Genomic DNA, 59,134 nt, shown 5'->3' with positions numbered 1-59,134 from the left:
TTAGGTTTCTTCACGAAAATAAAATCATGTCCACTAAAAGGGTTCATTATAGTTAATACACATGGAAACTTCCACTCAGATGTAGTGACTTGTCAGTGGCATAGGTCATGAGGAGCAATTCGTGTCCTTGCCGTCCTTCTACTTCCTTCTGTTATGTTGGGGTTTTTTTATGCCTGATGAATTCACATCAGGATTTTATTGTTTTCAACCGTATATACACACCTACTGTACAGTGAATCAAATGCTGCATTTATAGGCATTTTAAAAGCACAAGCCAAGCCTCTCCTACACTGATGCAGAGCTCATACTACTTAGTTTCAGAAATGCAAAAATCTATATGTCAGGACTTTCAGCTATATTACTCCTTTATTGGAGTAGTTTTTGATAATTCAAGCACCACCTTCTCAATTCTGATAATTGTCACACACGACAGCAAGAAATACTTTTCCAGCTTATTTTTCACAAGAAAATTGCATTTGACTGTCAGATCTATCAACACTAGTTTTCAATATTTTATAAGATCAGCCCATGTCAGACAAGTGTAAAAAGCATACTGTAAAACTGTGGCAGGAACCAGGGTAAGTTCTTTATGTAAACGAGGGGGAGAAAAAAAGCAAGCACCAGTTTTTACTTGCTTCTGGTGTTTTCTGGTAAGGTGGCAAACAGGAAGATAGTCTCTTTTCACAGGGCTTTTATTCTCCTCTCAGCTTTTATGTGAGGATAGCACCTGCTTCCTAAAATCCACAGAGGTCTTGTAGCAAACTGGAGGATATTTTTATACATTTTAATGAAATTTAGCACTTAACAAAAAGTAATCATTCCATCACTGAAACTTTCCCATAGGCTAGTCAATAGTATTATCCCAATGGCACATATGGCAGAAAGATGAGACACTAAATTACCAATAGTGGTTTCTTAGAACTGGGGCTGACAGAGACTAACTTCAGTGCTCAGGTGTTAACTGTCCAAACTATTTCTATTTTCCCTCCTTACAGGAACTTGTTTTGAGTGTTCAGTATTTATGACAATCAGGTGGAGGAACACAGGAAGCAAATTAAGGGCTGAAAAGTAAAGATTATAAGTGGCTGTTCTCAGGGCTCAGTGTAGACACAGAGTCTAACAGCAGTCTATCCTGCCCCCTGGACTATGCTTATTCTTTGCAAAAATCTGCCGTGGCCAGCTCAGCTGCAAGGCTTCTGCTGGGGAGTGTGTAGTAGTCACAGTGCTATCACTGACAGACTGAAAGGCAACATTATCCGTGGCTATGGACAGTTCATGCAGGGCACTGGGAGTCTTGGCCAGGAACTGCAGCTTCAGAGCAGAAGGAAAGGACTGAGAAACAGCCTTTGTCTTCAGGAAAACAAAGTGCCAACCTTCTTCATGGCAGTTATTCTGTGTGATTACTCTCCAGGTTAGGAAAGTAGAGCTGCCAGCTGAGATTAGCTCTACTTTTGTCTCCTTGATCCTCTTTGTTCTTTCATCTCCTTAATTCTCTTAGATGATGGAAGAGAATAGCCAGAGATTTTGGAGTCACAGTACCACTCTGACATCCCAAACTACAGAAAAGAGATTAAAAAAGCTAATACATAAAGAGCACGTTCCAGTTGCTCTCCTGACAGGTTTTGAGAATTCATCACATAATACTCATCATCATAGAGGACAGTTTTGTTTCACATCCTCTAGCTGATCCAAATCAAAATGTTGTTGCCCTCTAATACCACCCATGAAGGGACAGCAGATATGGTACATGCAGTCAGCACAACCTTTTTTGGGCAGTACCATTTGGTAAGCACCTCGGCACATCATTTTCACCCAAACAGGATGCTGGGTGAACAGCACTTAGGAATGCAGAGCTGTATTTACAGGTTAAACATAGCAAAGTAATGAGGACACAACGGGCTTGTCATGTCAAGATTTAAAAGGCCAGTGCTTACAGTGCTTACACAACTGGCTTCTGTGAGCTGAACAAAATCGTCAACTCAAACTACAGAGGACACTGAAAAGCTATAGGATGAGTTCAGTTCTTAATGACATACTCTTTTCTGCCAACAAACTGGTCTGAAAAGTTTCTTGTTTTGCCAACCAAATACACACAGCCATTAAAATAAAATCCACCTTAGCATAACTCCCTTGTTTAACATTCTAAACTCCATAATACAAGTTTAGTTACCCAAATGTTGGGCTAAGTTCAACAACTGGGCCAGTTCAAACTAACAAGTACAAATTGCTTCAAGTGATGACTTAAAATATGCCAATTTAAAACATGAATAAAGCCTGTAGACTGCACTAAATGTCACTTGTTTATGGTTTACATGCTTTAACATGAGTCGAAGCTTTACTCATCTCCTGGCCCATCTTCTCAACGCTGTCAGACATCAAGGTAATTCTCACATTCATATGCATTTCTGCAAGTTTCCAGTCTCTAAGAGTGTGATAAATTCTGCATTCCACATAACAGTTTAGGGTTTGGTTTTTTTCTGTTTGTTGCTATACATAATCACATTGTATTATTTACCTATGTAAAAATATTACATTGACAGTCAAGTTGATTTATTTTTTTCCAAACATTTTTTAAGAAAAAATTTAATCCCCTCAGCTGCCTGAAGTCGAGAGATGTCAGATCTGTGTCAAAATGTTCTCTAAATAAAGAGCCCTACAAAAAATGTCGCCACAGGTGTGAACTACTTCCTTTCAAGCACATCTACCAACAATTTCAGTCTTAGTCTGAGAAACTGCCTTTCAAGCTATTTTTAAATATATTTTCATAACAGAAATCATGTCTCAGCTCAAAAGAGAATTTTTACAGAGAAAAACATCCTAGTGAAGGGCCAAAACTCAACAGGAACTTAATATGCCTACTGCTGTAAAAGATAAGAAAAAGTGTTTCTATAAATACATCAGCAACAAAAGGAGAATCTCTATCCTTTACTGGATGCAGAGGGAAATATTGTGACAAGGGATGAGGAAGCAGATGAGGAACTTAATGCCTTATTTCCCTCAGTCTTTAATACTAATACCAGTTGTTCTCTGGATACCCAGCCCACTGATGTGGAAGTCAGAGATGGGCAGAATGAAGACTCTGTAATCCAAGGGGAGATGGTCAATTACCTGCTACACCACTTAGACACACACGGGTCTATTGGGCCAGGTAGGATCCACCCAAAGGTACTGAGGGAGCTGGTGCAACAGCTCACCAAGCCACTCTCATCATTTACCAGCAGTCCTGGCTAACCGGGCTGGCCCCATTCGACTGGAGGATGGCATAAGGTATGTCCCCATATAAGACAGGCCAAAAGGAGGATGCAGGGAACTACAGGCCTGCCAACCTGACCTTGGTGTTGGGAAGGTCATGGAACAGATCAGTGTGAGTGCCATCACTCGGCGCATGCAGGACAACAAGGAGATCAGGCCCGGCCAGCACGGGTTTAGGAAAGGCAGGTCCTGCTTGACCCACCTGATCTCCTCAGGGAGAAGTTGTGAATGCTGTCTACCTGGACTTCAGTAAAGTCTTTGACACCACATCACTCTCCTGAAGAAGCTGGCAGCACATGGCTTTGACAGGTGCACTCTTCACTGGGTAAAAACCGTCAGGATGAATGGAGTTACATGCAGTTGGCAGCCGGTCACTAGTGGTGTCCCAGAGGGCTCAGATTTGAGCCAGTCCTGTTTAATAACTTTATCAATTATCTGAATGAGGGGATCGAGGGCATCCTCACTGAGTTCACAGATGATACTAAGCTGGGTGAGAGTGTTGATCTGCTGGAGGACAGGAAGGCTCTGCAGAGGGATCAGGACAGGCTGGAGAGATGGGCTGAGGCCAGTTTTATGAGGTTCAACAGGACCAAGTGCTGGGTCCTGCTCTTGGATCATAACAACCCCAGGGAGTGCTACAGGCTGTGGGAAGAGTCACTGGAAAGCTGCCCAGTGGAAAAGGACCTGGGAGTGCTAGTCAACAGCATCTGAACATGAGCCAGCAGCATGCCCAGATGGCAAGGGCAGGGGCATCCTGACTTGGATCAGCAACAGTGTGGCCAGAAGGACCACAGCTGTGATCATCCCTCTGTACTCAGTACTTGTGAAGCTGCACCTCAAATCCAGTTCTGGGCCCCTCACTCCAATAAGGACATTGAGGGTCTGAAGCAAGTCTGTAATAGGGCAATGGAGCTGGGGGAGGGTCTGGAGCACGAGTCCTGTGAGGAGCGGTTGAGAGAGCTGAGGGTGTTTAGCCTGGAGAGAAGGAGGCTCAGGAGAGATTTTTTTGCTCTCTACAACTGCCTGAAAGGATGTTGTAGCCAGGTAGGGGTCAGTCTCTTCTCCCAAGTAACAAGATGTCAAGCATTGGCACAGGCTGTCCAGGGTAGTGGTGGAGTCACCATCCCTGAGGTTATTTAAAAGACGTGTAGATGTGGCACTTACAGATGTGGTTTAGTGGTGGACTTGGCAGTTCTGGGCTAACAGTCAGACTAATGATCTTAAGGTTTTTTCCCAACCTAAAAAATTCTGTGATTCTATGACATTTTTGTTTTGGAAATCATTTGGATTTCTTCAAGAGTCTGAATTCTCCAGGTGATTCCTGAAAGTACCCCACACTGATCCTCCAGCTGTTGAATTGTTATCTACGTGGTAGAATGAAGAGTGGTAACTCCTCAATGCCAACAACACAGAGTAATTGTGATGCATTATTTGAAATGATAACACATGAACTTGCTCAAACAGTCATGTCACATCAAATGGCTGTAATTAGTTGCAGTGCATCAGGATATGGTGTACCACCTCACTGTAATGACAAGGATTTGTTAAGGTATTATGTTTTTGGACTAAAACTTTCAGTCTGTCATTTTTGTCATTTTTAAGCTGATTATCCAATCTTCCTGGGCAGATCTCCCAGAGTGTGTAGTCTTGTCTGTACAATGACTAAGAAAACATTGAGTAAGAGTACTTGGTGATGTGAGATGGTTGAGTATTTTTTTGTTTTGTTTTTAGTGGTAGAGGAGTGTCAGCTGAAGGTTGAAGTTCTAGGAAAACAAAAACAACTGTCTCAGATCACCAGTTAATTACTGCTGTTTACTCTGAAAAAAATGCCACTTTCTTTATAAAAATGGTGTGTTACATTCACTTTTCAACGGATTAGTAAGGTACACTATTTTAAAATCAGCAGTTGCTTCCTGGGGCTTACACTTGCCACTCCAACCCTCTGCAAACAGGAAATAGTAGAGCCCAGTTCAACAGAGCAGAGGAGCAGAGCAACAAAATGAAACTCAGTGTGTTGAACTCTAAGTCCCATTTGCCCAAACAGAAGCATGCTGGAAAGCTCTTGCAAGAGCGAAGGAAGGAACCAAGGAACAACCACATCATGCCCCATTTCCAAGGTCAACCTCACAGTGTGATTTGACTTAAACCAATTCACAGTAGTTGTGAAAACAACTATTGCATGGATCCTAAATGACTAGCAAACAAATCTAAATAAGATACATGAAAGGTAAGCAGAATCGTCTCTGACTTGGTCTGATTATTTTTCAAGAGTATCTGCAGGGTTACGCTTCCTACATATAAACAAGGACTAGAATACAGTTCCAGTTTCTGTATTCAAAACAGGGACCTGCTTTCCAGGCAGAGCGAGACAAGCTTATTCCTTCTCTTACCATTGTAATCCTAAAGGTGACTCTCTCACTTCTCTTGGATTCCCGGCCACCTTCTGCTGTAAACATACACTGATTTTCACACCACCTATTCATACTGGCCAGCACCAACACAGCCAGCTAAGGCACCACCTTAGGAATGTGTTCTATATACATCCAAATTGTGTAGCATCATACAGGTGTGCCATATAGTGCAAGGACTATGCTAACAGTTTGACTTTCTGGGAATACTTATCCAGTTTAAATTAAGATCTTACTGGTAAGTACTTTTAATAGTCTCTAGCAGAAGTTTATGAAAGTAAGCAATAAATACGTTTATAAGAGAGTGGAATGTCACTGAGCAGCACGTGATAGTAACCTATATTGTGATTTATAAAAGACTCATTTAGGGTGTGATTTGTGTGGTTGGCTCATACAGGAAAAACAAAAAGGCAAGTGCCATTATGCAAAATATTCTTTCACTTTGCAGTCAGCATAACTGGAAATACAGCCTGTGGCAGAAGCCAGCATTGTCTCAGACTGCATCCATCCTCTCCCAAGCTGCAGGCAAATCTTTTGATATTCATTCTTGTTCCACTAGACTCCAATTGCACTAAAGTGCATCTTAAAATGTGACTATGTATTTAACTGTTTGTAATTTATTTACTCATATCAAAGTGGCACCTAGGCATTCCAGTGAGGATTTAAACCTCATTATGCTTCTTACTGTTCAAAAACATTACAAGAAATAGACTCTATAGTCTCAAAATTTATAGCTGAAGTAAGCAGGCTACAGAGAGAGCAGAAAAATGAAACCATTTTTGTCAAGATGATACAGCAAAGATATCTTGGTTGGTTTCTTGATTCAGCCATACATACTGTTAGTGGCTTTTTAAGATTGAAAACATGATGCCCATTTGCAGTCAATGACTGAAAATTGTGGTATTTTGAAGTCATCCATTAATATCACTCACTCTGGTTATAGACATCTAAAACCCCTGTAACACTGATAAGTCCTTTTTAACAGTTACTGTGTTGCACCCTAGAAAGGGGCTGCATTTTAGCAGTGGATAAAACATAATTATCACATATGTTTAATTCCCTAGACTTTAACTACTGACTGTTTTAAAATTAATGATAACAGCCTGTGCTCCTCCAATCATGTCAGCAATCTATATAAAAAAAGGAATCTCTGTTCTTTAGAGTTACAGAGCTTCATTCTTTCTAAGAATCTTTTACAGAGTGCTCTTTAATCTTCCTGCAGAGCATCTCTCACCCCTCACCTCATTCCTATTACTATTTTTAGAAACCAGAGATTTAAACATATTTTCTAAAATGGAAGATTGCAAGGCCAGTTGAAAAGTACAGCTTTTGGAATTCTTGCATATTCTAGTGTGAAATCGTTGTAGATGAACATTTGGGCAGTCAGAATCAAGCAAGTGATTTAGCTTCAAATGTTCCCGTCAATTCTAAAATATAGAGCACTTGGACTGCAAAACATACCAGTAGATAAGTGCAGTAGGACTTTCAGAAGCCTTTTTGTCTCATGTCACAAGCACCTGTTTTGTTAGTATTATAAAGCATTTTTTAGAATTTTACACATTTACAATCCTGAGGTGAAAAGAAAAAAGAAATACATGCCAGAGCTATTTGCTCCAATGTTTATATGAGTGTTTCAATTACAGCATTACAAGAAGTAAAGAGGAAATGCTGTAATCAGCACCCACAAGCTTTGAATGATTTAATGTAGAAAGTGAAAACAGAAATATAAACATCTTTCTCCCCAAACATTTCTTGCCATCTTTAGGAGAAAGTCCAATTTGTATCTGAACAATATTTCCAATGTAGTTCAAATGTTTATTTTTCTTTTTTAAATCACAGAAGAAAATATTTTATGTCCCCCCATGCCTTTAGAAAAAAAAGTTTCACAGTCATAGAGCTGAGGCTTAAGGCCAGCTAGAAAGTGTGGCAGCTCTTTACCAACTATTTGAGGTGACCTGTAAACAGAAGGACTTTTATACATGGAAATTCACCCCTCCCATTTCAAACCAGAAAAACAGGCAAGATGTCAGGAGCTACAGGCTATCAGCATGTTTGTGAAGGGGGAATTCACCTGCCAAATTATGAGCTCCTTAAACAAAACCTTCCCCACCCTCTTTTCAGAATACACTCTGAAACAGCTTCTGCCTATTGCTTCTCCCTGTTGCAGCCTGGAAAGATTAGAAACCATGATATATTCCCACAATCCTTCCCTGGACTTTCCCCACCAGTGTTATTTGAGTGTATTCTGTGTCCTGCATAATAATTTTCTGTGCATACAGAGAGGCCTATCATTCAGCTACACTACCCACAGCCTTTCTTAACATAAGATTGAAAAGGTTCAGAAACCTTGACAGCTTTCTAAATTACATGACTTCAGTCCCTTCAAAACTGATATAAGATCTGATCTAGATGAATCAGATGATGAAAAAAATAGGAAGGCAGACTTCCTGCTACCAGTAATTATTTAACCACAAAGTTTAAATGAATGTTTCTATTTGATTTCTTATCTGTACTCTTGGAACTGAATTGTTTCAGTGCAAATGTAGTAGTCTGTCTGTTGAGAACACTCTTTAAAATAATCTTACCAAGGTAAAACTTGAGAGTGAGCCACAAAATATGTAAGTGGAAAGTAGCAGTTTTCCTCCTTTCTGACATTGCATTACAAAGGTGAAGCAAAGCACCATCCTCATCACCCTCAAAAGTAAACCACATCAGCATAACTTTAACTTAGCTTCACTGGTTCCCCAGGACTGCTAAGTGCATGAGGAGTTTGTGCTTTCCAGCCTTGCAGTGGTATTGATTAATATACTTAGAATATAAACCCTGTATATTGAGCTGAGGATGTGGAAGCCATGTCACTACCAAAACCATTGTTAGTCTTAGCAACTCAAAGCTTCTACAAGTCTCCATATCATGAAAATTTGGCACTCTTTCAAATTAGAAGAAAAACTACAGATAAATTGGGGATTGGTTTTTTTGTTCATTTTTAGTTGGGTTTGGTTATTTGGTTTTTTTTTTTTTAACCATTCTTATCTTGAGCACTAATTTGCTGTTCCTGTAATCTGGAGCAGTTGTTTGTTTTCTCAGTTGTAATTGTCAGTCATGGTTAGCATGGTTTTCATGAATGCAGAGCTATATGAAACAGTGGAGTACTTCTTTAGACCAGACTCACTCTATAGACTAGGCTTCTGCTTTTATGGCATAGTCAAAGCAACACAAGGCAAAATGACGAACAGTGGCATCTAAGAGGTCTCTAGGATCATCAAAAAGTACAAACATGAAAGAAACCCCTTTTGAAACATGTTATTCCAGTGGTATCTTGCTCCATTATAGATCAAGAAAAGGAAATCAGCGTTCTTTGGAAATGTGCTGAATGCGAGGAAAATGTAACATTCTTCCCCATCTGCTGGAAATACTCTAAAGTAAACAAGGGTGCTAAGTACTGGGCAGAAATACTGGAAGTAATTTTTTAAAATAACAAAAAAGCAGACGCCAATGGAGGCCCCTAGTCATGCGTCCAGGCTTAGCACTGGAAAGAAATTACGGTTTGGGAAACTAAGTCTACAGATAGCTGCCAGATGGCTAATCATGGTTAGTGGAGAACACAAAGGGCTTTGCTAGATGATCAGGCTTAGCAAAATAACAGATGTCCTCAAAAAAAAATGAAAATTTTACAGATTCTGAAAGGTCTGGTGACAGTAAATTTATACAGTTGGGCTCACAAATTCAAACCCTTCACTTAAATGCAAGACCTTGATTAAATGTTGATTGCTGTCCAGGAAATATAGGCTGCTAGGAAAAGCCTTAACAGACTTGTATCTGAGGGGAACAGTACAGGGTTTGACTCTACTTCTAGTATACCACAACCAACATTAGACTAAGATGATACAGTTATCAAATCTCCTCCTTGTGTTATTAGTTACTGGGCTAGGAAGCATTTCCCATACCTATATTAGACAACACAACACTTGCTATACCTAAGAAAGTCACCTAATGTACCTTAGAAAAATCAGCAAATGCATTATATTTCCTAGGAAATATAACACATTCATAATAATTAGAGAAATATGTTTGATTTCACAGAAGAGTGAGTTGTACACCTATTTTGCAAACGTATTCAAAAGCCAACAGAAACCCCACAGGTTTTAGAAATAGAAAATTTAGAAATAGAGAAGACTAAATGTTGAAATTTAGTGGGGTTTTAAAGCAATCTATTGCTTAAAGAAATTTATTTGAAGCATTATTTGTGTAAGTTAAACAATAAAAGATAGTTTTTCTTTTCTTGCAATAGCTAAAATTTACACAGGACCCCAAATATCACTGACAGAGCCACAATGTGTTCTGTATCTCTCCAATAATCTTGTTACTTGTCTTTTCCTCCTTTTTACCTTGACAACTTGTGGCTCCTTTCAAGTAACTTACTTTGCTGTTCCAATCACTGGTTCTTTTTTTAGCACTAGGGTTTGACTCAAATAGGAAGTGAATTCGCTCTGTTTCCTTTCCTTTCAAGCCATGTGTCAGTCAGTCAAGCAGTTTGCATCCTGTCCTTGTTTTCTTGATTTTCCATTTGACTTCACCATTATATTGGAGCTTCATTTCACAAAGAAATTGACACTAGTATTGTTATCAGTGTTCCAAAAATCAAGATATGTTTCAAAAATCAACAGTAATTCAAAAGGTACACATTGTAAGAAAGGTACCATTAAAAGCTGAAAATGTAGATGACCTCTGTTACTGTGGCTTTTCTTTACATTTTTTGTTAGATTGCATTTACTCATCGGGTAGCATATTTTAGAAAACTGAGATGAAAATTAACCTTGTGAAAGACAAGAGAAAAAAATTAACTTCACTGAGAACAGAATTTCCCTCTGCTTCTTCTTTTATACATTAAACTTTTCCATGGAAACATGATTTTTCATTCTGCCTTTGTACATAGCAATGTCACAAAATGTTATTTCAGCATTGCATTTTTGGTGTGCAAAATAGATGAAACTCCCTTGCAGAAAATTAATTCTGTCTGGTGAAGGTATCATTTTTTTGTCTGCATTTTAGATTTATCTATGGAAAAAAAAATAACAAGATCAAACTCATTTAACACAGATACTCTGCATTAACAATATAAAGTCTCATACAGGATAAGAAGGTTGCTGCTGAAGTAAAGGTTTCTCTTACCTGAAAACATACTGGTCATGTTGACTCTGACTATTTCAAGGGAGAAAAAAAAAAACAACAAACAAGCAAAACAAATCCTTAATCATAACCTGAAAAGCTTCTACTTGGATTTTTTTTTTCCAGTAAACTTTGGAATATTATGCTAGGTTACATGCCTTTTCTCAAGAAAAGCATAATTGATTAATGAGCAAGTAAAAAGTTGTTTCTCTACCTGCTGGAAAAACACCTTCTTACACCATTGCACATGCTCACAAATTACATTAAAAAAAAGTATGTCAGTTACCACTTTAGAGCTATCAAGTTTACAGTATATAAGCCAATAAACTTCTTCCTGCCTGCAAAATCCCCCTACAGAATCTGCTGGATATAATTGAAGGCTTCACATTATTAAGAAATTGTTACATTCACTCCGGACATGGTTGAATTCAATCATCTGTAAAAGGGAATTCTTACACTCAGAAATGAGACTGAACTTTCTGCCTTCAACCCAGACTTCTTTTTTTCTTAAGGCTGTGGATGAAGAATTGCTGTTTACAGAGAAAAGAACTGCGTAAACACAGAGAATAATTTCCTCTCATCCCTCAGATACAAGAGTCAGCAACTTGTCAAAGATTATATGTCAGATTGTATTTTTCTTTTCTAATTCAGTGGTTGAACTTGCTGGAAGGAACTCAGCAGGAGCCAGGAACTGCTGCTTTCCAAGGGACAAGATCACATCACCATACAGGCAATAGCTCATCTGTACATGAGGTACTAGTTTCACAGAATCACAGAATCATTTAGGCTGGAAGAGACCTCCAAGATTATCAAGTCAAACCTTTGACCAATCTCCACCTTGTCAACTATACCATGGCACTAACTACCACATCCAGTCATTTCTTAAACATTTCCAGGAATGGTGACTCCACCATCTCCTTGGGTATCCAATTCCTTGAAGAACTTCCTCCTGATGTCCAACCGGAACCTCCCCTGGTGCAGCTTGAGGCCATTTCATCTTGTCCTGACACTAGTTGCCTGGAAGAAGAGACCGACCCCCACCTGGCTACAACCTCCTTTCAGGTAGTTGGAGAGAGTGAGACTCCTCTTCCCCAGACCCCAGCTCCCTCCAAAACTCCTCATATAACTTACTCTCTAGACCCCTCCTCAGCTCTATTGCCCTTTTCTGGACACACTCCAGCACCTCAATGGTTATCTTGTAGTGAGGGGCCCAGAACTGGAACAAGATTCAAGGTGTGGCCTCACCAGTGCCAAGTAAGGCCACCATCAAGTCCTAACTCGGGTACTGAGAACAGCAGCTTTTCAACCACAGTTTCCTTTTCTTCCCTATCTGTATCTCCTCTAGTACTTTTGTCAGAAGCAAGGGTTCCCATAAATCACAGGCTGTGATACCAACCTACCTAACCAAATTTGCCTCCTGATGGTGAGACACACCCTGGACAACACCAAATAAATCCAGATGCAAAAGTTAGAGGAAAGAAATGCAGTGGAGCAAGAAGATCTGAAGGAAGACAAGGCAGGAAAAGGACAGCCTGACACTTGAAACTGCAGGAGAGCAGAGAGACAGCAATTATCAGGTCACTCCTGAGAACACCTGAGTATTCTAAGAAACCTTGAGCTACAAAAAATCTGCAAAGCAACTTTAGACCATAGCTTACACAGCATTTGAAAAGCTTTCCCAGCACTAGGAGTGGCAACACAAAGGCACTACGGGGCAGCTTTTTTCAAAATGAGATACGGAATACATCTTGACACTAAACGTGGAATCGCTCCAAAGAAGATGGTTGCTTATTGTGAGTGTCTTGCTGTATTTCCGGGCATTAATGGTCCTCTAAGTCTCTACAAATCATTCATATTATCAGTGACACACAATTAAACTTGTAATAGGGTAGGCAGGCATAAATGTAACATTAAAAAAAATTTAAGAAGACATGTTGAATATATTCCAGTAATCCTGTAAATAGTAGACGCATTGGACAGTACATGGACTAATAGCCCAATCATTAGTGATAAGTTATTGATTACCATGGAATTGAAAAATAGTTTAGTAAATTACTTAGAAAACAAGCTCTGGAGGCACTGTGGTTCCACCCTCCTCTCAAAGCTCATCTTATCCACCATCAGCTCATGGGAGAACAGTACACTCAACACATCCAAAGATGAGATTACCCAACTTCACATTAATGTTTTTCAAACATTTCATTTACTGAACCTACTTATATTATTGCTGTTACATGGTGACATGCATGTGATACACAGTACAGAACTGTCAAGAGGAAACTACCAGGAGAATGTCAACATAACCTGAGAAATTTTCATCAAATCCAATGCATTAAAAGTAATTTGTTCATGACTCCTTCTGAATCAAGCCAGGCCATAATTATTATCCGGCCATAATGAGTGACAAAAGAATTTATAAGCATTTCTGAAATACATTTATTCACATTGCTAAGGACTGCTTATTAAACATCAGGATAGTTAAAATTTTAATGCCTCTTGTTCAACACAGTATCATTGGTGAATGAATTATTCTTTTAGTTGCTATTGATTGTCACAGACAGTCATATAACAAAATTCAAGCAACACAAGAAACTATAACTTTGGAGCAGATACTAGCAAATTGTTCCATAAAGGATCTATTCAGAAAAGGCATTGAAATATGAACAGCAGCAGTTCATATGTTTCAGGATATATTGACACTGACATGACTTGAACCTGGTCTTGAGTATGCAGATCTCTCCAAGAGGATTTTCCCACTGCTTAATTAACTATAGACAAAATATATTCAAGTCAACCTTTACAGACTGAATAACAAGTGGCTTTGATGACAGAAGAAAGTAAGGGCAAAAGAAAAGAGCCAGGAAAGTGAAAAAGAAATGAGTAGAAAATGATAATGTAAAGAATGAGAGAGCATTAGTCTATGATTATGATAATGGTTTGGTGTGTAAGATACATCCCTTACCATTTTCTGCCATTTTCTTTTATCCATTAGGATCCCTGATTATGGAGAAGCTCTACATTTTTCCATACATTTATACATCAGCAAGACAACATGTTCCTATTCAAGTCTGGTAAATCTGAGTGCTGCAACAAGACCAAATAGAAAACACAAAACCTCCAAAATTCTGTTCTTGGAAGTTAAAGCTTGATTACAAATATTCATACCAGAATTCCAAGTAACAATGACAAACTCTATACTGGGACCTAGGCTCTAAAGAGAATTTTTACAGCTCACTATAGGAGATGCTCTCAAACGGTGATTCATATGTATCTGGCTTATCTCCTCAAGCAAGCTCTTGCTGTTATTGGCACTGTAGAGGAGCTTCAGTATTGAGAAATTGGGCTTGATTTGGCTATACCTTATGCATGACCACCATCATTTTTGTTTGCCAAATTTTGACTGCAAAGCACTTGTTACGGCATGTGGTGAAACAGCCTCCAGCATTTTGTGTTTTCTAACAGCTCAAGCAAAAAACTTCAAGCAAAAAGCTGTCAAGACCATTTTTTAAAAATGTGTCACTTAAAGGAAATTATATATCATCACTGATAGCTATCTTCCAGGCAATCAAGTGGTATCTCACTAGACTGATTTCAGTGGTGTAGTGTAGAAAAATATGTATAGCAGGGAAAATTACAAAAAGGACTTGTCAGTAGTTTGCCTGTAAATTATTTCTTCTCTGTAAGCTCCACATACAGTTTCTTCAATATATCTCTACCATCTTATACTGAGAAGGCACAAGCTGTAGTATCAGAAAGCCAAGCCATTTCCAACCATAACAAAGCTTAACTCATACACACTCTTTGTGTTTAGAGTCATTCCACTACCTAAGACCAGCCCTCATACAGACAAGTTTTAGCCTTAGTCTGGAGACTCCACTGCTCAGTGGAGCAACCACAGTGTGGAATATGGGGCCAGGCACCCCCTGTGCTGTACTTGCTGTGCTCTGCAGTTGAGGACCAAGAACACAAGCTCCTTTTGTAGCTCTGCACCTTGTATGCCAGTTCTCATACAACCTGAAGAGGCAAGTCACATGATGTTGTTCTGCATAGACTCGAACCTTGTTATAGCCTGCCCAAAACGCAAGTGGAAAGCATGGATAACCATGGCCAGTGATAATTTGGCTGACTAGAACTGTTCCCTCACCCACTGGAAAGGACAGGAAGCGCCACTTATGTGTTTTTAAGAGGTCAACACCAGAAAGGAATCCACAGTTACATCTATATAACACAGACTGGCTTCCTGTAACAGAGGAGACTGAACCATAGCCTCAGTTTCAGAATGCCCTTTTCTACTGCTAGTATCCCTTCTGTCAGCCCAGTATTCCGGCCCAGCTCAGTTTTTTTCACACATGACACTTTAGTTCATTCAAACACTAGATTACTTCGGCAAAAAAGGACTGACATTTTCTGGCATATTTGTTATTGGCTACACTGCTCATGAAAATCTTTGTGGCCAAGTAGGAAAGACAATTCCCCTCACTCTGAAGACATCTTCCTCTCCTTTTTCATCATCTTCTGCTGCTCCTAATTGGGTCTTCTTGCCCACGTCCAAGAGTTCTGCCTTAAGCATTTGTGCAGGGATACATCTACATTCAGTCTGTGGGTGCAGAATCACTCCAAAGGCATTTTAGCTCCAGTAGCTGCCAAAAGCATACTAAACTCACACATGTGGCATAAGTGACTGCAGCATGTCATAACACCTTCACCTCATCCTAGCTCTGAATCAGCACTTTACAGTGAACAGTATTGCTCATTCTGACCTAACCATCTTTTATATTTGATTAATTTATTCCTTTACAGTATTTTAATTTTATCTTCATTGAAATTTCCTATTTGTTTTCCTTTTTCTGGTCTCACTTTTGGTCTTGTTTACCAAGACCAGACCCCTTATTTTAGTATTGTCCTGCCCAACACCCTTTTGGAAAAAAAAAACCCCAGCAACATGTTCCATCAGTCAAAGCTTACCGCCTAGGTCTAAAATTACATTAGCTGTATGATTTCCACTTCAGGTTGCTAGGTTCCACACTGCTCTGTTAGATGTGCCATTAATTTAAAGTGGGCTATAACCAATGCCCTTTCTTTTCCATATGTCCTGCTGCAGCTTCATGATGTTACTATTTCTATTCCTGAATAAAAACAACAAAGAACTGGGTCAAGTCCTCTTCAACAGCCCAAAGCTTTCCTGTTAAGCATATCACATGTGAAGGAGTCAACTACCCCCATTCCTAATTTTTTCCAACAATCACAAGATTTTCCTTAAGTTCTGAAGCCTAGCTGCAACTCTACAGACCCTGATTGAATTTTTCAAGATTTCATCCAAAGCCTCAGATTTTAGGAACCTACTGGGCATAGCGATGCTAAGGAATGAGGGCAGTTCTTTTGCCATATGCATCATTCATTCCCTCATGAAACAGATGCCATCAAGTATCAAGTTGTTCATATTTGTTTGTTAGCAATAATGGCTGCTTGTGGCTCAGTGAACTTCACCCCTTTGTCACAGGGTGAGAAACACTTGCTCTTAAGAAAAAGAAATATACTCCCATGTGCCTCTGTGCTGGTTTAAAGGTAAACCAGCAGGGGAAATGAACCCAACTCAAAAGAGAGATTATAAATCAGAATAACAATTTAATAAAATAATACAATAAGTACGATTATACAGACAAACAATTGGGTTTAACCCACAAAACCCAAATGTATAACCCAGCACCCTGGGGCATGAACAGAGTGGTGTTCTTTGGGCCCCTTGAGTCCAAAGTAAAAGGAGAGGGGAAAACCTTTGGTGAGAGTGCTGTTGCAGTCTGGTCAAGGGTGGTGATTGCAGTCCGGTTGAGAGTGATGGTTGCAGTCTGGTTGAAAAGTGGTGGTTGCAGTCCAGTTGAGAGTGGTGGTCTGCAGTCTTCCTCTGGATCCTATGAGTGGTTAAAAAAGTTCCAAGACTCCAAGATTATGTATCCTCCAGTTCAGGCAGGAATGCTCAGTACTTCCCTCAGGGTAGGGTGTTTCACAAAAGAGTGTGAGGACAAGAGCACCCTCCTATCTCACAGGCCTCTTAACACCCAGTTTATAGCCTGAGGAGTCAGGCTCTATGGGCAGATGGTGTAAATGGTTCATTGATACCAGTTTCTGGGAAATGGCATGGAAGGCTATAGAACACACAATTTTGGGATACACCCATACAGTGATGAACTGGTCCCAGCTGTTCTAACTAGGACAGCCTCAGAAGGAAGTAATGAATTAACAAGCCTATTTTTTCCTGCCACGGAACAGCTCATGTTTGCTAAGTTATAAGGCTGTGAAATGCTCTAACTGTCACTAAATCATTTCCAACACTTACATCAGCCATATTTTTCCTTGCTGCTGCCTCCCAGCCTGCCTCCCCCTGCTTTTTCAAAGGACTTTACCATAACTTCATGACCTCAAGATTATGGCTTCAACACAACAGTCTGCTACTGTTCTGACAACTCAGGACAAAGGACTAGTCCTCTCCACTCTTGAGGGTGGGAAAAAAGTGACTCTTCTTTATGTTAACGAATGTCAGACCTGGAGATCCTAAGTTCAAGTTCAGGAGAGTGATACAAGCTGAGATAACATTATCACTACAGCAAGAGGTTTGGATGTTTCACTGAACCTTATAGGCAAGTAGTTCTATATGGTAATTCAGCCATCTCACAGAAAATTACTTTGACTTGCCATGGGTCAGAACATTGCCACTGAAGGGTCTTGTTATTCAGCTTCTCTCTTACTTTGGAAATCTTTCCCAACAGCAACCCCTCTCAAAAAAAACTCACATGTATACAGACTGAGGAATCTTTTCACACCCCTGATGCATCTATAGGATGTTTCATGTCCTTATACCAAAATAATAATAATTTCCAGAAATATATTTTCCTTTCTGTGGCATATCTATTGTAGGATTCAGTAGATTTTGCACTGACTGCAAACCTTCTCACAACTTGTTACAAAACTGCTTCAAATATCCAAAAAGAGTAGTACAAGTTTGTTCCTTGGCAATCTCTAAGAGCATCTCTAAAAATATCTCTGCTCCCACAATCAAGCAGCTACCTAGAAACCTTTGCCAATCACTAAATGTTTTCCAAGCATCACTACCCACCTCTACACTCTCAGGCTATCTTCTTCTTCCTGGACCTGAAAAAGTAGAGGGTGTGAAGGCATGCTCCATCTACTTATATCCTAGCTGTAGATTGTGGGAGCTTGGAAATATCCTATATAGCCCTGATCTGAACACTGTGCTGGAACACAAATTGCAGTCTAAATAAGCAGATAAGTAATTAATCTCAAAGACCTTCCAATTCCTGATAATTAACCTCCTTTTATTCTTGCCTCACATATTTAGGAATTATATGACTAAACATTTCATTAAATATATAAACATTTAATATAATGCTTCATGCAACGCGCAGATTAAAACATTAGCTTAAAGGAACATTTTAAAATGTGGCCAGAATTTTGCACTTCTCTGGGTATTAAAAACTTTAAATTACTGGTGTTTATATTACCTATATACCAGTACTATGCTGCATATACAGTACACTATAAAGCTGTATAATGTGTTTCAGTAGGGAAGACTATAAAGCAGTAAATCAAACTGAAGAGACTTTCAGGAAATGGTCCATGTGCAGAAAAGGCACTTCACAACATGCTTGAAGGGCCTAACTCTTTTCTTTACTAGGGATCCGAAATGTTCCAGTTTTATCAAGTGGCAGCTGCAATAACAGTAACTTTTTACCTGCTTGCAACAGAAAATTCCCAATGTCTAAGAACACAAGTCAGATTTTTGGCAACTAAATTGTTACCAAATAAATAATATTTTGTGCCAATACAGAAAACAATTAAGCACAGTTGCAAACAAATAATATTGGTTTTCTGTGAAACTTCAGCTATGTGTAAATAGTTTTACACTGAGTTCATAAATAGCCTGTGAAATACAAGAGCTCTTGCTTATTTGAAGAGTTACGATACATGTAGTATGTAAGTGAAGCCTGACATGGAATCGGTTTTAAAGGGAATGGGGGGGTTGTTCTACGAGCTTTGGCAATATACGAGGAATGGCTTCAGGCTATAGGATTTCAGAATAAGAATGTCACAAGAGGCTTTCTGTCAGCTGGGGGAGGGGGGAGAGTGGAGTGTCTACTCTGAAATGTCTATTTAGCAGCAGAACTCCAGTGATCTTAAAAGACACAGAAGACATGCTGAAACAAGAGGAAAAAAGCCCACAACATTATTTTTTCAGTCCTTCTAGTTAGAGCCTGGTTCCACTTAAACCTTTGTTGCCAAACACCAATTTTTGAGGGTGCTGAAGCAGGCATATCCATACAGATTGAAATCTGCCAATTATACAATTGAACCATACTTGTACAATCTCAAACTGTAATCCTCATAATCAAAGACACACCAACCACAATTTGAAGACAAAGCAAAAGTGACAAACTGCTTTTTTCATAATGAAAAAACGGTGAAACTTAAGATGCCAGTTGTCCTGATACATTAAGAAGGGCTTGAACACCAAAAGCCCTGTAGGAGAAAATGGAAAGGACCGAGACTACTGAGTGTAGAGACCACCTCTGGGAGAAACAGCAGCATCTATAGGATCTAAGGAAGAGCATCAGCTGTGAGCAGGGACACAGAGTAATAAATCTAACCTGCAGGTTAGATAAATACCTATCAGACACTATTTAAGTATAGACAATTTTGTCTTGAGGAAAGCAGAGGAACTAAATGATTTTTGAAGTGTCCATCCAGCTCTACTTTGTTGTGTAGAAAATATACAATATTCTTAGGGTAAGCAACACATTTTTGCTGGGGATATTAAGCCATCACAGAAAGTAAACCAAAATAATCAGAGATTGGTATTAAACACATGAGAAATAGGTTATCTTCCACTTTTTTTTTTTTCCCAAAGTTCTTAACCTTTTCTCATTAGCAGCTCATGCCAGTCCTTGAAACAGGGTATTAAACTAGATGCCCTATTTGTCTAGCAAATCCATCTACTCCTTTAAAGATGTAACTAAGAATATAATATAGCTCATATCCTACTCAAGACCCAAAATAATTTAAGAAGTAATGGGCAAAAGCCTAAAGTGTATGGCAGGAAGCAACTCAGGCATGCATCAGTGATATCTGGTGCTTTCCTGACTAGAAAGAGCCTCGTCTGACACTCTCAGCACCACCAAAGTCTGTGGCGTGGCACTGGAACATGTTTCTTCTCACTTCTGAACTGGAATTCATCTGGAATGAAGAGAGTATGTTAGTGTCTGATTTACAAAAGTCATTTTTTCAAGGTTATTGAATGAAGAAATGTGCAGAGATAACTATGGAGAGAACATAGAGGCTTTGCTGGATCACGATCACATCAATGAACTACATTAAGGACCATTCCTTAGCAACTCGGCCTTCCATAAACACCTTTTCAGGGACTGAGGCACCGAGCCTGCCCTCGCTCACAGCGCTCTGCTCACACCGCAGCTGTTAACAAGCGCGTTCTCCAGCCGCCCGTGCTCCCAGGGGAGCCTTGCGAAACGCCGGGAAGGCCGCTGGCTGCTCGGGCCTGCCCAGGACAACACCTCCCGCCAGCGCAGGCCCGGCAGGACACGGGCCGGGAGAAGCTTCCAGTGTCCTGGCCGGCGGCGGCCCGGCCAGGCGCCGGCTGTCCTCAAGAGAGCGCAGAGCTGGCACACACCTCGAAGGAAAGCCGCGAGGGACCGGGGGGCTCAGGCACACCGGGCACACGCGGCCAAAGGGATGCTGGGATAGGACACCGCCCCCCACACGACCCCCCGCGCCCCCGCGATCCCGGCACGGGCCGCCGCGTTCCGGGAAGCCCCGACCCTTCTCTGGACACGCCCGCTCTGCCGACGTCACGGCTCCCGTTGACCAATGGCAGCGCAGAGAGGAGGAGGGGGCGGGCGGGACGCGCGGGGGCCGGGGCGGGGCCGGAGCGTGGCCGGTCGCGGGGCCGCGCGTGCGGGACGGCGGCGGGATGGCGCGAGGCGGCCCGGCCACCGTGTAGGGGCAGCGGTCGGGGGGCGCGAGCGGCGCCGGGTAAGGGCCGGGGGTCCGGTCAGCGCGGTTATCCCGTCCCTTCCCATTCCCTCCCCTCCGGGCCCTCAGCGCCCTCGCCCTGAGGGGCGTCCGCTGCCGGGGGCCGCACGCCGCGCGCGGGAGCACCGGGGCGTTCGTCCAGGGCTGGCAGGGATTCAGGCCGGGATCTGTGGCGGAGGCGGTCGGCCCTTGCGCCGCTCGTTCCCCGGGCCGATCGCCAGCCGTGCCCCGCGGCCGTGTCCCGCCTCGTCCCGCCTCCTCTCGGAGCGCCGGCGGAGCTGCCCGGCGGTGACGCTCCGAACGCGACACGACCTCGCCCGGGCGTGCGTCGAGTCCCCCGCGGAGCCGCTGCCGGGGGTCCCGTCCGCGGGAGGAGGTCAGGCCGAAGGGTGTCTGGGCTCTCCCCCGGTGCGGAGTGGCGAGTGCCGGCGCTCTGCGCTGACAGGGGGGCCGCGACCGTCGCTGTGCTCGCGTCTGTCGGGCACTCTCGGCTCCCTGATAAGCTCGGCCGCGCTATCGGCGGGCATTTCCTTGATGGAAAGATTTGCGTTTTGTTGCCTTCACCACAAGAGGTTTGCTCTTGTTGCCTGTGGATGAGAAGGTAGGAAACTGCTGGCCTTGAAAGAGTCGCACGCTTGATTTTACTGCTGGTCCAGTAGTGATTCCCTGAGGAATTAGGGAGGAGCGGGTGGGTGCAGTGGTCAGTCTCGGTCCTCTAGTAATTTCCAGCGTGCTCCGGAGCTCCAGTCATCCCTGTAGTAGGGTTCGGATGCTTTCCCTAGAGAAAACAGGCGTCATTATTTTCTTCTCTCAGATGATGAAACTGAGGCACAAAGGAAAGCGGTCTGCCAAGTGTGTTGGCAGTGCAGAGGAGAATAAATACCAGTCTCAGTTTTCATCCTTGTGTTAGGCTGACTAGGAGTTTGCCAGCTAGTGGCTTCTTGTTACTTCTGAGGCATTTCTGAAGGAGAAACCTGGGAGTAGAATTATGTGGGATTATAGTTTTGTCATTGGTGATCTGTCCTGTTACTAGGAGGGGGGAAAAAAGAGGGGGATCCACAACTTGAAGAAACTGGATAGTTTTGGGAGGTAATGGTCTTTTTTCTTTCACTCTCTTTTTTATAAAAACATAAAATTTCTCTTCTTATATACTGTTACTTTTAGAGGAATATTTATGTAAAAGATATCTCTAGAACATCTAACTTCTGAACTCAAGAGATTTTTAATCTGTTATGTTGATGTATCACAATAAGAATGTAAGAGTGGGTGACGAAATTTTGAGATTACTTCCTAGAAGTTGAGCCCTAGAAGTAATTATTTGAATCTTGTTTACATGTCTAGAAATGTGATAGCTTCAAGTAAAGCCAATACATAAATATTTTTGGCTGTGGGGGGAAGATACATGCATATCCATGAGTACATAAAATGCAGATACACCATTTCCTGTGTTGCTTGTCTGGAGGATTAGCACTAGCACAATTACATGAAAATAAATAAACTTGGCCATTTTTTTAGTAATGATTTTTTTATTAGCAAGAACTGTCTAAATTAGAGAACCAGCATTGGTGATGATTATGTTTGACTTCAAGATGAGTGCATGGAATGCTAAAACATTATTTTGTATAAATTAGTTTGATTTTTGGACTAAAGCTACTCATTAGCTTTGAAAAAATCCTGAAGTATTTCAGAGAGAATTATTTACAGTTTTAAGAAAATACCAGGAAGAACTTAATTATTGCAAGCAAATATTTGGTTCCTCTAACTAGATATTTCAGTAATTTTAATCTGTGTCCCTTTTTTGTTTTTCTTATTTTCTCTTCATTTTTTATTCTGAGTGTTATACTAAAACCCCAGAGGTAGGGAGAAGCCTCCTTCTAGAGACAAAGGAATGAGTAATGTAGAGAAAATACATACCTATAGACTGAAAGGGACAGAGATAATTACTTTCTCATAGAGAGATTTTAAATATGAGAATGAATTTCAGAATATTCTGTACCTATAAGGAATGTTATGTAATATTTTCAAGTGCTTCTCTTAGAGGTGTTTGGTGTTTTTTGAGCCTCATAAAGATTTCCAAGAAGGAAGTAAGCTTGGAGGAAGGAAGGAAGGAAGGAAGCTTGCAGATGAAATACTCTTAATTAGAAAGGAGTTACTGTTGAAGTAATCAAAATTCCTTCAGAATAGCTACAGCTTTTAGATGGACTTTAAGTATCTGTCTGGCTTATTGTAAAACCTCAAGCTGTAGCTACTTTGTGCAGTATCACTGGCCCTATCTGCCTGAGCTGTGTGGATTCTTAGTGAGAGATTACCACTTGAAGCTCTAAACTTTGCTCTTAATTTTTTTGTGGAATTTCTGTAAATCCATTTGCCAGCAACCTTTGGTCTTCCATGATTTACGTGGTGATGAGCCTTAACAGACTGAACACCTTCCTGTGGGGGTTGTGGTGTTATCTGAACTTCCTGACTTGCAAGCCGGCTTTGCTGGCAAGTACATATTTTGGCTACAGTCTCTCAAGCTGACATTGTCATTTGCAGGTCATTTGGAAAGTAATTGTCACCTCTCTGAAACGGAGAGGTGATAGACAACTGTATTCATTTTGGGGTAGTTCTCATGATTTATGAAATAAGATTAATTTTTAAGACTTCTCTCTTGCTCAGAGAAAGTAATAATACCTGTTTTGGATGAATGCCTGACACTTCTTCAAAAACAGGTCACAGGTTAATTATAAAACGCAACACTGTTGCTACTTTGTGCATATGAAGCTTGGCTTTAGGGTCGTTCTTAGTTTTTCATAGGACACTGCCTGAAGTATCAGCTTAAGGTTCAGGCATAAAGGCTTAGTGCTTTCCTTTCAAAGTGGTTTCAGGATGTGAAGAAGAATAATAGAAGTTCCATATGATTTAGAGTTTAAATGGGGTGATCTCATAGCATATAAGTTTTGTAAGTCTGTCTTTACCGAAGTAATCAGAGCGTTTTAACAGGTTTTCTTCCTCTATGAGATTACTTATGTTGTGAGTTAAGGACTGTTACCGACAGCATTTCTAAATTGACTGTGTTGGTTTTACTCTGTAGTATTTTGATGCACTTTGATCCCTTGCCACTTAGGCAGACTAAACTGAGAATAACTTGACAGACTTCAAGCATCAGTTTCTTTCGCTGTCTCCCTTTTGTCTTCACCTAGTGATGCACAACAACTGCATAGTGTACATAAGTGTTGATTTGGCTTTTTGGTTTTTTGGGGTATTTTTTATGAAACGCATCTGAACTGACTAGGTGCTTCAGTGTTAGTTCAGCATCAGGTTCAATTTGCACCTTAGATTCCTAATAGCTATACCAGCTTTGGGCTCTGCATAATGAGTGAAAGAAACTATTGAGTTTTCTGTTGTCTAAACTAACGGCTTTGACTTAAAGTAGTTGATGGTGAACAATTAGTGATTAACATTTCTGTTGAATGATGGCACTGTCTTTTAAAGTTTGGGTTGGCTTATATGCAGGGTTTCTTTGCTTTAGCATTTTTACATGCTCAGATAAGAAAATGCTACTTTGCAGAGAAGCATCTTCCTCATTCTAATGTGAAGTATGGGTCCTTGTTTTGTTAGTTACGAGCCCCACCATTTTTTTTTCGTTTTTTTTACAGCCTTCATGTAGGCTAGATGGTTGGAGGTGTCTAGTGTAATTCTGGTTCTTTCCCCTAGAACTAAATTATTAAAGTAGCATACATTAGAAGGGATTGTAATAGACCCTTTGTGGGCTGGGAGGTGTGTAGCTTCAGTCTTCTTCAAACCGTATTGATCAGCGGAGGAGGGGAGAAGTAAAATACGTCAGAATAGCCTAAAGCAGATATATACTGAATTGTAGCATGATTTTGACACTATAGTTGCAACTGCTTGGTTCCCATACTGTAGGTGGGTGGGCTTTCCACTTAACTCTCCTTTACAGATGATGAAGCATGAGTCTCGGTTCTCTTGAGTTTTAGGAGCTGAATGCAGTACCACAATTAAGTACCGTAACCTATGGAGAGTTCATTGCTCCCTCAAAACAGGTGCTAAATTTCCAAAGTGCAAGGTAGTGTAGAGATTTGGACTTAAACCTCTCAGATGTGAATTAATCTGCTCAGGACAACTGAAATGTAGTATTCCAAGCCTGGAAAACAGTTGAATACAGAAATGGCATTTACTTTAGAGGATAGTAATTTTATTTAAATTTCCTATGAAAAACATCATACTGTAGGACAAAATCTGTGATGATTCCCTGTTATTGTTTACTTCTGATGACTGTTGCTTTTTATTTATTTTCAGTTGCTTTGCAGGTTTGTTTTTTTTTTGCTAACCTGAGCCATACTTAATAACTGCTGGTGTGAAAATCATTGAATAGTTTTGTGGAAATATTGTTTAATCCGAGTAAATAATGACTGAAAAGAAAACCAGTAACTTTGCAGTGATTTAATACTTAGTTTGGCTGACACTGCCATTATTCTAATGTGGTGTGCCAGATGACACCAAATGGGAGACAACTGTTGTATTGAACATCATTTAAAAAATTTTCCTTTTTACCTTTTTACATGTTTCGTTCTTTCCCCTTCAGTGTGGAAGGTGCTTCTGCTGTTGTTTTGTGACTGTTGGCAATTAGCAGCGAAGTGGAGCTGCTGCTTCTTTCCACCTACCTTGTAGTTGCCCTCAGGATTCTGATGAATTTCAGATCTTCCCCAACTCAAATTGTCCTACTTAAATAGTTTTAAATGAGTTTTGCTTAAAGTGACAGAGCCTGAGGTCTATCCATAATAGAGCTCAACAAACTTTAGGTAGGAAGCAGTATTCTGATAAGTGTTAGTGTAAGTCAAGATCCTAAAGTAGATTCCTATGTGCTGGTTTAGTGACTTAAACTAAAACTCTTTGGAGTTGGGTTGAATTTACCATGCAAATTTATACAAATTTATGAAATTAATTGGGATTTTAAAATGCAGAAATGCATGTGTGGGTAGAAACCTTATTTTTCAGATATTGGAGATATTACGTCCAAAATAAGCAAAAATCAATTGGTGTAGTTATTTTACTGTACACTTGTAATAAATATCCTAAGATGTATTGCATTTAAAGCTGTATAATGGTTCTGTATCCAGCCCAGTGAGAGTACTTGAGTGGAACATAGGAAAAATTAATAGCTTTTTGATTCTCAGTTCTGTAAAACTACAGTCTGATTATAAATGTCTTGTTATTTAGTCAAAAAAACAAACCAGCAAACTTCTAGTGACAAATATAAATGCTTGTTAATATGATTAATAATAATGTCAATTCTTTCAATCAGCAATGCTTCTAGTATAAAGTTTCTCTGTAGGAAATATTGGTGGGCTTTGAGTAATGGACTTGCAAGAATAGATGCAAGTAAAGATACTGCTGGGTGATTCCAATGAGTTTTTAGTTCTTACTGAAAGACGTCTAGGTTGGTAAACCCTACAAAGATGCTGCTATAAGTGTTTGAGATTGGCTTCCATTTCGTTGTTGTTCCTGTGAATAGGGATTTGCCTTACATTACATTGTTCATCCTGATTTGAAAAAAAAAAAAGAAAGCTTGTGTTGATGTATGAGGTTTCGGCTTGGTGTGGGTATATCCATGCTTAAACGTGTTGTCTAGTTTTACTGATCTGTGTGAAATGCCTTGTGTCTTTCTGTCACTGTTAAAGAGTAAATTACATGCAATCAAAGCAAAGGAGTGTTTACTATCATAAATGGCAGTTTCTTTTTTCTTCTGATAATAGTAAATGTAGCTTATAAATTTTCCTGTCTAGAGAATACTATGAAATACCTTTAAACATTTTAGTGAGTTGCCTTTTACAGAGGGATAAAGCTCAGAATACTAGTTTCCAAAGAAGCTGTCAGGTTAGTGAAAAATAAAACTGCAGAAACCAGGTTGCTATAGGCAATCTCATCTCAAATCTTAGTAAACCTAGAAAGTCTATGTTTAGTTTCTAGCTGTATGAACAGTATGAAGACTGCTTCTAGAAATCAGCTAGTGTACTAAGTATCCTATTTAACTAAGCCAATCTACCTGTTCTTGTAAAGGTATGTAAGTACGGCTAAAAATAAAATAGCTCATCTGCTTAGTGAGAATGATCACTTGCTGTTAGTAGCTTAGGGCTGCTTTACAACTGCAAGTTGAGAAAACCAGAACAGACTTTGTGGCTTCAAAACAACTGGGGTGGAAGCTGCTGTGTGAATGCTTTGGTTCCCCTAAACTGTTTTATAGATTTGTCGAAACTGAGAATGAGTGAGCTCTGCTGAAATATAAAAATAAATAAGATGTTATAAAAAGCTTCCCAACTTCTGAGGAATTATGAACTCCCTTGTAAGGTTTTAAAGAAATAATTATTGCTTTTTCTATAGTAGACAGCAGTTTTTGATATGGAACCTATTTTAAGTCACTCTTGTGAGTGAGATACATGGTTTTGTGATGAGTTGTTCTGAACCTTGTCCAAAGCCCTTGAAAGCTAGGTGAGTATGGTAACCATAACCAATTTCATAGGGATATATTTTAAAACCTGAACCCACAGTGTTATGCTCTGTATTCTAACTGAACCTCCCATGGAAGTACCAGTAAAGTTTGTTTTCATATACAACATGAAAACCTTAAGCTTATACATTTCTTAAATTTGTACCTGATGAGGCTTTAAACTGCGTCAGTTGTCTTAAGTAGATATTTAATTTTGTTTTAGCAGTGAGGGAAATGAAAACAATATGCCCATTCTTTCTCTAGAGTGAGAAGATACAAACTCTTTCAGGAAAGTAAATATGCATAGGTGAGAAATTATCTTAAAGCAAATGCAAATCTGAATTTGACATTGATCTAATCTAAAGAGTAATAGTTTAAATTTAAATATATATATATGTATATCTCTCTGTTACAGGAATTCCATGCAGCATGTTTTCTGGGTGGAACTGCGTGGCCTATGGACTCTATCTGCTGCTGAATATTTGTTCTCTTGAAGGTAAGAGTTCTGTTTTTCAAACACAAGAGACTTGTAGAACTTCTTAAATCAGATATTTGAAGAACATACTTGTTTTTGTCTAGATACTTGTGGGATGGGGACAGAAAGCAAGGTGTATTAGGACACCTGCTGTTCTTCTAATGCTAGTCCACCACAGCAAAGGTCCACACTTACCCTGATTTTTCTGTTTTAACTTTCTTAACAGGAAATACCTTTTTATTGCAAGAGTAACTTCAAGAGTAATAACTTCTTCCTTCAAAACATATAAACATTCAACCCTAGACTCTCCTCTCTCTAAATGCCCTTGTTTATGAATAGAGCTTTTCTTGTTTGGTAAAATGCTTTTGCAAAGCCTAAGGAACACTGCACTGGTTTTGCCCCTTAGATCTGCTTGGTGGTTTACTAATGCATTTCAGTTTTATAACTATCAAGTACTACTCAACTTCCTGCTTAGACATGTGTAGTATTTTTAACATTACACTAGCAGTGTATCAGCAGTATTGATTATGGAATGCTCTGTAGTTTTTAAAAAAGGTTAAATTCTTTTTTTCTTTTTAGCTTCAGGTGGACTTGTGCAGTCATGTGGTCACATCATCCCGGAATCTCCTGTATTGGCCCTTGGTTCCAATTTCACAGCATTATGCATTCTGAATGAGAGTTGTCTTGACTTTGGCAATATCTATGCTAGTCAAATTATCTGGAAAATTAAAAATAGAGTGGTACCTAAAGAACAATATCGTGAAATAAACAGAACAGTTTCCAGTGTCACATTTAATGACACTTCTTCACTAGCTACTCCTCTGACATGCAACATTTTAGCAGATGGACAGATTGAACAGAACATTTATGGAATTACAGTTACAGTCGGTTGTGAGTACCATTTTTTTTCATGTTACTCTGGTCTTTTGAGAAACAGGGGAAAATGAGAACAATGAAAAGTGTGCATTTCTTGATACACTTATTTTCATTCCCTCAGTTCCTGGATAATTGTAGAAAAATAGTGTCAAATTACATGACAGCAAAGCTGGTAAATATGCACCAAATAAAGTTTTCTAAAAAGTGGAAAATACTCAGCATTTTCAGTGTTTGAATCGGATGAAAATAGAACAACAGAAAAACCTTCAAGCAGGAAGATTTGAATTACAGAACTAAGATGTGGATTTAACAGAAATAGATCCTAGGAAATTTGCTTTTCCTTACTTCTTCTTCTGTGTCAGTGTTGATTTTGAATTTTGAAATTAATGTTTTCTTCACTAATGGATTGAGAAATACTTAGTCCAAGTAATATTACTTGTATTACTTTACCTGTAAACATAAGGAAATACTTGTAACTCATTATAAACTTCCCTTGTTCTAGAATGATAGTACTTGTGTAGTTCTGAGCAAATGTTCCTTGAGACAAGACTGAGGTCTTCAGAAAGTGGCATGAAAAACTTAATATGCTACTTCTTAATTACTTGGTATTTTGCTTATGGAATAAGTGTTCAAATGTCCTACATATCGTATGATATGGCTGATGAATTATGTTGTCTCCTGGTGTTGGCAAAAGGTACTGCAGTTATTGAATGGTCCACTGGCTTGAGTTCACAATTTAGACTAATGTGGTTTTAGCATGACTTAAAAAGTACTTTCACAGAAAAGTAATGTTTCCTATTTTAACTTCTGAGGAGTAAATATTTCACTGGAAAAGATGTGACAGATAAAACATATGGAAAGGTGAGGACAGATAAATTATGATAAACTGAAGGACAGTACAGATGACATTCTACACTTGTAACTCACATTATGCATCTTGACATGCATTTGTATTTAAAGCTATTGTATTTTGATTTCAGTTAAAGAAGAACTAAATAATGAGGCTAACAACAGGTTTGAGAAGAATACAATATAAGTTTAAGAAGGAAAGCAAGTAGTTTTGCTGCACTCTGAAGAAGTTTCTTACACAGTACAGTGCACTGATGAAGATCCCTAATCTTCTCGCATGCATTTGCAGCTAAAGCATCCTGTATGAAGTAAAATATATTTAGATGAGAATTGGTTGATATCAGATTTTCTGCTTCAGAATGAGAAATCTTTGTCCTTCCTTGCTGGCAGGTGCTTGTTCCTTATACAGCCTACTGTTTTTCAAAGCAGCTGGTTAAGCTTCTTGACTTTGATTGCTGGATCATATCTTAGCACTCTTTTGCCACCTCCTTTAGAAATCAAATTGAGTAAATACTTCTGATGTTCACTGAAATTGCCCTAATGGAACACTTTGAATGATTCTTACTGGGTTGAAGTGTGTGTATAGATTAATTATTGCTAACTTTCTGTACAGTGCCCCCAGAGAAGCCCAAGAACTTAAGTTGCATTGTGCATCAGGTGTCAAAACTCACAAATCCTATGACTTGTACCTGGAACCCTGGAAGGCATACATTCCTGGATACTCAGTTCAGATTAAGATACAGGTGGTAAGTAGCCCTCTATAGAATATCTGAATAGTTGTGAAGAATATTTGTAGGCTAAGCCAAACTTCCTTGAAATTCCTTGATGCTTTGGAAAAGTTCTTAGCATTTAAGTCCAGTTTTCTGAAGCATTGTTATCTGTCTGGTTTGAGGGGAAAGGGAAGAGTTAAAGAAGTTGTCATTGAAAATAATTCTAAGTCAGACATGAAATTTGTTGCTGCACTTATTTTAGAGTAACAACAATCTCATGGTTTTCCATTCTTCAAATACATGATAAGTGTGGCTTGACTACAGTATGCCTAATAAAAGGTGGCTGTACCCAAATTATATATTTTTCATTTTTCTGAGTTGACTGTTCTGTCCCATTCTAAACAAGTAGAAGAGGTCCCTGCCCATTGTAGGAGGATCAGACTAGGTAACCTTTACAGGTCCCTTCCACTCCAGACCATTCTATGATTCTAAGTAGAGAAACCAACATATAGTGACTGAATTTTGCAGATGTATTATCTACTCTGCACTTCGTAAGAATCGTGGACAAACACTATTCTGAATTGATCCTAACATGAAAGCTTCAGCAAAGTATTTCTACTGTGAAAGCAAATTAAGTATTTTTCGAACTCTTCAAATGGTCTCTTGTAGTTTAAAATGGATTGAGCGGAATTGTTGCTCTGCTCTGGAAACAAGAGTGACTGCCTTCAGCTTTCCATCCACCCAGTTCTGCTAAAGTGTTGTGGTAACAGTTGTGGTAGAAAGTATGCACAGATAGAAAACCTTAATGCTTTGCAAATCTCCTGATGCCCTAGAATTATCTACTGTTAATGTGGTGAACAGAAATTGTGTTGCACCTCTAACACTGTACTCTTGATGGGTATACAGGTAGTACTGGCTACATTCCTTAATGCATAAATATGCTTCTATTTAGTAGCCATGTTGCTTTTGATTAGTTGTATCAGTTCTGGATCTTTATCTTTTTAAGCTAAATCAGGTTTTTATACAACTTTAATTAAAATACTGTGGCTTGTGCTTTTGAAGGTATGTGACTGGAAGCCAAGAGATTTTATTCTGGTTTCAATTCTAATGCAATTATGCATTTGTGGCTGAACAAGCCATTCTCATATGTTTACTTTTTCTTCTCACCCCTCTGCTTACAGAGATAAGACATAGGGGTGGTAGAGGGGAAACATACAAAATAAACCGATTGATCGCTCTGATCTACTTTAAAATATCTCTAAAGCAAACCAAACTTACTGCTTTGTACCTTGTTTTTCCTTCTCTTATTTAGGCCACGAGAGAATTTTCCCGACTGTATACCAAAAGATGTAAACAATTCTTGTACAATTCCTGATGTTCAGTTCTTTGTTAACCTGGAGATCTGGGTAGAAGCAGCAAATGCTCTTGGGAAGGCTGAATCTGATCCCCTTGTTCTTGATCCCATTGATATTGGTAACTATATACCTGTTAAAGCTTTAATAGTACATTGCTGCTTCTGTGAATATTGGTGAATTAGTATGTTAATGTTTCTTCACTATAAAAATTAACACTGCAAAAATGTTGTTGACTAGAATTTGAACTGTGCTGGGCAAAGGTAGGGGCAGAGAGATTTCATCACAATTCAGATAGTAAGTTCGTGTTGAGTAGTCTGCTTTAGAAAATAACGTGAAGTAGCAGGCATTTGAGCTTCTGAAAGGCTTTAATGGTAGTGTTGCAATAGAGTGTACCAGCTCCTAAAATCATTGTAAAATACAGCTGTGGAGCTGACTCTGACTTCTTCTCTTCTAGTTCAACCACTGCCTCCCCACAATATAACAGTCAACTCAGGAATACTGCCAACTGTCCTGAAGCTTTCCTGGGAGAATCGTATTTCATCTGCTGTGATGAAGCTGAAATTCAATATTCGCTATAGGATCACTGGTGACACAAACTGGATGGAGGTAATACCATTTATGTCCCTTACCACTCTTCTAGTGTTACCCAGCCATCTGTCAAACTGCAGAAGTTTCCTCACTGTTGCAGTTCAGAGCATTCACTTTTATGTCTTTACATCTTATATGCCTACCCATGGTAGTTTATCTAGCCTGTTCATGAGGGCTGTGAACTAGCAGTTTTTTGGCACACTGTGAGTACAGTGACCTTCTCTGTGGGCTTCTCTGCTGTCCTCCCTATCACAGTGCAGTATGTTTATTTTGAATTTTTTTCTACATATGCAACATACAGAACATTCAGAAGTTTCTGCTTCCCATGCACTGCAAAAACAGTGATCTAAATGTCATTTAGAGCTTGGGTAAACACTACCATTCTGGAATGCTTTTTTGAACTTACTGTACCTGCATTAGAGCTGCAATAACCCCAAGCAGTGGTACAGCCTTGGGGCAGAGTGGTTAGAAAGCTGCTTGGCAGAAAAGGACCTGGGAGTGCTGGTCGACAGCAGCTGAACATGAGCCAACAGTGTGCCCAGGTGGCCAAGAAGGCCAATGGCATCTTAGCTTGGGTCTGAAATAATATGGCCAGCAGGACCAGGACAGTGAGTGTCTCCATGTACTCAGCACTGGTGAGGCTGCACCTTGAATCTTGTGTTTAGTTCTTGGCCCCTCACTACAAGAAACACGTTGAGGTGCTGGGGAGTGTCCAGAGAAGGGCAGTGAAGCTGGTGAAGGGTACTCAGCCTGGAGAAAAGGAGGCTCAGGGGAGACCATATCACATTCTACAACTACCAAAAAAGAGGTTGTAGCGAGGTCAGCGTCAGTCTCTTCTCATGAGTAAGAAATGTTAGGACAAGAAGAAATGGCTTTGAGTTGTGCCAGGGCAGTTTAGATTGGATGTGAGGAAGAATTTCTTCATGGAAAGGGTTGTCAAGCATTGGCACAGGCTGCCCAGGGAAGTTGTAGAGTCACCATCCAAGGAACTGTTTGGAAAGTGTCTAGATGTGGCATTTAGGGACACGGTTCAGTAGTGGACTTAGCAGTGATAGGTATATGGTTAGCCTCAATGATCTCTTCCATCCTAAATGATTATGTAATTCTGTAAATCTGGCTGCCCTGCATACGTTCCTTAAGTGTTTTGCAGTCAAGGAACAGGAAAAGAGTAAGGAATATGCCTTGCCTTATTACCATCATCAAGGTCTGTGGTGGTTTTTTTTCTTCTTTTTAATAGCTTCTCAGTTTTTCCTTACTTTTGGCCTTCTATCAGAGCAGCAGTATTCCAGAAATGCTCTTTTTTTTCCAAGATCTTGTTTCAGTGCAGAGGCCTGAAAATATTCTGAATTCCATGACTGTTTGGAAGGAAATCTGCTTCTGATTTTACCAAAATACTATATTTGAAGCAGGTGGCATAACTCAGCTGCCCTTGTGACTAATGTGGCTTTAGATGCAGAGACTATTTATTAAGATCACCTGTATTGATATTTTAAAGAGCACTGACCTGCACAATGTAGTCTGCAGCTCCAGGATCTGTGGATATTTTGTCTTTATAGGACAATAGGGCAAGTTCTTTTAACTTGTCTTGCCCTTTTAACATGTGCACAAGACCATTGAAATAGTAACTTTTAAATTAGCTGAACTTGCTTAGCTGTGGTAAATTTTGACTATCGTGGTAATTCTTTGCTCTCAAGATTCACCTCTTAAGTGTCCTGCATTTATGTTTTATCTGCAGTTATTCCTCTTGTAGGGTTCCTCACTATAAAAACATTGTTGCAAATGGAGTAACATGTGACAGAGTCAGTGTGTATGTATGTACCTACTTGTGTCTATTTACATCACACCTGTTTTCATACATAGACAGTAAGGTTATTTTTCTGGCATTCAGTTGCTCACCTAAGATAAACAGAAGAGCCTATGAAAATAAACTAATTTATTAGCAAAAGTATAAACTACTTCAGAATTATTTTCACTGTCAGTTAAAAAACACTGTTCTGTGTCAGTGGAAGCAATGATCCTAGCCTCTTTAGCTTTATAGAAGGTTTCTAGCAATCAATAATTTTGCAATCAATTATTAAGCAGATAACCTAGCGAAGTTCTGAAATGTGAGACAGGGTATTACAGATCAGTAAGTAGCAGAATTAGAATTATATGAGAAGGAAGGAGAGAGGGATATATAAGCTAAAATAACAGAATATGAGAGATTGTCCTGAGGTAGGTGCTTAACTGTTCTAGTGTATGTATGTTGTTATACCTGGTAAAGACACACAACTCTGACTGAATCTTTGTCAAACGATGGTGGAGAATTGAAGCTTTTGGAAATAAGAGGGGAGGAAAACTGTTGTTTGTTATAGGCGTGTATGCAGTGGGGAGCCCTACTGGATGACAGTTGTAGTAGCACACAACTCAGCTTTACAGTATTTTGATCGGTGCCTTTAAAATCTTTCTTCCATGTATAGATTCCTTCTGAAGATACAGCTTCCCCAAGAACTTCATTCAGTGTTCAAGGGCTCCAGCCCTTCACAGAGTATGTCTTTTCCATTCGTTGCATGAAGGAAGATGGAGTGGGCTACTGGAGTGACTGGAGTGAAGAAAAGACTGGAATCACTACTGAAGATAGTAAGTAATATATGAAAGTAGGTCACTGACTTTCAAAGTGTGTGAGTGTTCAGCATTTTGGCAATAGCCAGCTGAAGTTGTGTATCCTCGCTTGAGTTTCTTGATTAGACATGCAACAAAGCTCTCCTGAGTTGCTTTCAGCACTGACTGACTTGACCCGTGCATTCCAAGGAGCATAAGAATAGTTTCCCATTAAGCCAGTCTAGCGGTGCTTCCTGAAAACAGCTGAAATGGGAGGTAGGGAAGAAACTTTCTTCACAGAAAACTTCTGTGTCTTCTAGAGGAAGTCTTCTAGAGGAGATGTAGGCTTTATGCTTGTTTTTTTATTCTGAAGGTTATCCTCTGTAACAAAAGTTATTCTGCCTATTAGGAAGTGTTTTATTGGTAGACATACTGCCTTAGTTTGTGAACAACATGATGTTTAGGACACCAGTAGATAAAGTTGTAGTTGAACAAGCATCAACAATTATGAAACAGAAGATTTTACTCACATAGGATGCATAGACTTCTTCACAAACTTAGTAAAACAATGATACAAAATAATGTGCATATAGTAAGTGTAGCCTCTTGTGCACCAAAGCATCTAAATAAAACATTCTTATTTACTTTTAACTTTTCCTAAGATTTTCTGCATCTGTAACACTTTCTTGCTTATTAGTCACCTACAGCTGTCTCTGCGCTGTCTTGTACTCACTGTTTACATTATACACATAGTAATCAAGAGTCCTGCTGCTCATCACTGATATGGTTGTCACTGTGAGAGGCATAAGAAAGGGAATGCCATCTATAAAAGTCATCTCAGTTTAAGCAAGATTGAGTTTATGTGGAAGATAGTTTTATTTTGTTTATAATTAATCACAAAATTCAGTTTCCTTTGTGTTCCTTCTGGATGATGTACCATTGGAGTTGTTGTTTTATAGATCTGACTTGTAATATCCCGTTCCTTTCAGTAGGGGTGAACACTGCTTGCTATGGTCATAATTTAATGAGGAAAAGTTCTTACCAACTTCATACTTAAGCTCTTTGGGGGCAGTATTTGAATCGTGTTTAGTCTTTCACAAAACGACTTTGCAAGCAGGATACATACAATTTCAAAGTGTAAACATTAAAGATACACAAAAGGTAGCAAACCACTAGGTTTAAAGTTCACAGCCCTGTTTAAAAAAAAAAGCTGCTTAAGAGTATCAGTCAAGCCTCAACTTTCAGTGCTTTGTGGAACAAATCCTCAGCATTGTAAAACTGTTGCCATACAGTAAATCTGTTCATGCTACAACCAGCTCACCAACTTGCCTGGCCTTTCACTACTTGCAGTGCTTCAGTCAGCTGTTATGACATTGTCTGTTTACATTGAACTGCATCTTCTGCAGGTGTGCTACCTCAGCCTGGTCATATTCGTATTCCTTCAGGACAGTGGCACAGAGACTGCACTCACTGTCTTCTAAGATGTGTGTCCACTGCATTCCACAGCACATTTTTTAACTTCATTGATTGCTCTGAGTTGCTCATGAACACACTCATTGCTTGAAATGTACCATGGCATTAAAGTAACTACAGCTTGCTGTGTTATGAATTCAATAGACTTCTCAATTCATGGAAATCACTGCAGTATGTCCCCACTAGAGTGGCTCTCCCTCAAGCTTGTGCTTGAGTACAGAGATTGTACCTTCCGTCACTGAGTTGTGCTAAAACCATTAGTTGAGTATATTTTTGTTACTGATGTTGTTTAGCTGTTTTGTTTTGCATCATTTAGTGATTTAGCGATTGTGTCAAGCAACTGGAAACTCGTATGAAGTATAAAGTTGCACAACAATAACTGAGCAGTAAAATCACATTAAAATCACACCCATGCATTTGTTACTGTGTGAAAAATCCTCTTATCAAATAGTAATTTCTTACATTTTTCCATTAACAGAACAAAATTACATGCAGCATATATTGAAACACAACCTAGACCTATGCATTTGGCCTTTTAATTTGCTTTCAGTATAAAACCCCCACACTTTCATCAAGAACTTAGCTTTCTGTGGTCTGTTTTCATTTTGTCATTCATCTTAGTAATCTGCATAGTCTGAACTGGAACTAATTCAACATCTATAATAGATGTTTGAAATGTTTTTGAACCTGTATTGGTGTCAGAACACCCTACATTGTCTGGTTTGTTGCTAAAGGTAAAATGAATTAATTTCAGTGTGCAGTAAGCTGTTGAATACCTGTGTCATTAGTTGTGATACTCCCAAATCTTCGTTCGTGAAGCCCAGCCATGATGAGTTGTGATACATTGTAAATGAAAATACAGTGGTAGAAAAGCATTTTAACTAACTGTCATAACTAGCCTTCCTAATGACAATAGGATAGTCACACTTTTCCTACATTGCTTACTAATCAGATCGCACTTTGTACTATTATAGGAATAAGTTGACAGTAGGATAATTTCCTATTCTGAGTTCACTTATGGACAGCTTAAGAGGTGTGGTCACCTCTTGCAAATGCCTAGATACCCTCGAAAATTTATAGGATAGTGGGATAACTTTAATTAAAAAGGAGGTTATGAAGTCCATAGTTTTGTGATTCTTTTTCTACCCAGTGTCAAGCTTAGACAAGGGACTCCAGGTTGCAATTTTGGCAAAACTAAACCAAAAGTTTGTTAATATATTTTTATTTTTGAATTGCAAAGACTAAACGAGAAACAAGCAGACACTGGACACTTAAATTACTTATATGGTTGTTATTGCCCTTAGTCAAATTAGAAAATTGACTTCTGAATACTGTGCTTTGTCTATGACTGTTAGACCCACATCCCAGAAGGTTCCACATCTGCTTGCCCTCTGCATTCAGAGATTTGGTGTTTGTCTCAGTAGCAAGCTACCAAGATACAGGCATGTTTACCCTACTGTTTTGAGGAAGGTACACCTCTCTGTTTTTCATGTGGTTTTATCCAAGTGTTATGTTTCCAAGCGTTAAATATTGTAACTAGTCAAGTGAAGTTTCAATAGAATCTTTAAATGGAAATGCACAAATGCAGAATTACAGTGTTAGAGTAATGCAAGGATTCTGACAATTTTGAAATCTTTTGGCAGTTATTTTACTACATAATCCTTATGAGGAAACAGCTGCTTTTTATCTCCAAATAGTGACTCTAGCCAAAGGTCTTCATATCCAGCAGAATAGATTTGTTGCATAGCTATGTAAGTTACAATAATATGCATTGTGATTTCTTGGGATTCTAGAATTAGTAAATTGCCCTCAAAGGGATTTTATTTTAAAAGTTTGTTTGGTTTCCTCATGAATCATCAGTGGTAGCAGCATTGGGAATCACTTGCTGATTTCTGACTTTAAAGGGAATTAAATAATGTGGGGATTTTATCTTGTTTTTCTAGGAACTTGGTTATTAGTATCAGTTAGAAACTCATTCTAGAGGTGTGAGGAATGAAACTGCTTTAGCTTGGTCCAGTTTCCATTTCTCTTCTACTTTGATAGCCTGCAAAATTGGCTTTGTTTCTGGCCTATGCTGATCTTACCCCACATGAAGCCAGTGCACAGACTTTCTATTTGTGTACTTCATAGTCAGTAGGGATCTATTCCTGCTTTCCATTGCTGCAAATACTTTGTGATAGCAGTTTAGCTTCTAGTCAACCTGATTGATTTTTTTTTTTAATGGGCTTTAGCCTTTCCTGCTTGCACCTTCCTAGTCTTTTTTTCTGTAATATCCTATGTATTCCATAATGCCTTCCAAGGCGTGCTGTCTTCTAAGCAGTCTGTTTGCTCCAGAGTTTCAGAGCATGTCTTTAAACAAAGCTAAACCACTATAGGTTCCATTGTTAAAACAGATCAGAAATCCTTCCTTATTTATCCTGACTGAATTTACAATAACGAGCTCTAATTGTGAATGAATTTGTCATCTTAGATTGGCACAATAAGAAAAATATTTTGGTAATTTTGTTTAAACAAAGTGCAATTTTTGTGCATAATGGCATTGCTTCAACTGCAAAATTTACTTTCTCTGGGGGAGATATAGTAAAATATTATTTCAGTATTCTAGTAGCTGCCTTTCAACTCCTAAGGATAGTATGGCTTCATTTTCTGTATTTCTGCGTCAGGCTGAGCAATGAGGATTTCAGGACTGCCTGCCTGTTTAGACTGCATTGCTATTCTGCTGTAGTGACTGGCTTTGCAAAAATACTGCTAATATTGATTAACTTAATTTAGCTTTAGAACATGTCTTATTTTAGCTTTAGAACAGCAGTGTTATAGTAGCAAATGAACATGATCCATATTAGGCAAGATGTACGGTTGCTTTGTTTTCATGTGAACCAAATGCAGATACTCAAGTGAGGTTAAGAGCTCCCTTTGCCTCAGTTCCTGATTCTCCTTCCCTCATAACGTAAATCATAAGAAACAAGGTGCACACTGTATACTTAACAGTGAGGGGTTTTTCAGATAAAACAGACAAAACCTCATAATGATTAATATACAAAATATAAAAATCATATTTATTTAAAGCATATGATAATCAAAGTATAAATTTAAACAGATTAAATAAAAATATTTCTACTATTAAGCGTTGTTTCTTTCATCAGAACCATCTAAAGGACCACCCATATGGAGGATCATTGATGCATCTCACTCACCGGCTTCCTGGACTGTGCATCTGATGTGGAAGGTAAAGCAACGTGATAAACTGCAGAAATTGAACATTCTTTTAAAAACATGAGTTTTTAAGTAGAGAAATGTGCCCCAACAACCTTGAGTAGGGTGGTGGGATAGTACAGGTTTTATTGATATGAGAAGTTACTTTAGTGTTCTTATTATAATAATGAGTTATGAGAGCTTAAAAGTAGAGATGTAAAGGCCATCAGTTAACTGACACACAGCTGTGATCCAGAGTATACAGAATACACTTTCAGATTCCTGACTTGTCCTTAAGGAGTCTGTGAATTTGGAACTTCCACTTGAACAAAGCAAACCTTCATGTTATGCCTTCTGCTGTAACCTAAAGCTTTGGTAGCCCTCTCTGGACAGTGAAACCCCAGCTGCAAAATCCAGTAAGCCTAGAAATCCTGCACAGGTCAGGCTTATTAAATACAGCACTCTATGTTTGCATGCAGTAGGCTGCTGCATCCAACTGGATGATTGGTCCAGCTGAGACAGGGGATGTAATATGGTCAGTCCCCATCCCCTGCTTTCTTTTGGTCCGTAAACTGTGTCCCAGCTGTCTTTTTATTATTAATTCTTCCCTATTGCTAGGTGGGTTGTGTGAAGTTACATGTAAATCAATATGGCATCATTTTCTGACACCACTTGTGACAATGCTGATAGGCACATGATCCTGGAGAAGGCCAGGGGTTGGACTTCAATGATCCATGAGGGTCCCTTCCATCTCAGGATATTCTGTGATTCTGCTTCTGATATTATTTAGCTTAGAATGGAAAAATCGCTACTTCTTTACAGTTTCAACAATTTTCTCTTAATTTTTGTGGAAACTGATAGTGTTACACAGAAACATAGTGTTTTTCTGTGTTGTTACATGACACAAACAAGTATTTTTCCCAAGCATAATGAAACTACTTGGGGTTTTTTGCTTCAGGTTCAACACAGCTTAAGATGTGAGACTCCTTTTATGTCATTGTGTTATAAAGTCACATAAAACAGAGGTTTTATCAACATATGTTATGCAATCTTTACAGAATAGCTTTTATTAAGTCACTAGGTGAGATTGTGATCCAAGAAAAATAGTATTTAAATGAAAAATAGTTTTAGAATTTACTGTTTTACAGAAATGAACAAGGGTTATTTATGCTTGTCTTAAATACACAGGTATTAGATCTATGTAACGTTTTTTGTTTTCAGAGTTTTAAATTGGGCCTCAAAGACAGTGAGGGATATGTCACGTTAGTTTAATCAAAGATGTGTTTCTGACAGGCATTGAAGCCTCCTGAAGCCAATGGAGTAATCTTGCAGTATGAACTGACTGTCAGAGATAAATCATCTCTCTCCAGTCCACTGAAGAAATTCAATGTTACCAGCACCAACCTTACGTTACAGCTGCCAAATGGAACTTATGAAGTGACTGTGATTGCCCGTAACAGAGTTGGGGCATCTCCTCCATCAGTTTTACTTATCCCAGCAAGTAATTCAAAAGGTTAGTGTCCTGGTAATGTCTATGTTAAATAAATCTGCATGGCTTTTGTTACAAAAAATCTTCAGTGTTGTAAAATTATACCTCTTACATGGAGACATAATTAAAGCATTACTGAATGTATCTAGAGTCTCACGTGTTTGTAACTGTTCCACCATTTATATACCAGGGAACATGTGGATTTATGTACTCACAGGGTCATTTAAAGCTATGTCTGTGTTTTACTGGGATTCGATCCTTAGAACTGCTGTGCCCTATATTTATTCCCTGTTGTTTTTTTCTTAGCACAGCAGGCATTTTTGTGTTCTTATTAAAAAAAAAAAAATCAAAGTGTTGTGGAAGCAAGCATTCTTTACTTCATGTATATATAGTTTTACCATTGCTCTTCTTTTGACTTCCTGATCTTCTTCCCACCTCTTTCTCTGCTTTTCCCAGTCTCACTCTCCCACATTTTCAGTATCTTGCCTGGTTGCTTTGTCATATGCTTCCACTGTTTCCTTACTGTTCGTGTTCCTTTTCATGTTCTTTTTATTATGCAGTAATAATAACTACAGGCTGGTTTCTCCTTACTTCCAGCCTTCTCTTTGACAGCCCAAACATTACCAAGAGGGGAAGCAAAAAAAAGTTTTACGGGTAGATGCTGCTTTTAGAGTAAACACAAGGGAGAGTCACTGGTTCTAAAACCATTAGATAATTAGTTAAGGGTATGATTCAAATAAAGTAGCATTGCAGACAGAAGTAAGCACTTAGTAAGGTGTAAGCATATAGTGTATATATAAGGTATACAAGTATATAACATCTATACTGTATACTTTATATTTATACTATATGTAAGATATAAATCTTAGTAAGGTACTTAAGTGTGACTGTTTTATACCCTTTAAATTCTCATTTTAAATTTGATTTCTCTCTGAAATAGACCTTTACTTTTGGAAGCAAGAAACATAGCGTCTGTGTACATGCAATGGGGCAACTTACTGTGTTGGAGAACAGAGAAACGGAGTCTAATTTCCCATATTCATATAGCCTAATACTGCTTACTTTGGATCTCTGATACAAAGATTCAGGTGTAAACCTCCAAATTTCAGAAAATGGTTTTTACAAAGGTTCTGTCAGTTTGCCGCCATTGCAATAACCCAAAAGTATCAACATGTGACAGAATATCTCTTATTATGAATATCTAGTGGAAGAACTGTCTGTATTGATCACTTTTCTGTTTTCTTTCATTACAGCTCCTGTGAAGAATCTTAGAACATTGCCTAAATATGACAAGTTGTGGGTAGGGTGGACTCCTCCTAACAATTATGTTCTTAAATATGTGATTGAATGGTGTGTGGTGTCCAGCCGCTCAGACTGCATCATAGAATGGCAGATTGCACAAGGAGATGTTCAAGGAATAGACTTAAAAGGTATTCAGCTCATAAGTGTACAGAAGTTTTACAGTGGGATGCTGTAAAAACGTAGTGAGTATTCTCATGGTGAAGAACATCCTCATGCTGATTAGAGTTTTGTGGTAGAACAGGAAACTGAGTTAGTGCTGAGGGGGTTTCTTTTAGTTTATCGTAGGTATATTTTTGTCGAACATATAACTGTATCTGATCTTGCATTTGGAAATATATATCATGTAACAGCAAGGGGTTTTATCTGCATTTTGGTTTTAGTCTTTTCATTCTTGGAAACCATTAAAATAGTGAACAGGCTTAGTTCCTTCAAAATCAAACTCTCTGATCCTTCTTCAGTTCAAATATTGAAACTTGATCAGCTTTACTGTTCTTTTCAGATTATGATCAGTAACTCAAATCAGTAATTTTGGGAGCTAGTGCTGCAGACAGATGAAGGCTTTTTATTTCAAATAAATTAGAAAAAGACCCCTGACTTCTTTGAAATCTGTTTATTAAATTTAACATTTGAATGTGAATTCAGTTCCTTTAGTTTTTATTTTGGAGCAATATGTCAATAAGCTCTAGAAAATACTCAGCTACTTTAGATAGAAGTGCATCTAATTAAACAGACAAAACTTGGAAGTCTGTTGTATCTGAAGTAAATGAGAAGGATGGTGGGCAATTTGACTGTCTGAATAAACAGCACCTTTTAAATTCCTTTCATTAGGTATAAAGCCGTTCAAGTGTTACTTGATAACTGTGTACCCTCTGTATGCTGATGGTCAGGGAAGTGGACAGTCTGTGAAGGCTTATCTAAAGCAAGATCGTAAGTACAAAATCATCATCTTGGAGCACATAAACTGACCTCGTTGACAAAAAAATGAGGCCTTTGCTTGAATGTGGACTACGTAGTGAAAAACAGTCTAATACTTCTGACATAATTGATCTAGTCTCTTCTGTTCATATCCATTCTGCTTATTTACAGTATTTAGGAGTTAAATAGATGTCTGTGGCTGACGCTTTCTCTTTTTCCAACCTTTATCAGATAATCTGACATGAGTTTATTTTATTGGTATAGTGATATTTATATGCTGATTTATTTTAAATTTCACGTATAAAACCAAGACTAATTAACTTCAGTTGAAGATTTCATGTGATGTGGTGATTATTCTTTTTCATATCTGTTTTCCTGAAGGTTTCTTTTTTAAAACATCTTTGTAGTTTTTATATTGTCGGAAAACAGTGCTTTCCAACAGAGTTAGTCCAACTATTCAATTGAAGTTTTTATGCAGTAGCAGTTCAGTGCTCGTTGATACACTTGCTTCTGTGGATGCAAGGCTGCCAAACAGGAACTAATCTTCATCTCCCGTTACAGGTCCTTCAAAAGGACCTACTGTTCAGACAAAAAAAGTAGGAAAAGCTGAAGCTGTTTTGACATGGAGCCATCTCCCAGTGGATGAACAAAATGGATTTATCAGAAATTACACCATACTTTACAAAACTATTGATGGAAATGAAACAGGTACCAAAAAACAGAAGTGGTTTGTGGCATTGAAGTGTTTCATCTGTCTCTTTCCTAACATTTGTTTCTGGAAAAAAAAGATAAAGAATCAAGTGTGGTTGACAGTTTCTTCTGATAACATAAAGCTGATGTGTGGGTCATAGTTCTCCATCTAGAACAGAAACGTCCCTAGCAGAGAATTCAGAACATTCAGTCTGTGTATAGCAGGGTACTGTGTTTAGTTTCTGAAAGCTGATTTGTGGATATTGTGCTCCCATATTTCTGTCTAAATACAGAATGAGATGGTGGTATATCAAGATGATGACAGACCATTCCAAGATATAAGAGGAGTTGACTGCATTTAACTATGATAAAACCTTAAAAAAGGGGGATGGGGAGGAGTTTAATTGTCCTTCTAGAGCTATAGATCACTATAGTACTGATATAAATCATTTTGTTTTAAGTACATCTTAGTTTTCAGTAATGTATATAACCTGCAGGCATGAGACAGGGAGCTAGCACTATCAAAATTTCCTTCCTAGATTTGTTTAAATTAGAAGGGCCAAGTACTTATGCATACCCTATGTCTTATTATATTTAACCATGGGGTTTTTTTCTAGTTAGTAACCAGCTATTTCTAATTAGCTATGTATTTGGCCTACTAGACACCTTTAAGCCTCAACTTTACTACTAGTTTAGTTTATTGGTGCATTCTGGGGAAAAAATCTCAGGGAAAATGAAACTAAATATAAAATAACATCAAAAAAGACTAATTTAAAACATTTGAACAGAAACAGATGAATCTCAGCATCTCTTGTACAGATTTGTAGTCTTTCTGTGTGTTGTGTTTTCTGTACAACCACACATTCTGCTAAAACTATCTTGTACATCTGAAATCTTGAATGTCTTAATGCTGCTGTTTTTTTGGAGATCTAATAAATGTTACAGAAAACTAGTGTAAATTTCTCCCTCTCTTCAGTTGTGACAGTGGATCCTTCCAAAACAGAGTATACCCTTTCCTCTCTAACCAGTGACACACTGTATACTGTGCGGATGATGGCATCCACAGATAATGGAAGCAGGAGTGGTCCTGATTTCACATTTACTACGCAAAAATTTGGTAAGGAAGAGTGGCAAGTCTCCTGAATAGCTCTTCTTATGTTGTCAGGCATGCTGATTTCGATGTGTTTTGTGTATACTTTAGGTTATAGTATTGTTTTGCCCGGACTTTTCATGAGTCATTAGGATTTACTCACTGTTCTTGTCTCTTCTGGTGTCCAGTGGCACCTACCCTGGTCAGAGTCTTTGTTTTAATCTGAAGATAGGTTGGCCTTTATTACCCTGATTCGGGTGTCCTAAGAAGCTGCAGACAGGTGTGCTTGGATGTTGATCTGCTGATCTAGGTTCTAGTCAGCATATGCCATTCTTACAGCCCTTCCTCAGGTTCTGCATTCTCCTTCATATTACTATTAAAGTTTGCTACAGTTCTTACAGAGACTCATTTTGAATACTTAAATTTGAATAGTTAAATTTATTGTATGTTCAGCTTTAGAGTGCTTCTTATTTGTAATGGTCAGAGCAACATTATTAACTGAATTTAGTTGTGGAAGATACTTCTTTAGATTTAGCAGAGTTATTATTTTCTGTATAGTGTTGCTCTTCCCTAAGCATTCTCTAAGGTTTACTTAAGAATATGTATGACATTGGAAGGAATACATAATAGTAGTGCAGACTTAAGTGTTTGCAGGCAGAGGTTATTTTCATGTACAGAATAAACTGATGGATGAGTAGTTACTTTGCTTACATTACTTATTTGACCACGGCTATGTAATGGAAGCCAACAGGCCACTGAAACCCCTGGACGGCAGACAAATTGACATAGACATTACTGTCATACCTGCCCAAACCGCAAAATTATTTGCTCTGTCAGTATTACAACTTCTAGATCAACCCATGTTTTTTGTTGATGCAAGGCATTATATTTTTAGGCCAGAGCTCTTCATATTTTTACTAATAAATAAGCTCTTTTCCTTCTAATGTGAAGCTTGAGAATTGAGTGTTGAAGGTGTGTTCAATTTCAGGTTTTCCCTGATCCTCTGCTGAGTTCCTTAAATGTCAAAGTGGGCTATAACTGCTTCTCTTCATCTTCTTCAGGGAAAGGAGAAATAGAAGCCATAGTTGTACCTGTGTGTCTAGCATTCCTGCTGATTGTGCTCCTTGCAGTTCTGTTTTGCTTCAACAAACGTGACTTGTAAGTATAAATGAAGTCTTTCTCTTATACTTCCTATATTTCTGAGCATAACAGAAATGTTAATTCAATACCAGACAAGTAAGTATTCTGCAGGTAGTTCAGAAAAAAAAGGTAAACCACACATACACTGATTGGCATTAAAAACTTCTGTGTTTTCCTTGAGAAATCAGGGCCTGTTCTGATACTGATTTCTTACTGTTAACTGCACACATACAGAATGTTCCGTGACTCAATCCTGTAAGTAAATTCCTGCTTTTCTTGCTAGAGTTGGTTAGGATTAGGTTTGTTAGGTTTTGATCGGGGTATACTGTCTGTATTTTCTCAGTCATCATATGAGTGGAATGATGGTCCCTAGTTTGTGAAGCACAGGAGGTCTATTTGTTAGCTCTATTTGGGCTATTTAATTACAGTGTTAACAAATATTAGGCTTTACAGGCAAAAAAAAGTTAGGCAGACATCTCGATCTACCTTGCATAACCTCAGTCAAATTCTGTGTCTGTTTGCTTTCTTCTGGGAAACAACCTGCCTGTTCCCTCACCCCACAGCTCTTGTCTGTGTCTTTAACCAGAATGGCGTTGCTGCAGTGTTTCCCTTGGCAAGGAATAGCACCTCTCTGATGTCACCAGTCAACTTCCTTTCTTTCTAATTGAAGACAGCATTTTATGTCCTTTTCTTTTTGACATCTCTGCTGCTCCTAAAATCAGTCTTATTGGACATTAGTTGAAAAGCACATCTTGCAGTGTTCTTCATAGTTGTCCCAGAGAGGATCTGTTGTTGGAGCCTGTTTATAAAGAGCAGGATAGGTGCATCAGGTTCAAAGTTGGTTTTTCTGGGGGGGATGTATGAACAGAAACTTCTGTTGTTAAGTGACAGTACTTTCTTAAACTTTAAAGTTACAAAGCAAGTTTTTCTTCAGTACTTTCACTTTACTTTTAACTGTGAAGTTATCTTAGAATTTGACCTGTGATATTCATAGTTATCTTAATGAAGCAAGAATGTATTTTTATACTGATGTGCATCATAGACTCTACCTAAGTAATTTTTCTGTAGATTCTGGAGTGCTATAAATTTGAAAATCCCTTGCTGACTGTTACCATTTGTTGTTTTACCTTATGTTGGATGGCTGTGTCTGTGTGGAGGAATTAAATGCAGTGTTATGTTTTGCTGAGTAGTACGACCATACAAGGAAGTAAAGTATCATAGGAAGCATTCCTATTTGGAAATAAATATTCTTGCAAAATTGCTGTGTAAAGGAGTGGTGTCCTGGATTATGCTGTACTTGCTATGAACATGGGAATTTGGGGAGTGCATCTTGTAACTTTTCTGGTTTTAATCCTTTGCAGAATTAAAAAGCATATCTGGCCTATAGTACCTGATCCATCCAAGAGTAACATTGCTCAGTGGTCTCCTCAAGTTCCAGCTAAGGTAGTACTCACCTTTCTGCATTCTGTATATTCCTAGTTCGCAAGGTTTCAGATAAACTAACCAATGGGAGTTTTCTGTCTTCTAGCACACATGGATTTCAAGGAAAAACCTGGATGTTAAGTTTCATTGACATTGTGATACAATTTGGTTAGAAGACTTTATTGCATAGGTAGATTCAGCATTAGAAATACATTGTGAATTAGATTCAGTTTACCAGTTGGAAGGGCCAAGTCCTAATTTACTTAATCAGGATTAACTAAACAATTCATGATTCCCATTATTAAAACCCTAGAGTCTGACTTGTTTGCACAGTTCACTCATGAATGAGAGTGAAAACTCCAAAGAGTTTCTCATGGATGAGAAGATAGCAGCAAAATTTGTGCCCTGTGAATGAGATAGCAAATTCTATTCAAGAAATTTTGGCTAATTTCTGTGAAGAAGTGCTGTGATGTTGAATACATTATTTGAAGTAATGTATGGTTCTCAATATAGAATGTTCCTGTGCTGTATAGCAAATGGTTCTATGCTTACAGCTCTTCAGGATAATTAAATGAGAGCAAAGCTTGCCCACACATCCACTATGATTTTAAAGTAGCAGCATAATTAAGACTTTGCATTGGGAACAAGACTATGTCCTTTATCATTTAACAGATACTTTGGAGATATTGCCAGATTTAGTAAAGATAAAACTTATATGAAGAGATTGAAAGCCATTAGAGAATAAAAATTCAGATAGTTAATGAGAGTGTTGATTTTTTAACATGACCTTCCTCTTAGGCAACATACATCTTTCTTTCAGCATAACTTTAGTTCCAAAGATCAGATGTACCCAGAAGGCAGCTTTACAGATGTAAGCGTCGTAGAAATAGAAGCTGATGACAAGAAGTCTTTTTCAGAACAAGATTTAAAACCCTTTGACTTACTTAAAAAAGAAAAAAGTACTTCAGAAGGGCACAGCAGTGGTATTGGAGGATCCTCCTGTATGTCTTCTCCCAGGCAAAGCGTCTCTGACAGCGATGATGGTGAAACGGCACAAAACACTTCAAGCACTGTACAGTATTCAACTGTAGTTCTTAATGGCTACAGAGATCAAACTCCTGTACAAGTCTTTTCAAGGTCTGAGTCAACTCAGCCACTGCTTGATTCAGAAGAGAGGTCAGAGGATCACGCTGGAGGAGATGACAGTCCAGCACAGAGGCAGCAGTATTTCAGACAAAATGGTGGTCAGGATGAAACCAACAGAGACAGACCATGCTTTGACAGAACAAAGCAAATTACTCATGCTAATGAGGGGGATCTTGTTGGATTTGTACAACTGCAGATCTCAGGTCAGAGTTCACAGCCATTGGGCCTTGGGATGGAAAAAAATACCCAGGAAGCTGCTCTATCAAATGTTTTTCAGGCAAGTACTGAAGGACAAACTGTGAGACCTGAAACAGTGGAAGAAAATCCCCTGTCAATTGATGAAATGCCAAAAAGTTACCTTCCACAGACTGTGAGACAAGGGGGCTATATGCCTCAGTGAGAGAAGAGACTGGCTCTGTTTAGGCCTTCATTAGTGCCTGTTCACATTTTCCCCTGTGTTTCTGATAAATTAAGCTAGGTATTTTTATCTGAATGCAGATGGAAATATTGAAATTAAGATTAATTTGACAAAGTACAATAAGGACTGTGTTTTTGTGGAAAATTTGCAGTCCAGACCTACTGGAGACTTACTTTTATGCACTACATAAAATCTTATTTCTAGATAGCTGAACAAGCCTTTGTGCTATACTGGGGGTTTTGTGTCTTTTCATACCAGAATTTCACATGAATGAAAAGAGCAAGTTTTAATTAATCACATCAGCCAATAGAAGAAGTACTTCACCTCCTAGAAGTACTTTGATTTGTGACAGTGTACAAGCCTAAAAAGCCAACTCTAGTTGTGCAGAGCACCTTTGTGCACCAGTAAGAACTAAGCTTAGTATTCTGACATGGAATACTTGTGTCATATACTTTTCAATAACTTGTTTCACTTACTGAATTTTGACTTGGCCCAGTGCCTTAATTTTCAGCTTACCAGACATTCAAATCATGTGTTTAAAAATTATAAAAATTAAATATAACTTGTGGTGTGCAAAGAGGAAAACAACAAGATTGCTTGAATCTGAATGCTACTACTATTAACTGATATTTTATCTACATTTAGATGTGTATACAAATTAACTATATAATAATTTGGCCTAAAAAATGTGCCTTGCAACTTGATGCATGGCAATTCAGTCTCATGTTCAGAAATTTAAAAATCAGGTGACAACACCGATTAACAGTTATTTAAATCATTTTGTATCCCAATCACTGTCTGATTCTACAATATCTCTTTCATCATGTCTTTGTTTAATAAATGCACCTTTGCTGTATACAGCTTGAGAGGCAAGTAACAAGCTTTTACCATTTTTCTAATACCTCAGGAGAAAGGGAATATGACCTTTTTCCTGATTGACTACAACTATTAGTGTGCTGTAGCCTCACTGCTAATACTGCGGGACCTTCTTGAAACTGAAGGCAGCCAAAGCATTAAAATCATTGACTCTTTTGAAACTAAAACCAAAACCTGAATTTGAGCTTTGGTAGAATGTATCTATTAGCAATCACGAGCCACAAATAACACCTAGGGGGTTGTTAAAATTCCTTACTTTTTTCTTAATGTCTCACTTTTTTCCTGCTCTTATGGTTTTCAATATTTGAAAAAGGTGAATTTCTTGGAAACTGTCTCCACCAGTATAAAGAAAAATTAAATTACGTGACAATAAACCCCTTTTCCAGTGATAATCAGAAATTGTATGGCACTCCTAAAGATTTTTTTGAATTATTTTTAAGCCTAACTTAGACTAGTCAGCTTTCTAATCTGACACTAATAAAACTGTATTCCAAAACACTAAATGCTGTGTTGTGAGAATAAAACAAATGTTTTATTTCTCCTTCAGCAAAAGAACCATATATTTAAGACCACCTGAAACCTTTTGTGCTGTGACCTCTGGTACTGCTGTTCTGCAGAGCACTTGCTAAAGGCCCTGGAAAGGCATGTGTCAGTATCATTTCATCTTCTCTTGTTCTTGTCTGACAGCTTGCATGGAAGGGTGGGTGTACATATAAATGTCCATGTGTCTTTTGCTTCTGTTACAAAGAAATTCAGTGCAAGAGTAAATTCATAAGATTATCTCTTTAAGACTGGTATATTTAAAACAGATAAAGAATACAGAACCTTTAACATTTCAGTATTCCACAGTTCGTTGCTCCTGACAGTATTTTTCTGTATCTGGGCACTTTTTTTTAAACTAAAAGGCTATGTTGCAGCTTACTGTAATTACACCTTTCATCAGAATAGTCCCCTTCCTTTTCACCCCACTGCACCTCAGCACCTTCAAACTCCCTCACAAAGGGCAAAGGTATAATGAAAACTCTGCTGTCATGAGGCAGCAGAGACCATCCTCCATTTTTTAAGATGTTTAAGGAGCATTTCTTTGTCAGAACATGTTCCTCTTGGAAAGAAATAGCAGTTACTTTAGTGGGGGATGGGTTGTCTTTTCTATGCAAACTTTACAGTGACTGTAGAAACCACAGGTAAAAGGGAAAGTCTCTGTTGAGCAGTGTGTGTGCTTATTAGAACTGCCCAGGAGCCACAGCCATTTAACCCATCTTCTCATTTCTGAAATATTGTAGGCCACAACCTGGCTGTGTAGCCTAAACATTGCTTCAAAGGTCTGAATGTTTCCAAAAACGTGCTCATGATTTTTTTTAATTGTTTTTGTGATCCAAGGATGCTAGATTTTGATAGCATTTGTTATTTGAGGGAGAATGTCAGTTATTCCTTAAGTTGCTAGTTGCCTTTCTGCTAAAGGGGAAGGCATTTTATCCTCAGTTGCTGTTAATTGTGGACCATTGCTAATGTTAGAGCATCAAGAGATTCTCATTTTTAAAAGTCTGTGCTAACAAGAGTTCTGGCCTGTCAGTTTTGGTATTTTTCTTTGATGTTTATGGGCCAGTGGTAATAAACTAAGAATTGTGCAGGAGTGGATCCTAGAGAGAGTTCTGGCTGGCAGTTATATGCTCTAACTTGAGCTTGTGCATTTATCTAGGGCTAAAATACTAAAGACTAAGCAGGAGATCCTGGTGAGTGAACAGCTTTGAGAAGCCACAATACATATAAATAACAGGTTTACAGCTAGTTCATAAACCTATGTGCCAAATATATCACATAATGTTCAGGGTTTAACTTGATTTTGTACTTCAGACTGTAAAAATCTAATTGTATCAAAGAATTGGATACAGATTTTTAAGAGTATCTGTAGCATAATTATAGCAATCAACCGAAATTTTCTGAAACTTGGGCCTAACATAGTAATTAAAAAGTTTTCTCCTCCTCTGACTAATGGCTGCAGTGTACTTTACACAATAAAGGCATTATTAAAGTAAAATCACACTTCAGTGTAGACACTTTTATCCATCTTGACTTCCTGGACTGGAATTTTTCAGGTAGGGGTGGAAGAATAGTTGTAAAGACTCTTAATTCGGTGGCAGGAAAGGGATGCTAGTAGAAATATAAAGTATTTTCCTGTATTAGCATATTTGAAAAATCTCGTACGTGCAGGCTGGCTAAGGCTCCACTGTTTACAAGGGAGTAAGTAGTTCTGTTGTGGTGGTTCTTTTAGACCAGAAGGTGATTGGTGTTGTTTCTGGACCGTGTTGGTCCACTTTCAGGGCAGTTGGTCTAGAAATATCCACTCCCACTGTAGTGAAAGTCTTGGGACTGTTTCATACACCCTAGAGTAGAAAACTACACTGCCTGTTAGGCTTTAACATGGCAGCTCAAAGCACAGCAGAGCAGAATTTTTTCTAAACTTTGTTCTGAAGAGCTTTGTGTCAAGTATGTGCTAGGTTGTGCTACAGGAGCCTAGCAAAAGCTGGAAGAAACTTTGGCCCTGGGAGGATGAGGGAGTTTGCATGCAAAGGCTGAGGCCCATTCTTGGGTACTGGAGAAGCCCCATGACCTCAGGTGGGGTGTGGAGCTTCAGCTCTGACTGTAAATCATGAGCATTGCCAGGCGATTAAAACTTACATTTAGTATGCCCAGTATGTGGGAATCACAAGCTGATTTAAATTCAGTAACTGAGCTTGTTTAATTAGTGCCAGGTCTTGAATATCCAAGACCCACATCAGTATGTGCTGCTGCTATGCTATAGACTTCTTAGTGGGATCTGAAACTCCAAAGACTGTCAGAATGTTAATAGCCTGCCCCACTCGAGGATATATGCGTTTTACACTGTATTTTATGTGCATTAAATGGGACTAAATACACTAGTTTATTTCCCCTTATTAGACAGTGGTTGTGACTGAGATTAACTGTTATTTGGACACATTCCTTTAAGTGTGTTAAAAAGTTCTCTTGACTGATCAACTGTAAAACTTCATTAATCCTTGTAACCTCTTGTCTGTCTGCAAGGATGGATACATATAGCCATTTTAAATTCCCAAAGTTGCTTTTAGGGTTATTCAGAAAAAGTTTATGTGAAAAATATTGAGTCTTTTGTCATTAAACAGCTGTTAGGGAGTGATGGCCAAGCTCAGAGTCTCCAGCTTTGCTGTTGATCCAGAAAACTGCAGTAAAGTGGAGGTATAAGTGCAAAAGCCTGGAGAAGTTTGAAATTAAATATCTTGAATTGGACTCACAAATTCTCATTTCTCTTCCTTTAAAGTGAAAACATCAGTTTAAAAAAAAAAGCTGAAATGCATGTATATTCGCTATGACTGTTGTTTCCTTTGTAGTACTTGTGCAATCTGAGCCATTCCTGAAAATGAAAGCAGTGCTGACTTCATGCACAAGGATGCATTTCTAAGGCCACCAGATTTGATAAAACAAACTTAAAAATAATGACAAAGAGACAGATTTCAACAATTATCCACTTCCCCCCCCTTAACTGTAGTGTAGAGAGAGGGTGGGCAGCAAGTACCTCCCAGAATGCAGCCTTAGCTAGTACTTGTATTTATTTGCAAAGACAACCTTGAAGGGGATATATGCAATAATGTCATTGCTACTCTGCAGAAGCACACTTCTGTAACAATAGATGAAAAACACTTATGGCACAACTGTTGACTGATGGCTGGAAAGCTCCACATCCTCCTGCTCAGCCTAAAGTGTCAGCTGTTCTCCAGTGATCACTGCTGTGATAGATGAGCATTCTCTGCATTGTTGAAACTGGTAACACCTATCACTTTTTGTCATCAAAGCACATTTGTTAATGGATCTAGTCAACTTGCCGTGTTTTTTTTAACACATCAGTTTTGTTTACAGTGTCACATATAGCCTGACACTTTGATACAGCCAGGGATGTCTGGTAACCAATTGCTTTTATTTGGGGATAAGGAGTTACTGGTCACCCAATTTGCTGTGCCAATATATGCATCTAGGTAAGCAGAGGTGTGCGACACAGGAACAGATACACCAACAAGGAAAGTGCCTTGATGCTGGATTGGATGGCTAGTGAATGGTGAATGTAAACATTAAGTTAAATTTTACTATGTACTTTAAGTAAGTATGGCTGATTAAGCTAGTGGTAATTTGAATGCCAGCTTTAAAGGGCTTGCGTACTCCAGCCAGAGGTTAAACTTGTAAATTGCTGCATAAGCTGTCTCTGTATGGAAATGTGTTTTAATACTAGTTCACTGTCTTCATTCTTTTGCAAGCTGCATGCATATTGTCATATAAAATCTGCTTTTTACAATTTATTTTATGGTCAGTTTTGAGTGTCTTCTTCTTTGTTACCTGACTGAGCCTGAATATTGCATTTCTGTAGTACATAATACACAGAAAGAAAACAAAAAAAATTCCATACATACCTTGTGTCCTGGAGTCAGTGTTTTGTGAGGCTGACTTAAATACTAACCAAGAAAGGAGAAGAGTCTGGGTCACTACCTCATAGGCATGAGAGACCATGACCATGAGATGCCACGATAAAAGGCTACCTTTGCACATGTGGGCATGTTCATCAGCAGGCGAATAGCCTTTAGTCCTGTCTTTGTAATTGCTCCTGGAAATAGAAGTATTGCTGTCTACCCCCACAGACTCATTTCCAAGAAAGGTGTGACAGAGCTTGTCTGTGATAGCTCTGTATGACACTGCTCTCAGTACTAAAAAAGCAGAGGTGGACCTTCAAAGGCTGGTCAACTTCCCAAAAGGCTTCAAGGTGGGAGCAGCTGGGGAAAGATAGCATCCCATTCCTGGCTGAAACTCTCATTTGAACAGACTCAGACCTGTGTGACACTGAGGGAGCGTGGGGATGGGGGTGTTATGTGTCACCAGAAATGATTGCTGCCACAGAAGAGCCAGCTGAGGCACATCATGTGCCTCAACGCTTTGGTGGTATTAGGCGCAAATAAAACACTAGACTCCTTTTCCAAAATGTTAGTTTAGAGCACAGTAGTTCACTTACTACTGTTTCACAAAGGGCCCCTCAAGCTTCTACAGAGACATAGCATTTTTTGTGTGTCCTCCTCCCCTGCACTCAGCTGATTGAGCATTAGTGTGGTTGTGCTTCACAACTGCAGGACAAAGTGTGCACAGAAGTGGAGGCAGCAGCTGTGTCTTTTACAGACTTCTTCCTTGCTGCCAGACCAATACTGAAAACACATACTTGTGCAGTGTACACATTAGAATGCCAGAAGCAGCCCGGTTCCTGGAAAGAGTTCTCCACTCTCCATGGCAGAGGTCAGCAGAGTCTGCTGTGGAGGAGCAGGGGATGTGCCTAACCCTGAGCTAGCCTTGGAGTAGCCTGGGTTTGTCCAGCCAGGATGGTCACTGAGAGCAACACAGCACAACAGCCTCAGGATGGTGCACAGGAGCCCTGCCAACCCACACTTACAGGGCGATGTGGTGGGAGGGTGGCTGGGGGATTACTGCTTCGTCCTGACCACTGACAATCACAGTAACGTGGAATCTCTCTGCAAAAGCATCTTCTGTGCGTTTTCCAGACATTTGTGATGTTAGTGGCAAAGTGATCCAGTGCCTTTCTGACTTCCCAGCAGTCTCCATCTACCATGAAATAACTAGCAGAGCCAAAATATTCCTCCCACTCCCTACAAAATAGCTAGGAAATTCCTGGCGCAGCCAGGGAGGCTCTGAGCACTGATGACTCAACTGGGAGATGCAGGATGACTTTCAAAGCCAGTTAATCTGACTCCAGGCTCGCCTGGAAAATGAAAACATGCTGTGCACTGGGGTAGCAGGCATCACCCTGGTTTTCCTTTTACGATAATGCCTGAGTCATGCAGTGAGATTGGGCAGGAAGCTGGGTCAGGGGCCAGCAGAAGGTTTTAGTAAGGGGACAGCTCTGCAGGAGCCACCCACCCAGCTCCAGCAGCACTCAGCCAGTCCTCAGGTACCACCAGCACAGCCCATTACTGAGTGCGCAGTGACATGGGGCAGGTTCTGAGCACCAGAATCCCAAGTAAAGCTCCTCAGAGAATGCTCTTCAGGGCTGCAAGTGCCTGGAGCACTCATTACTGCCAGGATGCAGCCAAGCAGCAGACACAAGCCAGCATCATTAGCTGGGGCCAGTGAGAGAGCACTGTGGTATTGGGACAGTGGACTGGAGTCTGGACTGGAGCCTGGGCATCTCCTGGGAACCAGGCACGCTACAGATCCACTGCTTTCAGGAGCACAGTGCGGCCCCAAGTCTGGCCTCTCAGGGCATTTCTGGGGGGTGGACCAGCTAGGCCCCAGCACTCCACAGCCTGTTCAAGCCTCCAGGACCATGCCAAGATATGGCGGCACATGTTTCTTGTAATAGTCAGACAGGCTGACTGCTCCAGTAACTGTGGTTTTTTTAATATTTATTTTCTGACAGTTTAGCAAGTCCCCTTGGCTATTCTTCTTCCTCTCCATTTGTCAGCAAAAGCTGTTATGTTCTTCCATCACCTGCATTCCTGAGTGGGATAATAAATCCCGGCCCAATGGGCAGGCTCAGCACCTGCCTGCTGCCAGGCAGGTCACAATTCCACAGCCCACTTGGCACACCATCCCCTTGGATGGGGCCACACAATAGCCAATCCACATGAAACAGGCCCAGACTACCGTTTCCTTGTCCCCATGGGCTGATGAATATGCTGGGGTTCACTGACAGGAAGGCTGTTCTCATGCACTTCTACAGCTTGAATCACCGCCCTGCTCTGCCCAGATAAGTAATCACCACTGACCCAAGCAATTGGCAAAAAGCATGGGACTCATGAAGACTATTTCTGGATCAGACCTGTGGCAGTAAAACTCTTCCTGCTTGAACAGACGCAGCTTTTTCCTGTGTTTGGAGGAGATGCATCATTGGTGAAAGAACATGTGCCTGGCTACATGTGCACCAAAGAGCCATGGGGACCACCCCTCTGTGCACATTGCCTCTCGCCACCACCACTGCAGGACTCTGCTGTGGATGAGGCAAGGGTGCTGTTTTGGTACTAAGACAAACTTCCCTAAATGGTGTCACTGTAATAATCTTTAAAGCACATTCTGGTCACACTTTATTATGGATTACATGAAGCTTCCTGTGTTCAGGCAGACACCTGAAGAGGCTGCCTCTTCCCCACCTTGTTCTCCCAGACACAAGGACTTGCTGATAGCCCAGCACAAAAGCAGATGCCTCGAGAGCCTGCTCAGGACATGGCTCTTTCCGCATGTACCCATGCAGCTCCATTTGCTGCATGTGTTTTTACTCCTCTGTTTGCTGGATATCTTCCTGAAACTATTAACGTTCCTGCATGTGTCAGAAAGCCTTTCCATTTTATTTAAATTAATTTCATTTAGATAGGTAATGCATCGGTAAATAAAAGCAAATCGAATCATTACATGAGTATCAGCCTTTAAAATTAGCCTAATCCATCTCTTCACTGCTTTAACCACTGACTTTCTTTTTTCCCCTCTATATGGGCAATTGTAAAGGGCACGAAGAACACAGAGATATGACAGGTTACACACTATGGAAAATTTGCCTGTAAGAAGGCACTCACTTATATCAAAAAGCTTGACAAATTCCTGCTCAAAGAATTCAAAGTTCTGGGTAGTTAAAGGTAAACTCAGATTAAAAAAGACTGAACTTTTTATTTAATTAAAAATCTGTTAAGTTCAAAACATGACCTATTAATAATTTATGGGACATAAGCCTTTAGGTCAGAAAGGAATTTCCAGTATGATACACAGAAGAATGACAATTCTGAAGATGCATCAATATATTCTTAAAATTACGCCACAGTCTGATCTCTATTAACCTTGCAAAGACCCATACACTGAAGAGTCATTTTCTATATTTTAAGGAGGGGTAAAAATGGGCATTTTCCAGATCAGTGATGGTGAGATGAAATGAAATTTAATAAAAAATGCTCTCTAGCAATAATAGCACCAGGTTTTGTATCAAAATATGCACAAAAAATGCTAAAGTACTGTAATTTCCAACCAATTGCCACTTGGTATTATAAAAGTGGAATAATTGTTCAAATAGTCAAACTACTCAAATACTATTGTAAATCCCTCTCAAAGTAGGAACACATTTCTAAATGAACATGAAAATCTAAAATGTCTAAATGGTGTATTTAGTATAAATCAATAAAAAACTTTTCTGTGTTCTCTCAGTTTTATTTTTTTAATGGGTCACAGCATTAGTTTGAAGGACAAACTGTAAAAGGACAGAAAGAGTACAATTCCCAACGCAAAACAAACCAAGTACAAGAAGTTGGCATTTCAAAGCATGTGCAAAATGCAGCCTTAATTTCTGGAATGTACTGAGCCCAGTTACTTGCATTTTGCTTTTTCAGAGAAAATAATGGGCAAGGAAAACAGAAAAATGAGGATAGAAAATCAGAATATCAATAGAGAAGGAAATAAAATGGGACAGAAAATCAGGTTATACTTAGCCTCCAAAAGCTAAGAGATGTTACAAATTGGATTATTTTTAATTTTTACCTGTCTCGATCTCAACACAGAGTATGCAGTTTTCATATGGCTGCTAAAAAATTCCTAGACAGCTCTGAAATGTCTCTGCATCTGTTTATTTTTATATCTTGTGATATTAAAACAATACTGACATTTAAGCGAAAAAAAATTCTGTGATTGAGTCAGTGAGTTCTGAACCCTAGGAACCAGCAATGCAGCTCTGAGTGAGAAGCGTGGAAGTAAGAGAAACAGCAGAAGCAGCACTGACCTAACCAAGGCTGTGTCCCATGCTGATTTCAGAGCATGACCTACCTAAGTGAGCAAAGGCTTATAAGAACAAACATACATGCAGTATGGCTTATAGCACTATAGTTGAGAAAGTGACCCAACAAACATGAGAGGTGGAAATCTGTGATGCTAAACAAGGAACATTTGCAGAAATTGTCTTCTCATCATTCCTTGAAAACTACAAATATCACTGTAAGTAAAAGCAACTTCCAAACTATAGACAAAAATCCTGAATGCAAACTTTACCCCGTCTTCCACAACACAGTGCAATAGTGCAATAGCCAATACATCCAGAGAAAGGCTCAGTCTTCTCATTCATGCTAGACAATATATTTTCCATTCTCCCACTTCTC

At 39.2% G+C, this 59,134-nt stretch overlaps 1 protein-coding gene across 2 annotated transcripts; it reads left to right on the top strand.

Moving 5' to 3' along the window:
• Positions 1-20,775: 20,775 nt before the first annotated feature.
• On the top strand, positions 20,776-54,307 carry IL6ST (interleukin 6 cytokine family signal transducer). Of its 2 annotated transcripts, none has more exons than XM_064641034.1 (16): positions 20,776-20,888; positions 27,791-27,871; positions 28,430-28,741; positions 30,189-30,321; positions 31,598-31,758; positions 32,095-32,246; positions 34,688-34,847; positions 39,425-39,507; positions 40,767-40,986; positions 42,216-42,392; positions 43,093-43,191; positions 43,741-43,887; positions 44,846-44,986; positions 46,021-46,117; positions 47,461-47,542; positions 48,342-54,307. In XM_064641034.1, the coding sequence occupies exons 2-16, from the start codon at positions 27,805-27,807 to the stop codon at positions 49,065-49,067; spliced, it is 2,757 nt and encodes a 918-aa protein (XP_064497104.1). In that variant the 5' UTR covers positions 20,776-20,888; positions 27,791-27,804; the 3' UTR covers positions 49,068-54,307. The 2 variants fall into 2 exon arrangements, with proteins under 2 accessions (XP_064497104.1, XP_064497105.1); XM_064641035.1 differs by lacking the exon at positions 48,342-54,307 and adding an exon at positions 47,628-48,282.
• The last annotated feature ends 4,827 nt before the right edge of the window (positions 54,308-59,134 follow it).

The sequence above is a fragment of the Pseudopipra pipra genome, chromosome Z (assembly GCF_036250125.1).
Source record: "Pseudopipra pipra isolate bDixPip1 chromosome Z, bDixPip1.hap1, whole genome shotgun sequence".
Taxonomy (NCBI): domain Eukaryota; kingdom Metazoa; phylum Chordata; class Aves; order Passeriformes; family Pipridae; genus Pseudopipra; species Pseudopipra pipra.
This window is presented reverse-complemented; position numbering and strand designations above follow the sequence as displayed.

Bases quoted from the DNA above. Each gene is read 5' to 3' on its own strand.
- IL6ST (XM_064641034.1), top strand. From the start codon at position 27,805: ATGTTTTCTGGGTGGAACTGCGTGGCCTATGGACTCTATCTGCTGCTG. The intron at 32,247-34,687 runs GTAATACCATTT...TTCCATGTATAG, and splicing joins GTGACACAAACTGGATGGAG to ATTCCTTCTGAAGATACAGC. The intron at 46,118-47,460 runs GTAAGTATAAAT...AATCCTTTGCAG, and splicing joins TGCTTCAACAAACGTGACTT to AATTAAAAAGCATATCTGGC.